Genomic DNA, 53,980 nt, shown 5'->3' with positions numbered 1-53,980 from the left:
TTATAATAGAATAAAACAAAATTCGAGAAACACAGATCGCTTTGTTTTCATCTTTCCATTTACGTATACAAACGTACGTGATGTGGCGTTCCGTCGCCGAAAAACGTTGCGACCCGCGCGCGATGAATTCTCCTCTCACTCTTGCTCTCACCCTCGCTCACATTCTCGCACTTGCTCTCCCACTCGTTCTCTCTCTCCCTTTCTCTCCCTCTCTCTCGTTCCCTTTCTTTCGTAACATTGAAAAAAAAAAAAAAAAAAAGAAAGAAAAAAAAAAAGAAATCTTCTTCCACGATGAAACTCGCAACAAGTGATAAATAAAGGAAGAGAAATAATAATAAATGCATCGATAGGCGTAAATAGTCAGTAACAAGTCAGCGAAAGGGCGGTCGGAGGACGTCGGCTGTCGCGAAATAGTTATTCGATCGACGCGGCTTTACTCGTCGTTCTTCAGTCGATATACCCCGTCGATAACCGGGCGAGAACTCGCTGGTCCTCGAACGGTTCGGTTGGTTTGTTTGTTTTTTTTTTTTCTTTTTTCTTTTTTCGGCGATGGTCGAGGGAAGTGGTTCTCGAAACCGCGCGGGACGAGACGATCCGTGAACACGATTGTTCGTCGTGCGCTGTACACTGTACACATTACAATAGAAAAAGGTCGCTTATAAATAAACGTATGATAACATCGTATACGTTGACGCGGTATTACAACGATAACAACCCGCGAATCATCCGGATCGTCCCGCGACACGCGCGTTTACGTGATTTTTCCTTCGATACACTTCCGCGTTTACGATTCGTTTCGGTTTTCTCGCGTTTCGTCCACTTTATCGCCACCGAATCGATATCACAGCACCTTACTACGTATTCGCCACCGTTTTACCACGCTGCAAACGCTCGCGAGAGTGTTCCGTCGATCGAAATGGCACCACACAAGGCTCTGACGTCGTCCAACCACCCGAAACCAGTTTCGCAGCAGTTCGCAACGAGTTCTGCGACCGGAGTACGTATACACGGAACTTAAAAAGTAAAAAATATAACGCGTCCCTGTCGTCGGGCCAGATCAGCTGGCTATCGTTTAGTTTTTCTCTTTCTTTTGCAATGTACTTTTGCAAAAAGTATAAAATATTTATATATATATATATATGTATATATATAAAAAAAAAAAAAATGATTAAACAGTTTAAAACCAATCCGACATCGCTCGTGTCTCCTTCTTCGTTACCGCGGCATATATTATAAATATATCTATGTATGCAGGGTGTTTCTGGAAATGCAGGCACAACTTTGGCGAGAAATTTAGCGTACGAAAAAGAAAAGAAAAAAAAAATAAAGAAACGATAAAAAATAGTTCTCGCGGTTCGTTCGTCGCGTCTCGCGCGTCTTTGCAACAACGAAACATGTTACGCTTATCGCGAAACTCGATACAGAGTATTACAAAAGTGTTTACAAATAGCTTGCACGAATCGTGCACGAGATACGATGAATCGGTTCGTAAAACACCGAGTGGAATCGATTATTACGCTATCTCGTTCCGAAGTGAGAATTATTACAAAACATTGGGAATTACTGTAACTCGGGAACAAGGACGGACGCGACGAACGATCGCGGCAACTTTTTCTCCTTGTTTTTTTGCGCGTCGTATTCGTCCTTCGAATTGTGCACACATTTTGTGAAACAGTCTGTATACGGTATGCATGTACGTACATATCACACGGTCGATTTTTTTGACTGCGAGATTAGAGTATCATAAGCATAAGCATTAGTAGTCGATTACTTCGCGTTAAGAAGTAGTCCGTTACGGAGGGGGGACAAAAAAACAACGAGAGAAACGTCTAACAATGTCGGACATTAAAAGTGTAAAAGAGTACGGTTTCGTGCAGTCGGCGAGTTGCAAAAAAAAAAAGAAATATATATACGATATTAGAGTGGAAACGTGAAAAACTTTATAAAAAAAAAAAAGAACGAAACTAACCACTGCACCGTATGTAAAATCTCTCTCTCTCTCTCTCTCTCTCTCTCTCTCTCTCTCTCTCTCCCTTTCTCTCACGAAGAAACTTAGTAATAATTAATAATTAATAGCGATAATAATAATTAATAATAAGATATGAGACGATACATCGTTACATCGTGTACGACGAGCTAGAACAATAAACAAGATTCCGTTCGTATCTACATTTTGTTTACAACAATTTTTGTCGTCTTTCTCTTTACCCCTTCTCATCCCTTGCAATGACGCGTCCGCGAACGAACATTCGACTCTATCCGAAAAGAGAAAGTTCGATCGATATTTACCCGTTCGCGCGTATACACTTTCGATGATTTCATCGTTAATTTGTCTAATTCTGTCCCGGCTAGTGAATCCGCTCGGATCTACGAGCCGGAGGTTCTCTTTTGAATTTCATTCTCCCGACATTATCGCGCAAAACTCCTGGAAATGTTTTTTCCAATGGTTCCCGAATACTCGTTCCCCTGTATCGGTGTTCGAGCTGTGCGCGAGTTTGGCTCGAGTCCTATTATTTTCCGTCTACTTTCTCGTTTCACGAGCGGCGGGTAACAAACCGGATAATAAATTATTAAACGTAACGTGGACGCGACTTCGGCGTTGCGAAACGGTGGAAAACGGGATCAACGGAATCGAAAGATCGACACGTGGATCACGCGAAGAGGGGACGAGCCGAACGTTCTCGAGCGAGAACATTTCGGTAAATTCGTATCGAATCGTGCGCGGTGCTCGGAACGACGACTAATTAAGACACCCGCGCGGCCGTGGATCGTTAATGCGCGTTTACAACGAATGATTGTCTCTCAATAGAACGCGACAATATTCGACCGTCGACCGGCGCATAATAAGCCAATTATCGTTTCATTGGCGAACAAGGTTCCGCGTGTTCCGTCGTTCTGACGCGGCACGGCTGGATTGGATTATTGTTTTCGCACGTGGCGCGTTGCGTTTTTCGACGGACGGGACGCGTTCGTTCGTTTCGCGTTTAAACGGCCGCGATCGATCAATCGCGGCCGTAAGACACGGGAACGAAACAACGTCGCGACAAAGGCGTTGGCGGTCGTATCGTCGAACGACGATGCTCACCGTCTCGATGTAACCGCGAGAACTCGCTAACCCGGATCGCGAGACGCGGTAACACGAAGAGAGTGCCGCGAAATTGCCTACGTTGAAAACGCGCGTGGAGAGAGGGACCGGATCGGCGTTGGTTCCAGTAGATCGAGATACATAGCGAACGATCGCGCAAAGGCATCGTTCGATGATAAACGTTCGTAAACAATGGTAAACAATTGAAACAGGTTCACGTCGGTGAGGAGATTTCGTTTATTTTTTTTTTTTTCGAAGGTTTCCCGGTTCGCGACCCACTTCCGTTTCGAATCCTCGCGCACCGTTCGCAACGAACGAGAAAGAACGAAGAAAAAGCGTAACAAAGGAAATAATAAAAAATAACGTCGGTGACGAGCAATATCGGCAAACGATCACATCGTTGTCGTTTCTTCTCCCGCGGTTCCCGGAGCGCTCCTGCGCGTCTTATCGTTTCCCCCTTATCCTTTCTCTCTCTCTCTCTCTCTCTCTTCTTCTTCTTCTTTCTTTTTTTTTTTTCTTCCTCCGTTTCTCTTATGATTTTTTGCTTTTTTTTAAACGCGGTATAAGTAGATCATCTCTAATAATTAAATAATGAGTCGATTAACGTGACGGTTTACGACACGATCCTTCATTCGTCAAACTTCGCTTTCGCTTCGTCGTCCTCTTCCACCTGAATCTCCTTCGTGTTCTTGTTGTTCGTTTTTTTTTTTTTCTCCTTTTAGTACTGTATCAGAGTATCGATAATTGCAGTTCTCAATATAATTATTAATATACCATCCTAAAATACGGTCAAATCACTGCCGCGAGCAGCAATTCCGAGGCACTACGAACAGGCCACAGAGAATATGGCCGCACAATTATTCATCTTCAGATCATCTCTGTGTCTAATTATGATAAAAGACTAACTGTAGAACGCCTAATATACGTATAATCGTAATTATACATATATATATACTTATGCATCTCCGTCGTCTATAGGTATAGATCGTTATAATATATATATATATAATGTACAATAATTAGAGAGATCACACGTCTTAATATAGAAATTTAAAAGACTATTCTCTAGTACGTTGAAATTTTCCTCGTATCCTTCCCTCCTTTATCTCGTCTCGTTTAAGTATTGCCACGAAATAATCTTTCATTCTCTTTTCACCGAGGCGGTGTAACGATAGCGTTCAATTATTATTTATTATTATTAAGTTCCGAATGAGCGGACTCCGCGAGGGTCCATCGAAAGTCTTTCTCCCCCGGCCCGTTTCCCCCACCCTCCCGGTTACCCCGCCCCGCCCCACCCCCCCCGCCCCTCCAACCCCCCGCGCTACTCATCTTCCCGATTTTACTCGTTTAATTTTTTCCCTTTTGAGCTACTCTATCGACTACCCTACTTACGCTACTCTACGGTGTCTCAGCCTTCTTCCACGTTCCCTCCTCTTTCGTTTCGCTTACCTAGTGTTATATCAGCACCAATCTGATTTTAAAACCGATTCAAAATATCATCATTATAGTTAATAGAATAATATAACCTGTCGTATAAATATACATTCAAATATTACTATAGTATACAAGAGTCATACCTCCCCTCGCGCAACTATCGTCATCGTCAACTTGTCGTATCGAAAGCTATGGCTCAGCACACTTGGGGGGATACCGCGTCGTCCTCGTAAATCCTACCTAATCTCTCTTCTCCTTCTCAACCGCTCCTCCTCTCCTCTCCTTTTCTCCTTTCCTCCTCCTCCTCCGTCTCCTCCGTCTCCTCCATCTCCTCCATCTCCTCCTCCTCCTCCCCCCGTACACCCCTCCCTTGCCCCTTCCCCAACCCTCGTACCCCCTGCTATCCCTACCCTCGTAACCCCCTCGCACTCACCCGTCCTAACGTCTCTTCTTGTTGTCCTCTTCGTTCTCCTCTTCTCTGCTTCTTCTGCAACATTTTCTTTTTTTTTTCTCTCCCGTCTTGTATCCTTCAGCGATCCTTACCCGCTCGCGTATCCTCCGTTTCTCTCTTTTCCACCCTCGACTCCGCAAACGCGCATTCTCGCTTCTCTCTTTCACACGAACGCCATTCACGCACCACGCACGCATATTCCTCCTGCTCCTTTTTCGCGCCATTTCGGTTTTTTTGTTTGTTTGTTTTGTTCGTTCGTCGGAGCGAACGGCTTTACATATTTACAGGCATTCTTCTCGTGGTCGTGTGTTCACCTCCCATCTCGAGGCAACGTATCTTCCTCCCATCAACATCATCATCATCACATCTCTTCCCATTCTTATTTTTTTTTTTTTTTTTTGTGTCTCTTTAAACATAGGCAAGTTAAATATTCGTATCACAATCGTTTTTTTTTTTGTTTGTTTGTTTGTTTGTTTGTTTGTTTGTTCGTTCGTTTGTTTGTTTGTTTGCTTTAAGTCTGGTCGAAATCGAACATCTTCAATCCCCGTGTTCGCGGCGGAACACGTTCCGAATGAGCGTGAACGGTGCGACAAACGACAACACCTCGGACGGCCTGCCTGCCCGGAACCACCGAACTCTCTCGAGCTATTCGCATATCCACGAAAAAAACCCGCGAGTAGGTACGTCGTTAATTCATTAATATAAAAAATACGTATGGGAGAATAGACGAGAATTCTTCGTTGGTTGATACAGCTTTCTCGGTGCCAGCGGGGATCTCGACGAGGAACGACGACGAGGACGAGAACGGGTCTGGTCGCGGTCTGGCCCTTGTCCGTCCGTAACCCCTTGCGATCGCGCGTGCTCGTCGATTCGGCCGGCCGCTCGAGGTCGCCGAGCGTCGTTACCCCCACCAGGGCGGCGAGATTCGACGAGCGGTGGGGGTTAAACGCGGGCCCGTGCGGTCGAGCGGTCTCGATCCGACCGTGGTCCTCGAGCGGCTCGGGGGAACCGCGATCGTCGATCGGTCCGCGACGAGCACGGGACCTTGGAAACGGAACGCGGTTCGAGAGAGGGAGGGAGACGGAGAGAACGAGCCGGAAACGGGACCGGCGTCGTACGTCGATTGAGCGATCGTCGACGTGGCTCCCCTCCGCGATAATATTATTGCACACCGGCGTCGCGTCCGTTTCGAGGAATCGCGTCGGGACAAGTGGCGACCGGTGCGAGTCGACCGGTTGCTCGTCGCTGCGATCGTCGAGGCCCCGACTAGCTGGCGACGCGTTCCGAGGCTCTGCGAAGCAGCAATGGAACGAGGAAAGTCACGAGTAAATGTACGATAAATGTCACGGGTAGTGTTGCTGGATCGGCTGCTGGCTGCATCGGTGCGACGCGACGCTCGACGCCGTCGTTGTGGCGTCGGTCTGTAACGCGTGACCGAAGCATCGCTGAAACCTCAGCGGTATTCCTGCTTGCTAGTAGGCGGCAGGATGGACGGTTAGTCACTGCGGCGGCAGACCGGTCGGTGGTTTGAACTCGCCGGCAACGGAGACCCCGTTCGCTTGTCCCGGGAACTGCGCGGTCGAGACCGGGGGCTGATGATTGAACGCCGGCGCGTAACATTGCGGGAAATAGAGCTCGGGCTTGACCACCGTGGGCGTGAGTCCCCGCGGGACCGGGACCGGGCCCAGACCGGCCGGCGTACCGGACGGTTTGGTGTCGCTGCTCGAGTTCCTGCGCACCTTGGCCGCGTGCGGATTCATGTGGTTGTCGATGTGCTTCTTCACCTCGGGCTCGGTGGCGAAACGCCGCCTGCAGTTCGGCATCGGGCAGCAAAACGGCCGGTCGCCCTGGTGGGTGCGCGTGTGCTGGTCCAGTATCGCCTTCTGACGGAAATCTTTGCCGCACTGTTGACACTTGTACGGTTTCTCACCGGTATGGATGCGCAGATGTTGGTTCAGTATGGTGCGCTGACGGAAGTTACGGCCGCAGTACACGCAACCGTACGGCTTTTCGTTCGTGTGGATGCGTAGGTGCTGGGTCAGGTGGGACTGTTGCCTGAACCTCTTGCCGCACTCCGGGCACGGGTACGGCCGTGACTCGATGTGTATGCAACCGTGCTGCAGCAGAGTGGACTTTTGCTTGAACTCCTTCTGACAAATCGGACAACGCACGTAAAGCGGCATCCCCGCGGAGCGACCGTGTTGTATCACGTCCGGCAAACAGCCCTTGCTACCGCCCTGTTGCTTGATGTATTGGAGAGCACCGAAGCTGCCCGTGCCACCGGCGCCGAACACCGCGTGATTCCCGCCCTTCGGGTCTTTGAAGTAAGCGGGATATTGGATGGAATTCGCGTCCGGCGCCGGACTGAACGCGCCCGACTGTGTGTCCGTGTCCCCGAACGTCGACGCCACTTCCTCCTTACCCTCCTCCGGTGGAAACGGAACGTCCTGGGGCCAGAGTGTCGGCGTCATCCCGTTCTTGAAGATCAGATGCGGGCTCACGTCTGAAACAAACACGGAATACCAGTTCATCGACGGCCGACCCCGTGCGCGATCGTTGGAGGAATATTTTGTTAGTCGCCCGGACTACGGTACCACGGACCAGAAAAAGAGTAGGCCAACTAACTACGGTGGTGTCGACGAATTGGACGGGGACGGGGGCGGGGGGCGGGGGGCGGGGGGCGGGGGGCGGGTGATCGTGGACCAACTTTGCGGAAGAAGCTACCCTCTTCTCGTCTTTTCTTTTCCCATCCACGCGAGTCGACGAGATACCAACGACGAATCAACGCGAACGTTCGTCGTCTCCTTCGGTTTCGCGAGAACGGTCCGCGATACGATCGTCGCGTTCAATGGGAACGTTACCGTGTGGACGGTTCGGTTCGGTTCGGTTCGGTTCGGTTCGGTTCGGTTCGGTTCGGCGTTGGAGCGGTCCGCGAGAATCGCGTAAACGTCGCGGTGAATTCGAACGATGCAACGTACTTGCGGAGGACGGAACGACCATGGACCAGGAAAGCTCTACGATAGATCGGGGCCGTACGACGGCCAAGAGGCGACGGGACGCAGGAGGGAGGCTCCTCCATCTCGCGGCTCGGCGGCGCTCTCGCGTCCAGCTCGACCGTTCTCGATGTTTCGGTCGGCGTTGGCCGATACCTCGTTCGACGTCGAACGAATCTTTTCGTCCGCGAATCGCTCGGGACGAACGAGGGGACGGAACGTTCCGCCCGTCGGGAACCGACGAAGGAACAAGCCAAGGAACAAGACGGATCAAAGAACCGGATACGAGCGAGAAAGAGAGAAGAAAAAAATGAAACGAACGAGATGACTGTTAGTACAAAGTCTCTGTCGACGAACGAGGAAAAGTGGTAAAACGGAGAGAAAGAAAAAAGAAGAAAGAGAGAAAGAGAGCGAAAGAGAAGGGCACGACGACGGCAAGGATAAAGATGGCGACGGTATTAAACAAATATATGTATGTATATATAGAATGACGACGACGAAGAGACGATGACGATGGTGACGACGGTGGCGGTGGTGATAGTAACAGTAAGAACCGGTGAATGGGTCAGTGTGGTTGTGGTGGACGCCCTCTGGGAGTCTGGGAGGCAGAGAGAAATGCTCGCCTTGGTGTGTGCGGACGTGCTGATTCAGGATCGCCTTCTGACGGAAGTGTTTTCCGCACTCCGGACATTGGTATGGCTTCTCACCCGAGTGGATGCGCAGATGCTGGTTGAGGATCGCACGCTGCCGGAACGTACGCTCGCAGTACACGCAAGCATACGGCTTCTCGTTCGCGTGTATGCGCAGGTGCTGCGTTAGGTGCGATTGTTGCCTGAACCGCTTCCCGCACTCTGGGCACCCGTATGGCCGACTGTCCGTATGGATCCGCTCGTGTTGCAGCAGTGTCGACTTTTGCTTAAAATCTTTCCCGCAGGTCAGACACTTGAACAATCGTAGATCGCTGTTCGCGCCCTTGCCCGACTTGCCGCTCTGCTGTACGATGTCCGGCAAGCCGGTCGCCATGTTCGGTGCCCCGGGGCTCGCGTACTGGTGAGCGTCCAGACTCGGCCCGCCGTCCCCTTGACCGAGGGACGTCAGCATCACTCCCGGTTGCTTCAGATAGTGTAACGCGGAGAAACCGCCGGGCGTTAGCATGTGAGGTGGCACGGACGGCGACGGATGGGGCCTGGCCTCTTTGAAGTAATGCTGCGGGTACTGTTGCAGCTCACCGGCACCCGGGAAGCAATCGCTACGGTCTACCTCGTGCGGCGTCAATTGTTGCTGCGGCGAGTGATCCTGTTGCTGCGTTTGTTGCTGCTGCTGCTGCTGCTGCTGCTGCACTTGCTGCTGCTGTTGTTGCTGCTGCTGCTGCTGCTGCTGCTGCTGTTGCTGCTGCTGTTGTTGCACTTGCTGTTGCGTCTGTTGTTGCTGCTGCTGCTGCTGCTGTTGCTGCTGTTGTTGCTGCTGTTGCTGCTGTTGAGAGGTGGCTTGATTCGATTGTATATCGTCGTCGGGTGGGGTTAAGGCTTGAGGCTCAGGCGGTGCCGAGGGGTACGGTGAGGGCACGGGAGAGGCCAACGAAGGCGGGGGACCGCTTTCTCCCTCGACAGGGGGACCACAGGCCTGCTGTGGACTGCCGGACGAGGAGGAGCCCTGCTGTTGCTGTTGTTGCTGTTGCTGCGGGTACAGTCCCCCGTCCTGGAGAGATCCCGGCCCCGGGCCCCATTGCCCCTGGGGTCTCTCCATGTTGTCCTTGTATAATACGTAGGGCGCGCCAGTATCTGGAATCAGACAAGTCGAACGAACCTTTATCGATGCGTGCCCGTGAAAAGTAACAAGCGTCCGCCTGCTTTGTTTGGTAAACGGGAGATCGGTGGGGATTGGACTCTCGATCGTTATTGAACCCTGGGAGGACTTTCCGGTACGGAGCTTGGGCCGTTCCGCGCTTCTAGGTTACTCGTGCACGGTGTTACTCCGCTTCGGTGGCGCGTTACACGCGCCCGTACTCGCGAACGTTTCGCGTCGTTCGTAGGATTTCGATCGATTCGTACGAGATTTTCTATCCGGCGCAACATCGAGTTCTCCCCTAGGATCGAACGAGTTCTTCGTTTCTCGGGTTCCTTCTTCGGTAAAGCCAGTAGGTACAAGGAGGGAGCGGTGTCACGAGGTTCGAGTTCGTTTCGACGCTCGGTAGTTTGCGTCTCCGTGGATGCTCGGAGCGTACGCAAAACGTATCCGTGGAATTGATATCCCCGGGCGGTAATAAGCCGGTACATCGGATCGGTAACGGAAACGAGGCCGTATCGTCGACACGCGTCGAACGTTACGAGCAACGATCTCGCACGGTGTTCGATTCGACGCGGTCGTAAAATTTCGAGACGACGGGATCGATTTATAATACGGGTAAACGAAGGTGAAAACGATGGATCTCGCGCGTTCGACGTATCGTCGCGACGATCGTCGTCGCCGTGGTCGTCGTGGTCGTCGTGGTCGTCGCGGTCGTGGTCGTCGTTACGAGGAACGGGACGAACCCTCGAATCGCTTCGATCGGCAACGGCTAATCGCGTTCCCTCTCCGAGCGGAGAGAGACTTTCGAGCAAGTAAAACATTGTATCGGATCGGTTCGCCGCGTGTACACTTTCTACCACGTTGAATCGACCACGTTCCTGGTCACGCATGGTCAGATACGTCCGGTTCGAGCTTCGCAAGTTCAACGGCTGTTATGCAGGTCGGATGCACGCGGGGATACACGTCCGCGCGAATGATTTATGAAGTGTTCCCGTGTATCTGCGATGTCGAATCTCTCTGCCCTTCTGTTCGCGCGAAAAGTTCGCTCGGCGTCTCCTCCGTTGCTTCTCTCCTTCGTGTTTCTCGCGATCGTGGGTGGCGAGCATTTTTTTTCGAACGTTAGAATCGACTCGGAGTCGCTCGGAGCGTTGTTCGTTGGTTCGTTCGTTCGTTCGTTCGTTCGTTCGTTCGTTCGTTCGTTCGTTCGTTCGTTCGCGGAGGATTGGAGTATCGACCGCGCGGTAGAAGGATCCTCCTTTGAACGAGGACGCGTCCTCGCGATCGTTTCGAATCTTCGGCAAAGGGATCGCGTAGCTTCGGTATCGGTGGTTTTCGGTTTCGATCGGCGCACCTGTCGCGTCGGCTCGCTCGAGTCCGTCCAACCTTCGAAACAATAGACGTAGGCAAAAGGGGAACCGAAGCGAGCGGAAGATCCGGTTTCGAACCGTTTGTCCGGTAATTCGCACCTGGGACCGCGCTCTTTCCTCTTGCCTCCGCGCGGTTACGTTTCTTCTCGAAAGAAACGGACGATCGAACCTCCTTCGAAATCGAAAGAAAAAAAGAAAGAAAGAAAGAAAGGTTCGCGCGGGGCCCGCGGATTCGTCGGTGCGTCGGTGACCGATCGCGGCTAATCGCGCACAGTGCTCGCGTTACGAGGCGAACAACGATCCGCGCGGTTAGCACCGGGCACGGGCACGGGCACGGGCACGGGCACGGGCGCGGGCGCGAGCGCATCTCGCGATTACGGAATTCCCATTATGCAACGCGTACACAAAGTATTCCGTTTTATCGGATTAATTACCTCGCTCTTTATTCCATTCTTTCGTTTATCCCTAGCGGGCGGTAAACGCTACTCGCGTACGCGTAACTCGCTCGGGCTCTTTCAGGCTGGTTTTGTTTTTGCGTCGGGTGTATGACGCATCGACGGATTATCTTCGTTCCTCCGTTTATTAATATCGAGCACGCTTTCTTGCGTACGCTCCGCGCCCGTTTACATCCACTTTTTCGCCTCCCCGCCCCCGTCGCTCCGAAGGGAAGATACGTATCTCCGTGGCGGGCGCACTCGCTTTTGTTGCTCGTTCGCGGACGATACGTTTCAGCAGCCGCGGTGACAAGTGTCGTTGAACCCCGGGGCGGAAAAAGATACGATGATGACGGCGGCGACGCTCGCCGAGTTTCGACCGCTCGCCGCGTACGCGAGACATCGAGAACCGCGTTCCTCGTACCCGACAACGTGGAAACGTTTACTCGGAACGCGACTCTCCTTCGGAAATTTTCCCGCTCGCGAGGACCGAACGCGTCCCGAGCGTTCCGGAGTCTCGTTCCAGTCGTCGAGACGATCGCGTCGGATGTCGTCGCGCCGATGCGGGACGAGCCACGGGAGCATTTCTCTCGTGACAATTTTTGCCATCGGCCGATATCTCTGGGATACGATCGATGCGACTCGACCGCGTACTGGACACGATCGTCACCGGCGATTGCACCTCGAACGTATTTCTCGCTCGTACGCGTTCCCTTTGTACGAGTCTCGTGGATCGCGGAGAGACGGGAGAGCCACGAGTGAGCTCGAACGAGCTTCGAACCGGGGAAATATTTACTCGAAAGGAAGCCGATTTACGCGCGACCGCGAGTGATCGCGAGACGATCGATCAAAGATCGACGTCGGTTAATATTCCCTCGAATTCGAGGCGAGATCTCCCGACGCGGAGGTTCGTCCCTCGTTTCAACGTTTCGTTGCTTCGACGGGGAAACGGAAGGTTTTTTTAACGATCGTTAACGCGCCACACGATTAATATAAGCTCATCTTCCTCCTCGCGAGGAATAGCTCGGTTTTCTCTAACGCGCGTACGAAAAGGAACGATTCCAACGTTTATCGCGCTCGGTTTTCGACGCGCTTGTTCGTCGCGCGTTCCACGATCACCGAGCGTACCGTTCGAGAAATCCGTTCGATTTACCCGCTTGGAAGATCTCCATTGTCGATCCACGGAACCAAAGCGTCGCGTTACGCTCCTCAGAATTTTTCCTCGGCGAATCGAACGAATCTTTACGAAAACGATCTCCGGGGAGGAGTCGCGAGCGTTGTCCTCGAAATCGTCCGACGATCCGATCGATCGTCGGTTCGCCGTAGTCGCGTACAGCGCAACTTTTCCGAGCGGACTCGAAGCGGTGGTTCGTCGAGTACTGTCCCTCGAGCGAGGCGAGGAAAAAAATAATTTTCGCGCGGATCGTCGGATCCGTGGCTCTATCGAGAACGCTTCCACGCTCGAGACGGGACGACTCGCGGTGGTGTACGCGAACGTCCGACACCGATTTATTTTTCTCTCTCCCTCCACTCGCCCCCTCGAGGCCCCCTCGAGGCCCCCTCGAGGCCCCCTACCCCGGTTCTTTTCACTTCCTTATCGCGCGACGTCAGGATTGATCGGTCGCATCTACATAATATTATCGCTTATTTATTCGGCCCGGCTGTTGCTGAAACGGCCTCTCTCTCGTATCATTAATTACGTTAATGAGTCCGCGCGATCGTAGACGTATGTTTGTACATGTGTTTCGTATAATCGATAAACAAGACGCGAGATTTGCATTAAAGAGACGCGAACCGGAAACTGGAATTCGCGGGCGGAACGATTCTCGAGTGCTCTTTTTTCCCCTTCTCCTTCTCCTTCTCCTTCTTCTTCCACTTCTACTACTCGTTCGTCTTCGTCTTTTCTTTCTTCCACTTCTTCTTCTTCTTCTTCTTCTTCTTCTTCTTCTTCTTCTTCTTCTTCTTCGTCTTCCTTTTCGTCGGTTTCTTCTATTTTTTCGCGCGCGTCGACGACGCTCGAACGACTCTTCGAGTTAAATCGATACACGCCCGACGCTTTCGGGGATCGAGAAACGCGACGTAACCGCTCGCAGTTGTTTCTTCGTCTCTCCGATGGGTAGAATCTCGGGGAAAAGGAACGAAGAGGACCGACCGGGGAAAAGTAACGTTCGGCTCTTTGTATCGACTCCGCGGTTATGTCGGAGCGTTCTCTCGTCCGAGTGCCGTGGAAACGCACTAAAAGGATAAACATGTACAACGATTTCGGGACGCGTGATCCCCGAGTCTCGAAACTCCTTTGCGATGCCCGCGAGACCTCCGAGTAATCGCCCACTTTTCGTTCGTCTGAAGGTTAATCGGTGATTTCGAAACGGTGGGTACACAAGGTGTCGTCGATCGTTCGCGCGGGAACGAAACGCGAATTTTTCGAATTTGCAGCGATCGTTTCGCGAATCTTCGAGACCGAGCGAACAAAAGCGACCGCGTTGGTACAGTTTCTCGTTGGTGAGTTTCGCTCGTTCTCGACGAACGGTTTACGAGGAAACGCGACTCCTCTTTCGTTACTGCGAGAACGAGAATCGAGAACGATTACGAATCGAGTTCGATCGACGACTACGAATCGAGTTCGATCGACGACGACGATCGAGTCGACGTACGCGTTACCCGAGCTAAATCGAAAATACTTTCGCCGTTTCGCTGGTTCCCGGGCCCGTGTTTCAGCGCAAACGCTCGGCCAAGGTTACGAGCCTCGTTACAAATTTCTTCTTCCGTTTTTTTCCGTTTCTTCCGCACCGATGAAGAACGATAACGGTACTCGGTGGGTCTGTTTCGTTCCGGAGTCGAACGAGACTTGAGAAATTCGAGCTTGTTTCCATCGACGCTGTATCTATCGTTCGCGCGAGTACTTTCCATCGCGCGACACCAATTTTTCGATTGTTGGAAGCTCTCGGAGTATTCGAAAAAATTCCAAGAGCCACCCGAACGAGTACGTAGCAAACGATTTCCTCGAGGAAGAAACGTAAGGGAAATTTCGTCGTCGTTTACCGAGACACGCGGGAAACTGCGCGTCGTGCAACGTTGATCGAGCATCGTTGGTGCGTGCACGGTCGCCTAACGGAAACGGGTTCTCGAATTTTTCCCGAATTTACCGATAACCGAGCTAGTTCGCCGGCCGCGAGAGCGGTTCTCGCGTCTCGACGGGTCTTAGCGTTTAAACGACATTGGCAGCGAGCTCGCCGACCGAGCGTGTGCAATTTTAAACGAAGGCTCGCTCGCGCCGCCTCTTGCCGCCTCCTGCCGCCTCCTGCCGCCTCTTGCCCGGCCGCGGCGAAGGTTGATATACAGATTTCGCGGTGAAGGTCGGTTTACAATATCCGGTATCCGAGGTTCGGTATTCCGAGAGTATCTATCCGTGCTTTCTCTCGAGGCGCACGCCTCCTCTGCGATACATCAGACTGCGCAAAAGTAATTGCCCACCGTCCGACGGAAAGTACAAATTTATCCGGGTTTTTGCTCCTTTTCTTCTTATCGCATCGTCGCCGGTGAAACGTACCGCGAGCTCAGCGAGTAAGAATCTTTTCCTCATCGATCGACGAACGTACGGATCGTTCGAGCATCGTTTCGCCATCGTTCGCGCGAACGAGAACGAAATAGTGAAAAAAAAAAAACAAAACAAAAAAAACGATCGATTCCGTAAACGTCGTTTTCGTAAAAATACCGAAAGACGCTTTCCGACCGGTCGCTCGATTAAAATGTTTACGAGCGTCGATAAACACGAACGTTCGTAACGTTGCACCTCGCCCGTGGAAAGGCTTTGTTGTTTTCCGTGCGAGCGATCTCTCGGTTGTTATTCGCGCGACGGTGGGCCAACGTCGGAAACACGTTTCCTTACGAATCGTGGAACGAGGAATTCGACGATTTCTCGACTTCCGTCCCGCTCGCGTCTCGTGGCTCGCGCGAGAACTCGTCCAACGATGAACGAAAAATTCGAGCGTCGTCCTGGTGGTCGTGGACATATAGTAGTCGTGGTCGTGGTCGTGGACGAGTTTTGTTCCGCGCGTGGAATCCGCGGTCCCGGCGATGTAAAAATAAGCGGCCCGTCTCGTAAATTTAATTGCGAAAAGGCGAGAGGGAAGCGCGATATTTTTCGCGTATGCGAAACGCCGCTAGCGGCCGGCCCGAGAAACAGGATTCCCGCCGCGACGACCAATAACGTTTCCTTTAACGTTGTTTTGATACATATTTTCCGGACTCGGTTTCGGAGGTCACTCGGTTACGACACATTCCTCTCGTCTGAATCGTTACGGACCCGTGGCTGCGTACCAGACAACCACGGCGACAACGACGACGGCCACGGAACAGTACCTGTTGTACGGAATCGCGTTTTTTGCTAAGGACGATCAAAAGGAGACGTATACGTCCGCCGGGGAATCCCCGCGCGCGCTCTGCCTCGTCCCCTTTGCTCGTACCCCCTCCCCTCTGCCTCTCTCACCGACTATCCTCATCCCCCCTCCCCCCGCCCCGCTCCGCGCGCCCCTCCTCCCTGCCGGTCTTCCTCCTTCTTCTCTGACTGACGTTTTGGCGTGCAACCGGTTTGCCAGCAAAGGAATTTCTACGAAATTAAACGTCCGCGATAAAAATATGACCCGGCTTCGGCCGTCTCGCCGATAAATTAGAAGGCTTTCGTTCTAGATCGTCGTATAAATAAATATCAACCGGTCGGCCGGTACGCCGTAAATACGGTGGCCCGTTACGGAAAACGAGACGCAAATTCGGTGAAAACGCGGCGAAATGGAAAGGGACTTTCAACCAGCGAGCGAGCGAGCGAGCGAGCGAGCGTCGCGCGGAAACGTTCCGCGAGGATACTTCTTCGCGGATCCTAGCAACGATCGAAATCGAGCATGTTCTCCCCTTTACGGGACGATAAAATTAACCTAATTGCTAGGTTGGGTTCGGGTCGAGCGCGACCGAATCGTAAATAAAAGGAAAGATTTCCGTTGAAACGTAATTCACCGTGTTATCGCGATCGCGAAAACGGGCCAATTAACCGCGGCCAACACCGCGAGCATTGAATTATTCATCGAACGTTTGGATACGAGGGAGTAAATTAATAATCGGTCCTTCGCCTAAACGGTCGTGGTCAATTTGACGCGAGAGGTCCAACGACGACGACGACGACGACGACGACGACACCGACGACGCACGGTCTCCTCTCGGATTACGCCGGATTACCGTTTCACCGAACCGCGATTACCGGAACTCGACGTAACGTTGAATCAACGAAAAGTTTGAGTGCGGATCAAGGACGAGCTGCGGCGAGTCTCGAACGAACGACCGTCGTACCGGTCGAGTAGCTCGCGACGCGAGTCGTTTCGAGTACGCCTTACCGACGGAGGATCGAACGAATCGGGCACCGATATCTCCGAAATCATGAGGGGCGGAGACACGATCGTCGCTAGCGCGAAACTCGCGTCTCGGTTTCCGTCGCGTTCGTTCGAGGCGGCGAACCAGCGAGCGAGCGAGGAACGCTCGAACGAAAACGGGCACCGTGGTACGGGCTCGTGGCGAATTGCGTAACGTTCCGTCCGTACAATTTCGAACGACGAAATTGACCTCCGTAATCGCCTCTACGCCTCCGTCCATTAAGAAACTATCGCCACCGTGCGCATCGTTCGCGAAGTCGTTAAACCGTTTCGATGTTCCACGATCGGCGAGCGGCAAAAATATCGAACCGGTTCGGCTCGCTCTCCAACCGGGACACCCTGTGTAACGAACAACGACGCGACGAGCTACGCGTCGGGAATCGTCGGCCGGATAAAGCCGGGGTATCGATACTTCATCCGGACCCAGAGACCCGAGAGCATTATCACGGCGAGTGAAAGTCCGCTACGTCGTTATTCACGGCGAAATGCGTTCCACTTTTTTTTTGGCCGTGGTTCGAAGCGGCGCGAAGGGAACGCCGGTTCTTGGAAGAGGGAACGCGAGGCGATCGACTCGGTCGTTCGAGTTCGACGCGTTGGTAAAAGAAAAAGGTAAGGAAAAAAGAAAGAAGTCGGTGCGCGCTCGTTCCTAGTCGGTACCGTGTACGTGCGCGCGTAGACGAAACAACGCGGCCAGCCGGCCGGCCCGATTTTATTGTCGCGAAAACCCCGGTAACGCCATTAGGCCGTGCTATTGGAAGACCGTGGCGATGCTTTCGTCGTAAAGAACGAACGGCGTTCGTTCGACGTTCGTTCGGCGTTCTTCCGCACCGATCGACCAACGACGCTCGCGTATTCCGATAAGTTCCAACGACTCGCTTTTATTAACCCTCGGTTTCTCGTTGATCTTTACTACTTGTGGCTCGACGAGCCGGCTACGCGGCACTATCGACTTGGAAGCGTACAACTCGGAGATAACAGCGGGAGGCGGGCGCGAGCGGTTCTTTCGTTGGTTTCCACGATTCGCGGAGAACGCACGAGAGGTTGTTTTGTCCTCGTACGCGGCGACACGTGGTCGCGAGTCTCGGGCCTTCCTGGATCCGGAAAACCCGAACGAGCTCGTCGGCCGTAACGTTCGCTCCTCGGATTTATCCGTCGGTGGAACGCTCTTGGAAAAGGGATCGTTCTCGCCGCATCGAGGCGCCACGGTACACGCTTTTTCCAAACGTTCGGAATCTTCCGCGAACAAAGTTCCTGGACAACCTCGACGTTAAAATTGTTTCGTCGAGGAGATCGAGCGTCGGACGAGCGGAGCGTTCCCCGCGCGACCAACCTTTTCACCGTTCTCCGATCGAAAGCGACCGAGACGGACGCACCGAGCGTTCGGTGCAACGCTCCGCGAGGGAAATCGTCGCGTTCGAATTTCGAACAACTTCGGATCCGAGGGAGCGTTCACCGCGGTACTCGGAGCGCTCGATTCGAGAAACTTTGGCGCTCGACGAAGTATCCGGTATTCCGTTCCAGAGGCTCCGTTGCGTTTCAAAAAAGTGTTACTCGCGCGGCGTTCTTCCCGTTTCCGACCATTTCGATCGTTCGGGAACCTCATCGAGTACACTTTTCGAAGATTCCACGTGGTTTTCCGTCACGGATAGTTTCGTTCTCGTACGTAAACGTTGAAAAGTGGTCGATCGGGCCGTTCGCGCGTCCGGGAGTAAACAGCTCGGGCGTACGAGTCCCGCTACGCTCGACGAGACGAAACAAAGCGATTTTATTCGTCCGCGTCGGGCCGTTATTTCGACGATTCGATCCGCGATTCGAGCGTCGCGCGAGCCGGCCCGATCCCGTTGACGATCGTTCTCCGGTACCGTGGGCAAACCGGATGATTCTTTAACGAGATTCCGAGCGGGTAACGCGGCACGTTCGTCGCGGGACATTAATATTTTCTCGCGTTTCATTGATTTTGCAAATTTCGCTCTTGCCTCCGGAGGGTCGGCGGAGGAGGAGGAGGAGGAGGAGGTGGCGGTGTTGGAAATTCGAGCGCATTACGACCAGCGCTCGCTGCTTCCCGGGTCCTTTTTTTTTTTCTTTTTTTTTTCCAACTTGCGTTTTTATCGCTACCGGTTTTAATCGAGTCACGGTTAACACGGGGCACCGATTGGACGCGAAAATTTGGCAGAGTCCGTTGGCGGTCATTGGATTATCGCGGCTGCGTATTCGTTCCGATTGCGCCTTATAAATTCGAAATCACCGCTAATGAAGCGGTCCATCGGGGGAGGAAAGAGAGACAGAGAGATAGAAAGACAGAGAGAAAAATAAAGAGAGAGAGAGAGAGAGGAGGGGTAGAAAAATTGAACGAAACGGATCGAGGGATTTCGCGAGTCGTTCCGTCGCGTATTGTTTTTCGCGGGAACGCAAAGGTCGTGCCGCAGTTGGCCGCAATCTTTCGGCGAACAGACGTACGTGTATATACGTACGAGCCGCGGTTAACGAGATGAATTGGACGATCGAACGAGTCGAGTCTCGAGACAGCGCACGGCGAATCGCATCGAACTCGCGGCTAAACTCGCGCCACGGTTTCGAATTTTCGTTAAACGTTTCTCCGTTTTCGAATTCGCGAACGTTTATCGGAACCGTATTCGATTCCTTCGATTCGAATAAATTTGCGCGTTACCTCGACAACGAGGAAATAAATCCAAGATCGGAAAATAATTGGAATCGGACCCTCCCCGATCAAGAGTGCTCGATTTTCGTCAAAGTTACATCGCATCGTCGCAAAATCGAACATATAGAGCGCGCGCGATTAACAACACCAGGGGTAACTCGATCCCGTCGAATAGTTTGGCAAACTTTTCGCGAAAGCTCCCGAGACCGATCGAATTCGAAGAGCGTACGCGTTAGAGCCGTCGGAGCGGCTTCGAGCCGAGTTCACCGTCGAGAGGAGAAGAATTTTTGTCGGTGGTTCGGCGAAACCGGGGTTCCTCCATCCGTACTTGCGTCCGACCGTTTCAATTACCGGGAAATCCTCGGAAGAATTACACTGGTGGCAGTTTCCCGCGAGTTTCCAGAACTCGTGGAACCTCCTATGGAAAACATCGGCTCGAACGATAAGACGCGAGATATCGCGGTGCTTCGGAGAAGTTTACGTTCCCGCATGATACCCCTTGGTTGATTTATCGCTCGGTCCACCGAGTCACCGAGCGACAATAAACTTTTTCCTTCCGTCCGTCTCGGTTTCACCGCGGTCGGTGATCGCGAGTCCACGAGGGCCTGTTTTCTCCGCTCGCGTCGTCACTCGCTCGCTTCGAATGCGTACCATGGAAAAATGTTCCTCGTTCTCCAGTTTTCGTTCACCCGAAACGGAACCAGAGAGCACCGAGCGAACGGACGCTCGTCGTTGGAAATCACGCGCGACGACCGGTCCGTGTAAGCTCCGTTCGTCTCCTCGATCTTCGTTAAACTTTTGCACGAGTCTACGTCGAACAGGGATGTTCACCTGGCGGTGAATCTGTCGGGAAATGTCGCTGGCCGGTCGATGGATTCCGTTGTTTCGAGGGAAACGTTCGCGGATCCTTTCGATCGCTTTTACGTTCGACACCGGATGAAACCGTATCGAACACCGTTCGAGCCCTGGAACGCGTCGGTGGGCTCGTGTCGTCGACGGATTTGCCCGGAAATCTTGAAACCCGGCTCGCGAACCGCGTCGAACGCGCTCCGAATTCACCGAGACGAGCGCGAGTCGTTGCTCGAACTCGGCTCCAAACGTCGAAAGTAGATCCACGGGGCTGGTTCGTTTGTCCGGTTATCAACCGAAACGAGACTCGCTTATCGCTTTCATCGGGCTTTCCTACGGCTAAAACAATCGGCTTATGAATTATTCCAAGGATATAATTACGGTCGATTCTCGAACGGGGCGCACCTGCGCCCGATCGAACGTGCCCGATGCCCTTTTCGTTGCGAACGATTACGCTACGCCCTGTCAAGTTCATTGAATGCTAAACGCCCCGCGATAATTGCCATCGGGAGACAAAGCGGAGGACTTCGGTAGAGGTATTTCGCGCGTCGATTAGAAAGCGTTCGCGACCCGCTCGGACGAAAAATCTTCGCTTGCCGCGGAACCGGGGAAAACTGGCACGCTCGTACCGAACAGGAAAAATAAAAACGAAAACGAACGTTAGAACTAGAGTCCGGAGCGCGAAAGAGCGCAGGTGAAACTTTGCCGAGTTGCGCGGGTTCGATTCGGTGTTCGAGAACCCGAGAGACCGGACGATGTTGTCGTCTCGTCGACGACGATGGAATTTCATCGTTGGAGGAACGACGAAGAGAGGGGTAAACGACGAACCGGAGGAACGGACGATTCTCGAGGAAACTCGAATGCGGTGAATTTTCGAATTCGATTTCCCGCCAGGACACGCGAACACGGAACCCCACCTCGGGCTCTCCTCGGCAACGCAAGAAGCGTCCCGTTTGACACAGAGCCCGCCTCGACGATATCGTTGAACTCGAACGAGCGGGGAGCGGAGAAAAAGTGAAAGAAGAAGAAGAGGAAGAAAAAAAGGAAGAAATGGAAGAAAAAAAAAAAAGAAAACCGGGTGGAGAAAAAAAAGAAAAAAACGAGAGCGTCCCAAAGCTTTACAAAGAGCTTCGGTGCGAGAAGAGGCGAAGCCATCGGGGCAGGGGGTGCGGGGGGTCAGGGGGGAGGCGAGGAGGCGAAGAAAGAAGGAAGAAACGGAATAAGAAGCGAGCACGAGCGTCTTCGAATTCGATTTTATGCTCTGCGGAGAAGTTTCGCGGCACTCGAGTGTATATATTGGCGCACTCGCTAGCGAAGTGGCGTGCTCTCTCGACGATATCATTGATTTTTCGGAAATGACTGCGCGATTACGTAGCAGAAGGCGTCTTTACGATTTGTTTTGGCGGCGAGGAACGCGTAAAGAGAAACGAGGAGGAAGAAAGCGGCAACCGAACAGCGAATGGAAAGGGAACCGACCGCCGAGGGGAAGAGCCCGCGGAACACGGAGGGGAACGCGCCAGAGAACGAAAGAGAACGAGAGAGAACGAGAGAGAACGAGAGAGAGACCGCGAGAGAGGGAACCAGAGTGCGAGAGACAGAGAGAGAAAGAGAAAGAGGAACGAGTGCGGGAGAGAGAAAGAAGGAAATGGCTCGTGGTTACGCATGCGCGCTTTTTTCGTCGGACAGCATTTTTAAAGATTTTTCCTCCCGTAGCAGCTTGCAGATTTAAGTCGCCGGGTCGATCCCGTCGATTCTCGAATGCCCCGAACCGCCTGCACTTCGTTACAACGCGCGCGCCGCCCACTGCCGGCGACCAACGCGAGAATATTTTTTTTTTTGTACCACCGTTCCGTACCTTTAATTCGCTCCTTGAAATTCGTCACCGACGAGCGTGCGTGGCACTTTGGAAAGGCAACGGTGGACGGACAGAGAGAGAGAGAGAGAGAGAGAGAGAGAGAGAGAGAGAGGTGGTGGGGGAGAGGGGGCCTTCGGATAACGTATTTGCAAAAAGTGCCAGGATTCCGACGCTCCGCTATCGATTCGAAAGGCCTCTTTCACCGACGAACGAAAGCTGTTTGCACACTTCAACGGGGAATACAGGGTGTTCCTAACGCGAGGGGACAAACTTTACGTACCAACGTGCATACGTTTCCTCCACTCCCTCGTAACGATAAACAAACATCCCGCGAAAACCGGTCAACTCTTTCCTTTTCGCGATATTTCCACCGAGACGGAAACACCACCGCGTGATTTTTCGTCGAGATTCCGTCTAGGGTTTACCGTTTGCTCGCATTTCAAGCGTTTCTTGTTTTCCAACGGATACTCCGGGCCCGTTTCTCGACAGTGTTCTCGGTCGGTTTTCGACAATTGAATCAATTTCCTCGCGAGAACGCGACGCGTTCATTTTCGAGCACGCCTCGACTCGTTTCGGTGAACGTCCTTTGCACAGGAACGCGGCGCACGAGTCGTGGATATCTTCGAAAGGTTTCGTTATTTCTTCGGGGCGGCGGTTGATCGCGATTCGTCCGGCACCGAGCGACCGAAGGTCGCCTTTAATAATTCGGCCGGGTACGGGCGTTGCTGAACGCGTAATTCGTAATATCGAATCGGGTCGAGTAACTTTCGTTTGAACAACTGTTCGAGATAATCGAAGCAAACTCGGGGAAAGAAGAACGTGGAATAATATCGGTAAACGGTTCGCGTCGTTCTCGCGACGATTCGTGAATCCGTGCCACTGCGAGAATTTTCGAAAGAGAGTCTCGAAATGTTTCTGGACGATGGTCGCGTGTTCGCGAAAAGTACGAAGGACGGGCTCGCGACAAAATTTGAAACGGATTGTATCCACCGACGAAGAAAAACGTTCGTTTTCGGTCGAACGCGCTCGAACGGAGCCGCGTTTTCGAGCCGAGTCTCTCGATGGACGACTTTGAAAAATTGATCGGACGAAATTCGTACGATATAAATTTCCAAACGGTGCGTACCGAGTCCAAGTACATCCACCGTGGAGAGACGAATCTCTCCAAGCCCGATGATATTCTGTGTTTTCATCTGCAGCCTGCTCGAGTTTCTGGATTCGTCCGGCGCGTAAATATTCGCTAAAAGTTTCGCTCGCCGCGATACGTGCGCCGAGCGGAGCGTTTCACTTATCGTGATTAATTCTAAATGCGTGCAAAAAAAAAAAAAAAGAGAAGAAGACGAAGAAGAAGAAGAAGAAGAGGAGGAGATAAGGGGACCGTCTCGGTGCGAATTGAAACGCAACGACGATCGAATAATCGGCTCGTAACCGCTCCGATTCGACACCGCGTATAACGCGGTTACGAAGTCTCCGTGTCGTCGCTGAATCTTTCCCCGAGCGTATCGCGCGGCACGTAAGCTCGATCCGGTTCCGAGCGAAGAAAGGAGCTTTGCACCAGGGAAGAACAATTCGGAGGAGAGCCGGTACGAAGACGCGCGAACGACGCCGCGGCCTCGAATCTGGCTACTTTTTCGATAATTGGCGCGCGCGTCTCGACGAAGATCCAATTAACCGGGACCGAGACGCATCGCGAGCGGCCGGTGGCTCGATGGACGACGATAGAATCCACCAGGGACGAACTCGGTTTCGTTCAACGGGAGAGCTCTCGCAAAATCGCGAATCGCTAGAATGTCTTTGCTCGAAAGTCCGCGGGCGCTTAATTGACCGAGTGAAAGCGACTTTGTGGCCACTCAAAGTGAAGGCGCTGTCTCGATATGCGTGCAATAAAAGAAAACATCGGATGCTGCTCCAGCGACCGAGAGAAAACCCGATCTCGCCGATATTAGACGAGACGCCCAGTTTCCTCGCTGCCGGACAAATTATTCGTCGCAGCTTCGTCGAGAGAGAGATCGAACGAGAGAAAGAGAGAGAGAGAGAGAGAGAGAGAGAGAGATTGTACGATGGTTTCGCGAGTCGTTCGTACGCGGTGGCGTCGGTAGAAAGACTGTTTTCGTAACTTCGAGCAACACGTACCGGAGCCACGGTTGCCGTTGGTTTAACGCTCATGAAAACTTTATGAGAAGATTAAGGTCAGTTTATCGCGACGATCCCGCGATCCCCGAGTTCGGCGACGAAATTTTCTGCTCCCGTAGCGGTACGAGTCCGCGGTGCTCGACTCGCTCGCGTGTTCGGTTATCGCGAGGTCCCGGCTCGTTGGAACGCGTCGCGTTTCGTTCGACAACGGGACAGGGAACGATGGAACTGGACGATGACGCACGTTACCCGCGGGGGGAAATAAAAAAAAAAAACGCGTCGTTCCCTGCGACGAATCTCGTCGCTCCGACGAGAGAGCTCCTTTCCCTCCGCGAGAGCGGCAATCGGTCCCGCGGAACAATGAAAAAGATAAACAAAAGGGGGGAGAACTGTTCAGCGAGTAGAACTAGGAAAAAGTTCATTGACGCGTCGTCGGCGAGTGAAAGCATCAGGTTTGTCCATTCAATTAGCCTCTCCCCCGGTAATGCTCGCGCTCTCCGCGGCGCTCGCAATAGGAATGAGTTATTGCATCGGGGAATGCGCTTCTGAATCGGCAGCCGTCCGACGCGCGTATCTGCTACCACTTGCGAGGGGACCGCGCGAAACCGAGCGTTCCCGGCTCGCTACGAGGAAACGAAAAAACGCTAGACCGACGCTCGGTTCTTTTGCAACGGAACCTGCATCTTCGAACCGTTCGATCTCGAGTACGCGAATCGCCGACTCGCGTTCAAATCTACCAACGCTTCGACTCTCGACGATCGTAAATACGCGAACGGATCTACACTTTGCGCGCGTTCACCGAACGGTGGCGCACCGTCTTTTCGAACGATCGAACGACCGATCCGACAGCTACGTTTCTCGTCGATCGATGAAACTTATCGAGCAACCTGTTACGAGAGAAATATTTTTTCTTTCCCGCGATACGAGAGAGAGAGAGACCAACGACGTTCACTCTGGACTCGCGTAGCATCAACGGGACAGATTACGTCCGATATCTCGGTAACCGTAACTCCCATCGAAAATTCGTACGGGGCGAAAAAGTTTGGAAATTCGATTCCCGAGGAGTTTCGTCGTACGCGTTTCTCGCGTAAGAGTAACGGTAAACGAGGTATGGAAGATTTTACGGTCGGCGCCTCCCGGCGACATTCCCTTCCGGCAAAAAACGTTGCGACGTCGGGTATCTCGTAAACTATCGAGCGGTTTCGCGCACGGGCGAGCGCGAGTCTAATATTATTCGGTTCTCTACCTACTTACGGAGTTTCATTGAGATCGGTGCGGAATAGTGCATGTGGTCCCCTCGTTGGTACACCGGACGCGATGCGGCTCATTCCCATTCCGAATCGACGGAGGATCGGTTATTTCGTCGCGTCCTTGCACGGCCACGGCGAGTCCGCTCCGCAGCCGCGGACTTAAGATTCTCCGGGAACGCGGCTGATTTAATCGTACGCGGATAACAATACCCGCGGCTGCACGCGACTGGGCATATTGAACTTTCGCGTCGTGAGAAGAAATAGAAATGGCCGTTTAGCCGATAACGCCTCTTCTTCGCCGGCTGGGAAGGCGCGAGATATTTTTTTTCTCTTCCTCTTTTGTTGGAGAGAGGATTCGAGAGGCGGCTTAATCGCTCCGTAACACCTGCGAGCCGGAGACACGTACCGTCGAGGAAATATCAGATTCGCGAGAAATTATCCGCTTCTTTTTTTCTCCTTTTCGCTGCCAACCGACCTACGTATATGTTTATTAATGTTTCGTTCGAGACTCGTCCCGTCCCGAGGAATCGAACGACGGTATTTATCGGAGACGAAATATTTCGCGAACGAGAGGCTACGTACGTACGAGTTCCCTGCGTCCAAAGCGTTGGCTTCTCGCGTGCTTTCGAGGCTCCCGTCGGGGTGCTCTCGAATTTTCCAAAGTGTCGAACGTCTCGGGATAGTCTAATTAACGAGGGTGTGTCGTAACGAGAGAGAAAAAAGAGAGCGTCGTCGCGTTCCCTCGTCGAGAATTTTGCCCAAGTCGTACGCTTCTCGGGTCGTTGAACCGAGTGTATCGAACTTTCGCCTTGTCGAAAGAAATAGAAAAGGTGCTTTATCCGCGACTCCGGTTCCAACAACGATATATTCATATTTGTATCTTATTTTTTTTTTCCTCGTCGGAGGATTCGCGAGTTCTCGACGAGTTCTTTTTCCTCGATTCGAATGCTCCGGTTCGTTCGAGTAACGCGCGCGAAGATCGAGTTCCGCGCGATGAAAATTTCGAGCTCGTCCGTTGCGAGCCAAGAAACGCGCACACGCGTAAAAGCTACCGCGACAGCGTGCAAATCGCAACACCCGGGGCGAAACGATGATTTACAAGGAATCGTTCATAAGTCCCTTTTAATGTCGGAACGATCGCACGTCGGGGCTAAGTTTAGCGATAAAGCGGCGCCAGAATGCGTCCATTGTTCGGAGCTTTCGCGAAAGCTCGAGAAAAGACCGCGTGGCGTTAACCGAGCGTGCACGTTCGGCGAGCGGATCGGCGATGTTCGCGAGTCGCGGAATAAAACGCGATTTCGTCGACGGATCGTAATTCTGGGCGCGAATCCTTTCGTTTTCGAACGAGTCGAATTTTCGAAAAGGAGAGCGATTCTTTTGCGAAAACGACTCGCGAGAAACTCGCGGCGACGTTTCCTTCGAGATGATCGTTCGAGGTATCCGATCGACCGTCGAGGTGATCCGGAAGTAATCGCGCGAGGTGTACGACCGTCCGAGAATCTCGGTTCGCGAGGTTTCGCGGATAACGGAGAGCCAGCCGCGTTCGAGACGCTCGGTCCTCGAGTTCTCGCGACGTTGGATTTCGCGGATCGTTTCGAGGAGGTCGGTTGCGTTCTTCGTCGACTCGGTCCCCGAAGAGTTCGAGGGGTTGGAAAGAGGGCGCGCGAGAGGGGTAGAAGGGAGAGAGAGAGAGAGAGAGAAAAAAAGAAGCGTATTGGCAGGACGACGCGGCACTCAGGAGTTAAAATCACTCGCGGGCTCGCGGAATACATTCATTTGCAAGAGCAAACATTCCCCGCTATTTATCGAGTGTCAGAGGGAATACCTGCGGCCCATTTTCGTATCGAGCGCCGAAGGGACCAGGCGTAGCGGCGGCGCGGAAGGCAAAGAGACGAAAAAACACGAATCGAGCGCAACAAAAACATAACTTTCCGCGATGGCGGCGCGAAGGGTGCTCGAGAAACGAGTGGTCCTTCTCTAGTATTCCATCGGTGTTATATAGCTCGTCAGATCGAATGTTTGTTTTCAGAAAAATAGACAGAAACGAGACGGGCGCCGCTGTTAACGCTGCTAGCCCCCGTGTAGTACGCATTGACGAAGCCCGAAACCCGTCGCGCGACCGCCACCGCGAGACCGATCCTTTTATTTTATTCTTTTTTCGGCTTTGTCTCATCTTTTATTATTCCCAACCCCCGGTGGACGCTTTGTTTTTTAATACTCGTCGTCGTCGCCCGACGAACGGACCCTGGTTCGCGATCGATCGTCCTTTCGCCCCCGTCGCGTCTTCGGAGCCGATAAGAAGTCCTTGGCGACCTTCCGCACGCGATACTTACGGAGCGGAAATAAATTTGAATAGTCTTCGGAAGCGCGGCTCCGATCGACGACAGCTTGCGCGAGGATTCTACCACGACTACTACGAAGACGTCGACGAGGAGGAGGACGACGATCAGCCCCGTTTTATCCTAGGAACGCGACGTCTACCAGGAGCGGCGACTTTATTCCTCCGCGCGTTTCTTAACGCGCGAGGAAATCGTCAACGTCGGCTTATCCGAATCGTTACGCGAAACGAAAATACAAGAGCCAGTCGACGGCAGAGGCGGTAGAGGCGGCAGAGGCGGCAGCGGCGGCGGCGGCGGCGGCGGCGCGCTTCGACTTTCAATCCGGGCGAGGTTAAGCGAGATCGTGGAAGCGGATAGAGTCTTGGCACCGTACGAGCGAAGATAAATCAACGATTTATTCCGTTCGACTTGCGTAGCCTAGCGAGCCGTGCTCACCGTGATCCGCAACGAGCGAACAACAGAATCCCGATCCGCGGACGGAGGACGTTCGCGCCCCGCGAAAAACGCGGATGAGCTCTCTCCGCGTCGAACGATCGCTGATTTTCCGCACGCAAACACGAGCCCTGGCTCCGCCGCGTCGATTCTTACGTTCTCGTTGATACGGAGCAACGCTCGCGCGCTCTTATCGTCAGAAGTCACACGATAAACCCGTCGACGTTTATTCTCCAAATATACGCGCTTCTCTCTCTCCTCGTCGTCGCGGAGTTATTCAATAAAAAAAAAAAAGAAGAAAGAAGAAAAAAAAAACACAACGTACGAATGTTAAACCGCGACTAGCCGGAACGCGAGAATCTCGATCGTAATTTCGCGTTGTTTTTCGGTGCGGATCGATCGAGCGGAATTCGCGACAATTGTTCGTTCGGCGCGAGAGTTTATCGCGCCGATACGCGGCGTTCGACGCGGTCGATGGGTGTTTGGAATTATTTAACGGGAAAAGGAAAAAGGCCGCGCGACGCGACGCGACGCGACGCGTCGGACGGTTTCGTTGTAGGGTATCTATCGAAAAATTTAGCGTGACAAGTACCTCTGAAATAAGCAAAGTTCCACAGACCGATCATGTGTAGCTCCGGTGGTCCAAGTTGGAAAGCCGGTTCAGCGGGGCTAAACGAAAACCAATCGTTTTATTCGGCGCGATTGACTTTATACTGTCCAATAACGATCCCGGGATCACCAGCCGATATCCTCGTCGTGTCAACCAGCGAAAATGATCCTGTTTCGATGACGACGCCGAAGAGGAATATCGCGATAAACCTACAGCCAGAGATAACGTTCGCTCTTGCCGGTCGATAGCCCTCCCTTTTTTTTTTTTTTTTTTCTTTTTCCTCCGTTTCAAACTAGATTACAATTCGACGCTTCATAGAACGGAAACAAGGGAATCTCACTGGGCAGCCGCGGCGATTTTCTATTCCGTTTCTCCGCGCGAGATTTCCGTCGCAGGTCCGCGTCGTTCCTCGATGCTTCCCGGACGTTGTTGTCCCATCGTCTATGGGAAAGTTATTGCTCGTCGTTGGCGAAATTATCGCGGGCGAAAATAACGTTTCGACGCGGCGTCGGCGTCGACGTCGGCGTCGGCGTCGGTGGCGGCAAGATCGCGTGGCAGTGTCGCGATTGTGGCGAACAAAGCGAGCGTTAACGCGGCGGCGGTTCCCGGACCGTAGCGATAGAACGCGTTGGGGCGTACGTAATTACATCGGAGCGAGTTCGCTCCGAAATTTCGCGCACGGTGAAAGAAAACCGTGGTTGTTTCGACGCGAACGCGAACGCGAGCCGCTGCGTTCGAACGATGATCGTCGTCGAGTCGAGGCTCGAGCTGACTAACGTTCGCCGGGCCGATCGCAACGAGGAACGTGCGAGCGCGATTCACATGTCGAGAGTCTCGGTTGCCCGCTATCTACTCGGCGAAAACTATCGAATCGCGACGAAAGCGTCCCGTTCGCAACTGGTCACTGATCCGCTCGTCCACGTCTACGGTAGCCAATACGGTGCGGATTCTCTCACGATCGAGCATCGTCGGATCGGGAACGAAGGCGGCCGGGATCGCGAGGCGCGAGCTCGCACGGTCCACGGGATCCTCGATCGGCGATCATCGTCGGTGCTACTGCTCGGTGCTCGCCGCGATCTCACGCGAGGGCCGTTCTCTCGGTCACGAGCGGCACGATCGTCGCTAGTTCTCCTCCGTCAGCGAATGTTCACCTTGACCAGGCCCGGTGTGTAGCCGCGATCGACCACGTCGGACACGAGCGTGCACGCACGCGGGCTGCCTGCGACGAACGACCAACGACCAACGACGAACGACGCGCGACGCAACTACGCCGGGACACGCGTTAACGCGATCAGAACGATCAGCATCCGAAGGACTCGCGGGCTGCGAGTCCACGGACAAAGAGAGAAATCGTCGCGCGACACCGAACAGTATCCACGAAAAACTTATTCCCGGCCAGAGAGAGCAGCGTTTCGTCAATCTGCACTGGCGAGACGATAATTTCAGTGGCGATTAGATGACCCAACACCGACGATAGGAACGAGACCGTATTTTGCGGATCAGCGTGCGCTCTCTCTCTCTCTCTCTCTCTCTCTCTCTTTCTTTCTCTCTCTAACTATCTCTCTCGCTCGCTCGCTCGCTCGTTCGTATTCGCTCGCTCTCGCTCGTTCGCATTCGCTCGCTCTTTGCTTCTTTCTTTCCTTCCGTCTCTATCTATCTCCCACTCCCGTGCTTCTCTCGCTCGCTGTCTATCTCCCCCTCTCCTCTCACTTTTTCCTCTCGCGCGTTTTGCAAATCGCTCGAGTAAACGATCGCAACGAACGACGAATACACCGAGATTCTTCCACGGGTCCCCCTTGTCGTTTCTTTCTTTATCTCGGTCGATTCGCGCGGACCCCCGGATGCCCCCACCCCTGCTCCCCTAACGCCGTACTGTTGTTGTTTGTTCGCGTTAACCGGTGCTCCGTTCCGTCAGCGGAGCTACGAGCACGGAGCGTGGTTTTTCAGCCGGGATTCGAATCGTCGAGATTCGCTCAACGGTACACTCGGACGAGTCGCCTATCTAAGCGCTTGACCTTGTCCAGCGCAACTTTAGCGGCGATCGGACGAGAAACCGCGGGGCTTAAGCACTGTTTTCACGACGGCTGACGCTCGGCGTGGTTCCGCGGTAGCGTGCGTGGTGCGCACACGAGTTTAGAAGCGGCACGTGTCTAGCCAGCGGCGTGTTTTAATCGGTGTCGGAAGAGCACTTCTGCTAGTGGGTGCCGGCTCGACTGTCTGCCCGTTGTACGTACGTACCCCGTACGTTGTACGTGTGCACGCGTGTGTGTACATTGTGGAGGAGGCGGTGAATCAGGAGGGAGAGGGACAGAGAGAAACCAAGAGAGAGAGAGAAAGAGACAAAGACGGAGACAGAGTGCGAGGTCGTGTGTGCGTGTAAGAGAGAGCCAAAGCGGGAAGGAGGGAGGGCGGGAAAATTCGAAACCGCGCGTACACACAGCGCGCGCTTGCGATGACGTCGTCGTTTTGGCAAAACGTGGACGACGCACAGGTGGCCAAGCGGGTGCGTGACGTGATTTCGATTCGAACGACGACGAATGGGAAGGAAGAACGCTCGGATCGACGGTAGGACCTCAACGACTCGTATACATCCCGTAGAAAAAGACGATTGGTACTCACCGGCGTTGTAATATTCCTTAAAGTAGCGTGTCGCCGCACGCTGGACGATCGAGTAATACAAGTTCACGTACGACGTCGACTGGTTCTGTGCGGAGAGCGCCATTTACACTGTTTTTTGGTCGCGCGTGGATCACCGTGTATGTATTATTTTATATATAGATATACGTATATATATATTTATATTTATATATATATACGCGTGTACATGTACGCGGGTAGGTATGTATACAAGGTATGTAGATTTCGATACGGCGCACGTTCGCGTGATCACGGGCGGCGGGCAAAGATGACGCGGATGAACGACAAACGCGCGAAACGTGTCCCGTCGTCGGCTCGTTTTCCTTTCTTTTGCGCGCGCATGTGTCTGTCTCTCGGTGTATATGTGTGTGCGTGTGCGTGTCCCTGCGTGCGCGCGCGTGTGTGTATCGTGTGGGTGTTCTTTTTTAAATTCTTCTCGTTTTACGTCGCGATCCCTCCTGAGATCGTTCCGTTCACGCGGCCGTGAAAAACTTTGGAAAACTTCTCCTCTCCACGTTACCACCGGTCCTCCCTTTTCGATATTTACGTTCAGTCCGTTTACGGCCTTCGAGCAGCGAGACGGTCTCGCGTGCCGGCAAGAGGCCCGCGACTTTAATCCTCGGCACACTCGCTTTCGGGTTACCCGCGCCGGTAGACACAAACTCGGTAGACTCGGCCTGAGCCCCCCCGAGTAACTCGCCAAGACCGAGACACTGGCGAGCTGCAGCGTTGCCACACTTCCGTCGCCGCGGTGCGCGGCCGCGGAGTGGGGATTTCTGGACTGGTTCGGGTCGGGTTTGGGATGGTAGACACCGTCGTCGGGAGAGGACGAGCGGAGAAGGTGCCGGCGTCGAGCGAGTGGTGATGGCGGCAGGGGCGGATTCACGCGACTCCGGGGGCTCCTCCGTCGCGCTCTTTCAGATTCGTTCTCTCGTAGGACGATCGAGGCGGGAGAGAACCCTACTGGCAGACCCTTCGTTCTCCTCTCGTCTCTCTCTCTCTTTCTCTCTGTGTGATCCCCCTTTCCCTCCTCGTACGCCGGTACGAGCCAAATTGGGGTAGCGTGACGGGCAAAATTTTGAACGGACGCTCGCATGCAGACGATTGCCGGTCAACGAGCTCTCGATCTTGTCGTTAATTGGATGGCAACGGATTTTTATACTTTGTTCGCGAGTCAATTACGGGACTCGTCGGTCCCTGGATCCCGGGGGGTACGGAGCGCGTTTCGAGTAATTTTCGAAAATTGCTACTCGTTCCGGAGTCGTTCGCTTCGCGAGAAAAAAAAAACGGTAATCGTCGCTCGATTCGTGTCGTTCGAACGAGCGATCCCTCCGAAGGAGATTTTTCGTTGAAAAAATCGGCGAGCGAGCTACTCGGTCGGTGGAAGGTTCTTTTCGTTGTCTCTGAACGTCGAGTCGACGTTTCGTGCGGTACCGAGCGAGCGCACGCGATCGGTCGAGAAATCGACGAGAGGATCCACGGCCGGCGAAATTTCCGCCCCTGGCGGACAGGACCAAGGGTGGTGGCGACGGCGGCGGCGGTGGTGGTGGTAGCGACGGCGGTGACCGCGTCGGAGGAGAACGAGACACGGTGGAGAGGATACACCGCGTGCGGGAGACAGAGTGGGAGAACGAGCGTGGAGGTTGAAGAAGGGAGAGGACCGAGAGGAGTCGGAGCGAGGAAGTTATGTCCGTTGGACGGCCGTGGAAGGGATTTGATACCGTGTCGAAGAGGGGACAGCACGGCTCGCGGTGGGGGGAGTTTCGGCGGAGAGGCACGAACGGAGTGGGGGATCCTCCAGTCGCCTTTCCTCCCCCCTGACTCCACCCGCCCCTACTCCGTCTCTCACTCCCCGGCCGATGTACCCCTCGATGCGCGCTGCGCCGTGATGCATCGCGCTGCCGGCCGCCTCTGCGAGTCACAAGGTATGCTCGTGCCACGAATACGAACTGCCTCTCCCAAATCAATATCAGTCGTCGAAAAAAAAAGCGACTCGGCACCTATAATTGCCGAACTTCCGCGATAACCGTCTCTTCTCTCTCGCCGGCTGTCCCCGCCGCCGCCGCCTCCGCCTCTGCCTCTGCCTCTACCTCTGCCTCTACCTCTGCCTCCGCCTCCGCTTCGGCCGCTTCGGCCGCCACCGCCGCAGCCGCCACCACCGCCGCCGCCGCCACCGTCGTCGCCGCCGCCGCCGCCGCCGCCGCCGCCGCCTCCGCCGCGGGACGACGACACGCCGCCTTCCCCGACGCTGCGTTAGGTTAGGTTCACGCGCTAGGTTGATTAGGGCCTCCCTCCGTGCACCCGTGTCACGCACGTTTCCCGCCACCCAATGTCCGCGCACGATGATTTTCACTGACTATGCCTGTGGCCACGTGCACCAGCGCGACACGCTCGCTCACTCGCTCGCGGCCGGCCGGCCGCCCGCCGACTCGAAGGTTACGCCTGCTGCGAAAACAAAGCGGCTGCTGCGCTTCGCTCGATTCGACTGCGTGCTCGAGCACAAAGAACAACGTTATCCTGCCGCGCGTTCGAATCGAATCGCCGCGTTGAACGGTGTCAACCGGACTCGCTGCCGGTGATCGAACACCGCGCGCACCGGGATTCGCTTTCTTTCGGGGAAAATTTCTCCGCGAGCCGCGGCTCTCGTCGACCCGATGTTTTCCCGTTCGCGCAGCTGCGAGACGAATATCGAGAGAAATCTCGCCAGTGCGTCGTGACGTTCCCTGGTACTCGACAATGCACCGTTGTGTACCGACTCGATCGCGAGTTATCGCCTAACGCGACCGGCGGCACGATAACAACGCGATTCGAAGCGAACTTTCGAGCTTACGGGCTTTCGATCGAACGGAGAAATTTTCATACCGCTCGCGAGACGCTCTTCGTTCTCGTTGGTTGGTTCCCCGATCGAAAGAAAACCGATTCGAACGTGTTCGCGATCGTCTCGCTCGGTACGTGGTAAACTCGTCGAGCGATTCCCATTACGTACAGATATTTCGGTGTAAAAGAACGAAAGAACGCCGAAGCTAGAGCACGAAGAAAACGAGTAAGAAGAAGAATGGAAAGCACCGGGGCAACGTGCCGGCCGAAGTTCTCGGCCACGAAACGAATTTAACGATCGCTCTCGCACATGGAGAGATGGAGAGAGAGAGAACGAGAGAGAGAGAGAGAAAGCGAGAGAGAGCGAGAGAGAGCCCGTAGGAGGAATGCCGTCGGTGGCTAGATGGCTGCGCGCCGTCCCAAAGACGAGCAGCGGAGAAAAGTGCGCGTTAGCAGCGCGGGCTGTGCAGCCGTGGCCGCCTATATTTATCCGAGGATGCAATATTTGGCTGCGTCTTCTAGAGACTCGACCGGCCACATTCGTCCCAACTTCCAGCGCGCGGATGGGCGCATGAACGAACGCAGCCTCGGAGCAGCCTACACCTCTCTTTTCGCTCCCTCTCTGTCAACCGCTCCCCCTCCCCTCGGCCGACTCTTCGTCTTCTTTCCCTCTTCCCTCGTCCTCCTTCCACGCTCCCTCCGGTTTCTCTCTTTCTCTCTGCTCCTTCTTCTGCTTTATCACAATGAGCGACCGCGTGTGCGTGTCCGTGTCGTTAGGCAGTAGCTGTCGGTGCAGGCGTGGTTGGTTCCTTGCCCTCTGTCGCGTATTTATATCTAGCGAGTAGAGCGAATGCATTGCGGCTCGCTTCTTGTTTGCCGGGACCGCTTCTCTTTCTCCGTTCCTCGGTCGTTCGTTCGCTCGCTCGCTCGCTCGCTCTCTCTCTCGCTCGCTCGCTCGCCCATCCGCGGCTATACTCGCTCACCCTCTCTCGTTCGCTCGTTGGTTCGTTCGCTGGCTGGCTCGCTCGCTCGCACGCCCGCCCGTTCGCCCGTTCGCCCGTTCGCCCGTTCGCCCGTTCGCTCGCTCGTTCGCCGCGGCCCCGCCAAACCTGCTCCGAGCAACGTTAACGCCTAGCGCCGGCTAATCACCGGGATACGCTGATTTTTCTCTCCGATCGACTTACCTGCGCTCACGATTTTTGGTTCGCTTCTTTCGCCCCGGTACGCGTTCCCGACTGGGTGCCGCGTCGAAAATTCGTAAACGGACAACGACGATCGCTCGCACGCTTCGTTTCGAAACGTCCGTAATGAACTTGTACGGCGAAGCGAGACAGAGGGAAAGAAAGAGAGGAAGCGAGAGCGGAGGGGAGAGAGGGAGAGAGAGGGAGGGAGCGTGGGGGAGGTAGAGGGGGGAGGGAGGGAACTCGAAACGGATCGAGAACTCATACGACGTTGCAAAAAGTGGACCACGAGGCGGGCGTGTTGGTCGCCGGGTTCCATAACATCCTTCGTCGCGTATTACCATTCACTTTTTGTTCTACGCGGGTCCTACATGCCCCGTTAAATCCGCTCTAGAAAACAGCCACGTTAGCGTCTTAGCCGCGGCTAGCGGTTCGCGTGACGATGTATAATTTCCAACAGTGTAGCCGGCAGGAGTTTGGAATCTCTCGATTTTAACGCCACCGGCCTCCGTAATTTTACGACATCCGCCACTCGCGCGCGAGACGGACGCGCAACGTTCCTTCTCCGGCGTCGTTGACGCGTCGACGAGCATCGCCACGGGTTTTCTAGAGAGAGGGGGGGCCGGGGGGTGGGTAGCGGGGGCAAACAAGGGGGAGGGGGGAGGCATTAAAATAACGCGTAATCGCGAGATTACGTGGTTACGCTCGATTATTTCTCCCGATCGAGCGTGTGTTCTCTTTTCGGTTCTCGATATCGCGGAAACGACGAATTTTTTCTCCCTTTCGATTAATAACGCTTTTCCTGCGGACGCAGCTGCGTTCTTATATCGAGCGGATTCGTTGGCCGCGGGTACCCAGGCCGCGCGGGGTCATCGGGTTTAATACGAATTCCACGTATTGCGCGGGGAAATTACGTTCGCGACAATGAGCCAGCGATACCGAACGACCGCGAAAGGAAAGAACAAAAAGGGGAGAGAGAAAAAGCTCGGTGGAAAAGAGCGTCACCGAAACAGGGTTACCGATCGACGCACGTCCGATCCGTTTCCCCGATTTTCGTCGATCGCGAGTCGAATCCATCGGGCGAGGCGTGTATCGTCCGTTCGCGCGGATCCGTCTCGATCTCGAGGAGCCGCGATGGCGTAAAAGCGTGCGTGTGGCGTTCGAGGCGATTTACGAGCGGATGAGCGCGGTGGTGGCCTTGAGCGACGATCGCGTTTCGATCCGAGTGTAGCACGTCGCGGTCGATTTCTGACTCGCGTTTCGCGAAAACGTCGAGCAACCCTGTTTCTCCGTTTCGTACACTGGATACGTAGCCGTGCGCGATCGAAGAATCCTGCCGCAGAAATGAAACGTAAATCGGCCCGAACGCGAACCGGTACCGCTTCCACGCTCGAGAGAGCCGCGGAATCATCGGTGTTCCGTCATCGTTCTCGTCCCCGAACGTCCGCGACCCGAACTTGTCGCGTTTCTCGGAAGCACAGTATTTCCCATTAACGAGCCCAGCCGACTTTTACCTCTCGAGCGTTATTTACGACCAAAACTCCGGTTTTCTCGGCGCTGGCCGGTGCCTCGGTGCCTCGATGCCTCGGTGGCTCGGTGCCGCGGTGTTGGAACGGATTTCTCTCTGGCAATCGACGTATTCGATTAGCGGTAATTAAGCAGTCGCGCTTATTACCGGATAAAAGAAGGGGGCAATGGCTCGTAGCCGGGCGATCGTAAACATTTCCGTCGCGTTTCCGATGGCGACCGTAAACGAGGAAAGTTCGCCCGTGCGCGATCCGCGCGCGCGTTCTACCGTTGAATTCGACGTTGCCGTATCGGGACCGGATATTCCTAGCTTCGGTCCCCGTGTAAATACGCGCCGGTTACGTACACGTTCGCGCGCGTTTCGCGTACCGATCGCGTTCGCGGAACCCCGTGTGCCCTCTGCGGCCTCCCCCCCCGTTTGTCGAGAGGCGAGTCTCGCGCCATTTTTCGCGTACCACGCCGTCGAGAAAGTAATATCGTTCGTTCGGTGGTGGTGTGTACGTCTCCGCTTCTCCCGATGGCTCGTGACTCCGGACGATCGCCTTAACCGACGACTGAGAGAGAGAGAGAGAGAGAGAGGGAGTGAGAACGGGAAGACGAGGAGAGGACGAGGAGGGTGAGAAAAATGACAAGCCGTCGGACGTTGGTAGGAAAGGACGACGGAAGGAATCGTGCCTCTTTAAAGTATCGGGAGCAATCTCCCCCTCCTTCCAGGTTGCCACTGTTACAATTTCAAACAGTCCTGGGTTTCATTTATTTTTTATCGGGGAGAAGTTTGTTGACCTTGCAGTGCGAAACGCCAGGAATACATTGGAGGAGGCACGAAAGTGGGGTAGAGTAGACGATGGTGGTGGCGGTGGCGGTGGCGGTGGCGGCCGTGCCGTTGGAGGGGTTAGGGGAGACGTCAGGGTTGTGCCAGCGGTGGTGAGGGTTGCTGCTGGAGTGGGACGGATCGGACGGCGAGCAAGTTATTTCGCGCGAAATGTGCATTGGCCGAATTTGCCTCGGTGCTTCTTTTTTTTTCCTTTTTTTCTTTCCCGTTCTCCCCCGGCGAATTCTTCAACATCAACGTGCCACGCGCTCTCGGGTGGCTATCTTATCGCGGCAACACCGATACCGCTCGCCGAAAACTTGTTTCGCGCTCGTCAAAGCGGTAACCTCGAACGTACGACCGTGCGGAAGGCTTTGTCGCGACGTTGTATTAATCATCGATGCACGCACAGTGAGAGAGAAAGAGAGAACGCGTTTCGCGAAATTAGACGGGCCCGTTGACGCGTACGTTCGACGTTGTTGTTCGTTGAGCTCGAGGGTTCCTTTGCGACGGCGTTGACGCTGGTCCAGCCCACGGGCCGCGAGGACCACCGCTTCGACGAGCTGCCGGGAAAACAGTCGCGAGGAACACGCCGAGTCTCTCCGTCGAAACCGTCGGAGAGTTTTACAAGCGGCGCGCGAGTGCGACTGCGTGTCGCTTCTGTTTGGCTATTAGCGATACTCCGCTACTGTTTACCGTGTTCCATCCTTCGAGCCGAGCGAGAGCAGTTTCGCGGCAACCGAACGATACAATTTTCGTCGCGCGATCGACGCTCGGTAACACCGCCGGATCGAGGATCGGGGGATGAGTCGCGACTCGAGTTTCGGTACCTCCTCGAACTCGCGAATAACGAAAAAAAAAAGAAAACTGGCACTCCTTCCGCCGCCGGTCTCGTAATACGAATTTCGAGCACCGTGGGCAACTTTGACGGACGCAATCTCGATCCTATCGCGCGTTCGTTCCACGGGGAAATGAAAAACGAAAGTCTTCCGTTTGAGAGAGAGAGAGAGAGAGAGAAAAAAAAACAAGAATCACCGACGATTACACGAGAGACCAGGGATAACGGATCGGTTACGTCGACGGTTGCGCGAATCTCGATTCCCGTGGAAATCCCCGGTCCCGGTTTTCCCGCGACGTTAAAGGTAAGAGGCAACGGTGGCGAAGACCGCTGCGTGGATTGTGAAAAAAAAAGAAGAAGAAGAAGAAAAAAAAACCGAGAAAAACGATAACCACGGGGCAACGGAATACTAATAATTCCTACGAAGTCATTACGAACGAATGGTATCGTCGTACAACCGTTATAATTACCAGAAGAAGCGACGATTCGTCGTAATATCCCGGACGCCTCGGCGAAGTCTCGGGCATTAATTACGATGATTAGCGAGGCAACAATGTTGCGCGATATTATCGCGGAGAGGATCGCGTCCCGCGCGCGAGACACGGCCACTAAATTAAATCCGTTCTTGGACGGGGATGTTTTTCGCGAACGCGAACGCGGGACAATCCCGGTGCGGCCGATTAATCAAACTAATTAAATCGTTCGCCCACGCGGTACAATTATTTCGTTTCGAGACGAGACACCGTGCTCGCGATCCGTTCGTTTTTTCCGTCCCCGGGCCAACCGGCGGGCCTCGAGAAAGCGCGAGCGTCGATCGAAAGACGCGTCTCGTGCCACGGGCACGCGATCGACGATATTTTACTTTCCACCAACGAGGAACGAACGTTCGAAATCTAACGCGCGTCTACTCGATGCGATGGAGAATCGCCCGCTCGAACGACGTCGCGGTTCTGTTGTTCTTTCACGGATGGAAAAACTTTTGCAAACGATACCACGCGGGATAGCGTCGAAACGCAAACTCGATGCGACGAATATCGTTAGCGCGGTTACACGGTACGCGTATCATCGTTCGTTCTTTGGACGAATGTACGCCAAGGAGCCGGTAACTCGGGCAAAGTACCGAGTCGTTCGATGAGTTTCGTGGTTTCTTTCATTGTTGAATACCGTGACTCTTCGACTTTGAATAATCGCGAATGTAGGAACGAGTCGAGGGATCTGCGCGAAACTTTATACGCGTTCGTCGAACGGTAGCACTGTTTCTGGAAGGATGAAACGACGAAGGTGGTAGCTCCGTTTCTTATCGAACGAGGACACTTATCGTTTCATTGGCTAGGTGAACGTCGTTGGGCATTGTTTTCGTCGAAAAATTGCAACGAGGCTGGAAATTTCGCGACGCGAGCGATCCGGGACTACCGGAGGAAATGTTGATTTTTTTAAAAATTCGCGCACGGGTTCGTCGATCGAGTGATAATTCTCGGTGAAGGAAGGGAAGAATTCGGGACTCTCTTTGGGTCAGTCGGCGAGCGGAGGCCTAAAATTGAAAGTAAGTATCGGGCGCGCGGTACGGGCTTAAAGGCGAGCCTAACCGCGGGTTAGGTTAGGCGGTTCGGCGTTCGCGCGTCTGTGTCCCGTCTGGCCACGTGTGGCTTAACCCGGCTCGGCTCGGCTCGGCTCGGCCCGGCCGGCCCCGCTCGACTCGTTCGCGAGTTTTTTGACTTCACGAGCGAACCACCCGGGGAACTGTTTTGCCTGCCGCTTCAAACCGAATTTAGAGCGTGTGGTAGTGAAAAGAAGCGGCCGTTGAAAAGAGAAGGAGAAAAAGGGAGAGGGAGAGAGAGAGAGAAAAAAAGGGCAGGCCGAGCACAGGCCAGGGCAGGCCGAGCTCTCGCAGCCGCGAAATCGTGGCCGAGCCCCGGCATAGGAGATTCGTTATGCGTTACGCCGGATGAAAGATACGCCCTACGACGAAACGAAGGAAAATTATGACCGCGCGCTGACGCGAAGTAATATTTAATGCGCCAGAAAATTCTGCCGCGGTCGGTGCAACGTTCACCGCGCTGCACCCGTGATTTTGCTCCCCGGTTTTTTCATTTTTTTTCCCCCTTCTTCTTTTTTTTTTCTCCGCCCACTCCTAGCGTTTTTTTCTTTTTTTCTTTTTTTCTTTCTTCCCTCCTCGTTCGTTTTTTCTTCGTCCCTATTTTCTCCCTCCTCTCTTTCTTCCACCTTTTCTCTTTTTCTCTTTACCACTTTTTCGCTCTTTCCCTCGCCCCCGCCGTCGGCGCACTCGAAGAGTTGCGTTCGTAATTAATGGCCGTTAATACGTTTAACAAACGCAATTAATAACCTCTGGTCCGGCGAATAAACGTCGAGGCCGGTGCGGGTACCGCGTCTCGCGACGCGCGGAACGCGTTGCCGCGGTCGTTGCTTGGAAATGGGCACGGTCTCGAAGTGTAAATTATTACGACGAACCAGACGATTGACGTGTTGTGATAATTAACACGTAATAATATACCGTTAATATTCCTTTACAATTGCATCCTGCAATATTCATGGATTTTTTTGCTCCGTTCCAGTACTGGTTGCATAATACCGCTCATTAACTTCGCAATCAGATTGAACCGCGTTGGGCAGCGCCGGTGGCTGCGCCCGGGTTTACGTATTCCGACATTGTGTCTATTTTTCCCGCGCGTTCGCACGCTCGCCGCTCGTACCGCCGATTAAGATGATGACCGCGCGCGAATTACCCGGCTCCTCTCTCTCTCCCGTTGTGGTTTCCTCGTTCTCGATCTGTACGCCGCATCGCGATCGCGCGCGATCATCGTCCGGTGATCGTCCGGCGGGAAACTCGCTCGAGTATCGAACTTCCGTCCGCGTCCGTGGCAGAGTGTTGGAACTCGGTCCACTGTTCTCGGATAGGTCCCGGAGCGTCGAGGGTCGGCGCGATCGCAGCGACGCGTCACCGATAACCGATAAACGCGGTATCGAAACGCGCGCCAAAAACGCGACCGAGACCGAGACGCATGCGCGCCTCGAGTCGGTCCCCTTCGCCGTGGTCCCCGCGTTCCCCTCGTTCCACCCCGATCTCTCTATTCGTTGGACCGCGACGCGAAAGAAACCCAAAGGCGCAATAATTAAATCGCATCGGGGTAAACGATCGGTGGTCGTCCGTGGAACGCCAACCGAGAGACGGACGGTTACGGGGAGGGGGAAGGGTTCGAGAACGCGAGAGAGGAGGGGTGGGGGGGGGTTGGACGGGAGAGTGGACGGAAGAAGAGCGAGAAAGAGGGACGCTGTGGTGGCTTCGCGTGCATAATTGCCGTGATTATGGGTGTGTCGGTTCGGCCCGTCTAGGTGCATACACGCATTCGGGTCTAGATGCGGGGCCGATCCGGGCGCGTGTAACGGCGCCGTGCCGCGCCGTGCCGCGCCGCGCCGCGGCACCGACGCAGCGGAAGAGCGCTGGCAACCGCGCAACGGCGCAGACCGATGCGCAGCATCATTATCTGGAGCGCTGCTTACGATTAGCGAGGAGCGTCATCCATGTTCCTCGTTAACTCGCGCGCATCTCATATGAATAAACTCTTCTTTAATTATCGGCTGCCGAGCCAACACGGGGGGAAAGGGGTAACCACGCGCGACATTTCGGGCGAATTCTTCTCGAACGCTGCGCGTCTCCATTGGCACACTTCGCAGGGACTCGTTCGGCGATCGTCGTCCGGACCTTTTCTTCGTCTCGACCGCGCGCGCGCGCGAGCGCGTGTCTTGCGCCGTGCTAGCAGCGCGGTAAACGTTGAAATTCGAACACGGTATTTCGTACCGCGCGAAACGTGCAACTTTCGAGGATCTCGATCGGCAGGTTTCGATACGAGTCGGTCGCGAAACGTTTGGTCGCCGGAGAGAGCGGATTGGCTTCCGTTCTTCGAAACTCGTTTCGTTCGTAGGCAAATTTCGCAGGTAGGAGGATCTCTGTCCCGTTGGAAATAACCGGTAGGAGGAAAGTTGGTCTTTGAGTTGGCCAAAGTGTTCTCGGTTCGAGGAAAAGTTCGCGAGCGATCAAAGAGGGTGGGAAGAACGTGGGTCTACGCGACACCGCGGGACGTATCCGTGACCGATCGTATCCGTCGTTTCGACGATAATCGTCGAGCGGTGCGTCGCGAGGACCGCGAGGAAACCACCGGCGTCTCGAACGCGTTGTTGCTCCAATTTTCCGAGCGGGGCGTAATGCCGCAGCTTGGTGCAGTGCTCCGGGCCGCGGCGTGGAAAAAAAAAAGAATCCCGGGGATGCGAGAGCGTAACCGCGTTTATGCATTTTCCCGGCGGTAACACGCCGAAATCGATAGCAGTAATTACGTAGAAAGCTCGGCGTGTCGTCGATACGACTCTTACCGCGGTGGCGGCGGCGGCGGCGGTAGCCGTGCCGGTGTACTTTGCCGGTGATCGGGAGCTAGACCCGATCGACGGAAATTATTTCGCGTGGAAACGGAGCGACGCGCCGATACGAGGGGGCAGACTCGATTACCCGACATTTTCTCTAATGATCGGGGACCGTGCGCGTTGCGTCGCGTCGCGTCGCGTCCCGTCTCGTCTCGTCTCGCGCACCTCGCTACTTCGCGGAACTTGCGCAACTTCGGTAATTACGAATCTCCTATTATTATTATCATTATCGTCTACGTCGTCTGCGTCGTCGTCGTCGTCGTCATCATCATCATCGTTGCCGTTCCTCGAACCGTGTACTTGCCACCGCGTATGCCACTTATCTCGTACCGAGATATTCGCACTTTCACATTTTTTTCACCGATCTCGACCGACCGTCGAAAAATTCGTACGAGACGAACGCGGACGCGTAGCGCGCGCGATCGCGAACGGTTCTCGGTCGTTCGAACGATCGTTGGCTCGTTAAGCGAGCTGTTTTTTTCCTTCCTCTTCTTCCCCTTCTTCTTCTTCTTCTTCTTCTTCTTCGTCTCCTCTCTCTCCCGTCGGAGAAAACGCGCACGTCCCGAGCGATACGGCGAGGTGGCAACGGAATCGGAGCAATAGTCCTCGACTGATCGCCCGGAAGGAAATTTTGAAATTATCCCCGCGATAAGTATACGTTGGTCGATTCCAGAACGGATAATCGATCTCTCCTCGGCTCGAAACCGCGCTCGATCGGGCCCCGGTTCGCGCCGATTGACACGCGGCGTCGATCGTCGCGGATCGCTCGTTACCGCCGTTATTGCCGATCGGTGCGATCGGATCGGTGCGATCCACGCGGATGATTTACGCGCGGCGCTCACCGTGGAAAAACGAAGAAGCAACGCGCTGCTACGAGCGACGCGAAATCATCGACGTTCGACGACGACGGTTCGGTTTTTCTCGTCCCGTGGAGGATGCGAGCTCCGTGGTTAATTTAGATCGGCGGTGGCGGTGGCGGTGGCGCGTACGCGATCTCTTTCCTAATTAAATCGAGTTCCAGCAATTACCCGCGACAGGATGTTTCGGCTCGGCGAGATAACGCGATCCGACTTTCTAATCGCGATCGTGGACAGGGTTAGCCCGCGGCCGCGGAAACCGGCGACTCCGTCGACCGGTCGGAGAGATCTAGCGATCGCGTGCGCGGATCTTATCCACGGACCGGTGTGCGCCGATATCGTTTCGCGGTAGCGAAAAATACGCCGGATAAGAGTCGAGCCGCGATCGCAAAAGAGTAACAGAGAGGGAGAGATTTATCCTAACGGGCGTGCACCGTTTCGCGGTCGAGCGACGTCGAAGGGCGGGAAGGAAGAAGGCCTGTTTCGAAAAGGCTGTCACTCAGTTTACGCGATCCGGAGTTCGAAACCGGTTCGCAGCGGCGGCGCTCTGGGTTTCGTTCTGGGCGCGGAGAATCGAACGCACCGGCAGCAACACCGGCAGCACCACCAGCACCACCAGCACCACCAGCACTACCAGCAGCATCAGCAGTGCCAGCAGCAGCAGCAGCAGCAGCAGCAGCAGCAGCATCTCTCCGGCGTAACGGAAGCCGCAATAGCCGCACGGATTCTTGTTTTCGCGTTGCTCCTCCATTTTTTCACCGTCTCTCCCTACCCGGCGCCCGTTCCCGCTCTCTCCGTCTACCTCTCTCGCTTTCGTATCCTCTTTTCCCCTCTTTTTATTATTATTTTTCCTCGCGTTGCTTCTCTTTGCACTCGCGCAAGCTCGTGCATATACGCATCGGCGGGCGTAGCTCCGCTGCCCGCTCCCTGATAAAATCCCACAAAAATCGAGAAGCCGTTAGCTCTCCGGCTAGCTATGGTAACCGAGAGGTGGAACCGGTGCTCGATATAGATTCAGGGAGCAGCCTCGACGCGGAGTGCACTCGACGGGAGTCGTTGTTAATGCTAAATGAATTTTAATCCTCGATTTTCGGACGTTCGACGCCGGAACGCGCTCTCTCGACCTCGCCCACTCTCGATCGAACGCGACCGCGCACCGGTAATTAAAACATCGACCGATCCGTTCCGTTCCGTTCCGTTCCGCGTCGCTCTCCTTCGCGAGATCGCCACGGTTCCACTCGCGGAAATTCGTATTCGCGAGCCGGCTCGCGGCGCGCGTAACTCGCGACGTCGAGAAACCCGCTCGACGATTAATTTTCTCGCGTCGTCAAGGTCGTCGAATATCCACGGGTCGACGAACCCCGCTCTCTCTCTCGGGTCCGCGCGATCGAAAATCGAACGTCGCGTTCGCTCTTTTCCAAAGTATCGTAAAATTCGACCGCGTCGAAAACGCGAAAGAAACACCGAGGAAAAACGAAAGAAAAAAAGAGAGAGAGAAGGCAAAGAGAGAAAGAAGAATAAAAAAAAAAGAGGAGAAGGCGGAGAGCGACGCGCGGTATCGTTTCCCGGGCGAGCGTCGAGGGTGTTTTTTGCGAGCGTCAATTTCGTTGGCGCGAAGTTTGCCGGCGCTGGTAGCCAGCCGCGCGGAGACTCGGAAACCGGCGTACGTATTTCGACACGGCAACGCGATGCATAAACACGCTCGCGTTCGAGTCTCGCGCTCGCGGCAACTCGGTACGCAACCAAGACGAAGAAGAAGCGGTAGCTGCCAATAGTTCCGTGCGCCGGTATTCCCGCTCTACAAAGTTAATTACGTGGCTGACGCTCGTTAGCGAAAAAATTCAAAGGCGATAAATCATAGTGATAACCGAAACACAATTTCTGCTCTGCTAAGCGTAAGTGGCTGGTATCTCTGAAAAAAACCGCGAGGCGTTCGAAGACGTTAACGGGGCCCCCGTCTTGATGCCGATATTACACGAAATCGTTATTACGGCGCGCGCGTTGCTTTTCGTGGCGCCGCGGCGCGAGAGGAAAACGCCTAGCGCGGCGGCCAATTACTTTCAACCGGTGCCACGATACGATCGTCCAGCGTGCACCGATACGGGAGACTCGTTAATATTCGAAACGCAGCCACGAGCGCGTACGCGCGTTCGCGCTCCCGTATCGCGCGGATTTCTCTCGAAACGTTCGAGCAACGCCGGTTACCGATTCACCCGATCCGACACCGGAAACTACCCCGAGCGGTAACGGTTCGCGTCGCCGAATTCGTTTCTTTTCCGCGTGGAACGACGGAGAGGGGATACGCGCGAAATTTTCGATTCTTCGGGGGTCTGCGACGAGACGTTCGCGACTCGATTCCGCGACAACGAGCAACGAACGTCTGCGATCCGTTTGCCCGCGCTAATTCGCGACGCTAGCTCTCGGGAGTTAAAAGCGTGTCTATTTCGAAGCAACGATCTCGTCCCGAAACGTCCCGCGACGGAGTCGTTCGTTCGTTGGTTGGTTCGTTGATTCAAAGGCGCGTCGCGCGACGTCCGCTCGACGTCCGTTCTAGGGTCCTCGATCGTTCTTCGTGGGCTTTGATCGGCCCGTTTCCCCGCGAGGGCGATTTTCTCGCGGTGCGAGGGAAATTCGTCGTACGACGACGTCGTAACGAGTCGGTCGCCGCGGTGTCGTCGTTGGTGGAGATCTCGAGGATTGCGCGCGTGTGCGCGTACACTCGCTCTCTCTCTCTCTCGCGTGTTTGCGTTCTCCCGGTCTCACCTCTCGTCCCTCTCCGCGTTCGAAAACCACGAAGAGGGACGCACCGAGCGATCGCGGGGCCTCTCGCGCTGCCTCGTGGATGACGGATGGGGACAGTTGTTGCATCGCAGTCGCTGCCAAGAATATCTCTTCGCCACCCTTCTCCCTCCGGCTTTATCTCTCGAAACGTCACTCTCTTCCCCCCGCGTTCCCCCCTCGCGGCACTCGGTTCTCCCGTCTTCCCTCCACCGCGGCCCAGCTTTCCTCCTTTAACCCTCCGCGCGCGGAGACTTTTCGTATCGCGTCGTACCGCGAGTTATCCTCGCGGCGGACATCGTCAACCGCGCGTAATTACGATCGTTGAATTTTCATACGCGAGTGCGACTCTCGTTCGAAAACGTTACCTTTGGACCCGCGATCTCGCGATCGTTGCTCGATCGATCTACCGAGGACGAAAAAAGCGTAAGGTGGATCGCGCGCGGGTTTCGAAACGGGTCCGGAACCCGAGCCCGTGTCGCGAGAAAAATTGGCGGATCTGAACCTACGGCAATCGTGGCGGTCTCTAAATTCAGCCCGGTGCCGCGCGGTCTTATTTTAAGCGGCGGTGAGCGCGTCAGAATCCACCCCTAGAAACCAGTCCGAATGGAATTCTATTCCAGTTCGACGAACTCTCGGCCATCGTCGTTGTCGACGACGCAACCCGTGCACGCGTCAAACTCACTCGCATCGGCGCGCTCTCGGCCCCGCCTAGCGTTCGTTCGTCCCTGACTGTTACTCGTATCCACGAGCGTTCGATCATCCACGGTCGATGCGCGTGGACCGCGGACCCCGGGTTTCTCTCTAGTAATGGTTCGAGCTACTTGGCGGGTGTGTCGGTGCGGCCAGGGTGGTAAGCCGGTTAAGAGAACGCTGGAAAAGAAAGAAGAAGCCGACGATCGGTCATCCCGATGCATACGCGCGTTCGCGAGCCGAAGGTGCGCTCGCGCTCGCGCTCGCTCGTATACACGCGCTCGTAGTTTTTGCGCGGAATCGCCGCTGCCGTACGCTCGACTGGCCCTCGGAATTGAGATAGCGTTATCCGATGACGAGCGGCTGTATCGACGAGCATCGCAACTGGAAATTATTAACCGTCGCGATCGAGCACGGTGATCGAGCTTCCGCGAGATGGAACTTTTCTCCGTCCCGTTCGAACGGATTCGCGCGTCCTCTCGTTCCTCTTTCGTTTCTTCTTTCCTGTTCCCTCTCTATCGGAGGCGCGTCGCTCTCCTCGTCGGGGAGGAGGTTGATACGCGACGGCGGTGCGCACGTTCGCCGAGGAAACGGAGAAAATTAGGGTCGAGCTCGCGTGGCCGCGGCACGATGGAAAGAAAGGGGGTTTCAGCGATCGGTGGTAGACGCTTCCACCGGATCGTAAAGCGAGCGTTTCGCGTCGGTCGATCCGTTATTAAGCAATTATCCTTGAATTATGACCGCGGCAAGTAGCTTCGAAGTAAATTGGACATCGTCCGGCGGCTGCGGGACCGATCTTGGAAAAATGATTTTTAATCGACCCGGTGGATATTAACCGTCCCTCGCCGGACGTCGCGATAAATCCATGGGCGGAGATCACCGTGGCCGCGGAAACGGCGCCGAGCTCCTCCGATTCGCGCGCTGCTCCTCCTTTATTTTTCTTTCGGTAACTCGGTCGCGCGAGCGAGCGAGAGAGCGACACCGATCCCGCTCGCTCCCGAGGAGTCGCGGATCGTTCGTAAATCGGGCGATCGGCGATCGGGCGGGATCGATCGCGTCCAGCTGAATCTAGCGCATTGTCGTACTTAACCGTAAAGCCTTTCGAGCCCGACACGCCTACCGAGTTTAATGAACTTCTGCGATCGGGCGCCGCGATGCTGTTCGCGGCTCCGGCTCGCCGCGAGAGTAAGCCGTTATCCGCAGGCCTGACCTACGCGAAGATTTCGAGCAACGTAACTCGTCGTTATCTAGATAATACGCGGGCTCGTGCGCGCCGGTCCTCGATGAATCACTTCCACGCCCAATGGCCCGACGCGGACCTCGCACGCGCGTCTCTCTCGGACGCGTCGCTTTCCACCGTATCGATGGATTCCGCGGTAACGATAAAACGGATCCTCCTCGCGGCGTACGACCGCGAACCGATCCCGAGACCGCTCCGGGAACGCGTACACCGTCCCGGAGGACGCGAACGTTCGCGGACCCCGCGCGATCGAACCGTCCCTCCTAGGAACGAGAATATTCCGTTAGACGCGGAGAGAGCGGCTCGTTGGAAAGCCGGAAAAGAAGAAAACCGGGGAGGAAAAAGAACGAATCGGCATCCCGTCCGACGTTCCCTCGCGCTCCGCTCCTGGTTTCGAGCGGCGCGTCTTTCCGGAAACCGTGCTCCCCCTACCCACGGGATCCCCGCGTCCCTCCCCTTTCTCTCGGCGCATTTTCCAAATCGAAGACGCGTCCGCGACGCCTGTTGATCCTTCGACAGGACGAACGTTTAGCTCTCCCCTCTCCTCGCCCAGCCCCCGTTCCACGACTCGGCGAGTTTCTCGGCTCGTTTTCATCCCCTCCCACCCGTCCCTCCCCTATCCGGGCTGTCGATCTTCCGTGCCCTCCTATTTGATCCTGCGAAGCGGGCAAATGCGCGCCATGCGCGGTGGTGGGGGCAGCACACGTGTATCGGCTCACGGTGAAAATAGCGCAATAAGCGCGTAGTTATGCAGCGGCTACAACGCCGTGTGGTTTGCCCGCCACCGCCACCGCCACCGTCACCGCCACCGCCACCGCCACCGCCACCACCGTCGCCGTCGCCGTCGCCGTCGCCATCGCCGCCACCCTTCCGCTCGCCCGCGTTTCCTCTCTTTCCATCGGCGTCGTTCGTTCTTCTTGCCCGCCATCCCCTTCGCCACCGACGGAGCCACCCCCTTTCGGACTCGAACGCCGGAGCAACGACGAGAGCCACCGGCGCACTCGTCGGGTATATGTACACACGGCCACGGACGTTTAAACGGGGATAGCTACTAATTACAACGGTTACACCGACGTTCCGAGCGATGAAGAAAAAAGACCGTCGAAGCCGCGCGCCCGGGGAACGCCGGGAGGACGATAGAGAGAGAGAGAGAGAGAGAGAGAGAGAGAGAGAGAGAGAGAGAGAGAGAGAGGGGTGCTGGTACAGAGGTACGAGGGGGAGGGGGTACGCGTGGAAAGGGAGCAGGAAAAATTCAGCCGGAGAATGGGCGGGTACGACACGACCGAGTAATCGGTCGGTGGATTATAGCGCCGATCGGTGTGCGCGCGGTACGAGCGTGTGCGTTTATCCCTCCCCGTGCTCCGACGCCCAAGGTACACCGTATCCTTTCCTATCTTCCACTTCTTCTGGCTCTTTACCTCGGTGTACTTGGTCGTTTTCTTATTCCGCCCCGGTTTCTTGTTTTTCTCGTTCCCCCGGTGCCGCGCCGCGCCGCGCCGCGTCGTTTCCTCCTCTCTCGCCCGTTCCCCTTTCGCGCGCTTCGTCTTATTCTTCTTCTACGCCAGTTCTGTCTCTCCGGGTGACTTTTTGCTCGTCGACGACCGGGGGGGACAGATCGGTTTCTTGCGGTGCGCCCGAGCCGATCGCGTGCGTAAGTATCGCCCGCTCGATGGTTAATGAACTTACCGTAATTTCAGCTTCGCGTTTCACGCCCCGGGTCGCCGAGCGTCCTTGCGACGCTCGATCGTCCCCTCGCCGATCACGATCCGTTGTCCAACTCGAGTACGAAATCACCCTCTCGACGAGACCCGGTCCCTCGTTCCTCGTCGAGGCGCGCGCGTCGCGGCGTAAGATCGTTCGCGGACGCGTTCGAGTTTCTAAACGGCGAACGCGGCCGCGAGTAGAATCCGTTTCTTGCCCGAGCCTCTCCGCGAGGGGAAAACGAGCACCGCGAGCGAGAGAGCGAGCGAGCGAACGAGCGAGCCCACTTTCACGGCGACGTAACGATACTCATCGCGCTCGCCGATAATTTGTGAGCCTTCCCGGCCCGAGAGCAAACTTACAAATCACCCGCGATGGACGCGCATCGGTTCTTATCGCGGAATCGACGAGGTTGGGACCGACGCCGAGAAACCCGAGACATCCTCGACTAGTTACGCATCGCGCGAGAAAAGAGCCGCGCCTCTCGAGTCGAAGAAGCGCGACGAACCAAAGAATAACCATAGGTGAATCGGTGTTTGTACGCGCGATCACGCTCACCGGGTCGAAACGGACGAAAACTCGTCTCGTCTCGGTCGCTCGCTCGCTCGCGGTGTAGTTCGCGGTGACGTTCGCGCGAGCCGCTCGTCCGCGAAACGGACGTCGGAGTACACCGGGAACAAATAGAGGAGGACGGTCGTTCTCGCGGCGATGCAACCGAGAAAATCTGAATACCGAGGCCGTATCCTAGAACCGGGCAGCGGTGTGCAGGAGCCGAGCGCGGCGAGCGCTTCCGTGTGCCGTATAGCCGGGGGCGATGCGGTCCGCGCGACTTCGGACGACGACACGGTGTCCCTCGGTTCTCGGACCTGGTACGCGCGAGGTTCTTCTCTCTGCGATCGCGTACTCGCGACGAACGACCAGCGACGATTTTTTTACCCCCACGGTGGTGTTCCTCGAGGGGAAACGTCTACGTGTTTCGGCTCGCGAACCGAAAGGAACCAATGATAACGGCGACGCCAGAACCGGTACGGTTTATCGGTACAGACGTCGTTCCGCTTCCCTAGACCCGGTACGGCTTTCGACTCGAGCGATCGGAACGTTTGCGCGAAAACGGTATCCAAGGAGGCTGGCCAACCCCGAGAGAACCGGAATCCAAGTTTCCTCGACGAGAAAGCGGCAGAAACGATAAAGCGTATCTCGACTTCCGCACCCGGACCTCCTCGCGTCGGCTCTCGAAGAGGATCGCGAGATCGACGGGAGAACGCGATCGTCTCCGCGCAAAAACCTTCGAAAAGCGAGGTTCTTGGGCGCGCGAACGCGGAAATCGTTCGCGCGAGTACGTCGCGGGACGAAACGATCTTTAAGGACCGAACGGTATCGAGTACTCTCCTGGAGCGCGGTGCGCGACCTTCTCGGTGTTCCGTGAACCGAATTACCCGTACGTTCGGCGTTGCGTTTCGCAACAGGAGCGATTTCGATTGGCGAGAATCGGGCGCGATCTAATATCCCCGGGCACCGTTGATAAAACGGTAATACGGGGAGCGGCTGTGCGCGATATTGCGTTAATATTCTAAGTACGAACCAATATGAAAACTAATACCGCGGCGAGATTACGGCCGGAGCCACGGCTACGCAGGGAAATATAATGGTACTCAGGTGTGGACGCGATGAACGTCGCAGGAGAGGGGAGCCACGGAAAGAGAGAGAGAGAGAGAGAGAGAGAGAGAGAGAGAGAGAGAGAGAGAGAGAGAGAGAGAAAGAGAGTAAGAGAGAGAGAAAGAGGAGCGGGAGAAGCGGAGAAAGAGAGAAGAGGGAACGGGAGAGATTATAAGTGTAGGTTGCGCAAAAAGCAAGCAAGCAAGCAGGAGGAAGGGCGTCGGCCGGCCTCGCGAAGCGCCACTCGGTCAAGCTCACTGCCATCGTCTAGATTCTAGATAGCCAACGGGCGCGCACAACCGGCCCCGACGCTCGTATACGCGTTAACCGTGTACCGGCTCTAGGACTGCCGGTCAGCCTTGCCTCGGCTTTCTTTCGTCCGAGCATCTTCCCTCCGCGCGCACGCCGGCTACGCGTCGCCACGGTATGCAGAAACTCGAGGTCCGTGCAGACGTTCAGCACCACTCCGCTCCGCTCCGCACCGCTCCGAACCGATGCCCCGTGGAAACGCTCGCCGGTACCGGCTATCCCCCGGTTTACCACCGCCTAGCGGGGAACTGTTTTCTCGTTCCTCGGTATTAATCATAGCCGCGCGACCAGAAACCTTCCCTCCCCGGTTATCGACGATGGAATCCTGCCGGTTCTGCGTTTTTGCCACCAGCTCCTCCGGCCGGTTTATTTTTAACCGTCGGAACGCTCCGTTTGCCCGTATAATTCGCATTTGCCTCGGAATACAGGTGTACGGGCCCGAATCGCGTACTCGTGCCTCGCGTTGCGACTCGTAAGTTTCTCGAGACTCGCCGCGAAACCCCCGTAATCCGTCGATCACCGAACGTTGAAACGCGAGGCGATTCGCGACTCGGACCGAGACCGGATTACGACCTACCGGTTCGTCGACGAGGAATCGTTCGAATAGCTATCGGCCGGATCGCTTCCACCGGCGAGGATCGCTCGAGGGCCGTGCAACAGTTGCGACCGGTTGCGGCCAATTTCTTTCATCGACGTCGCGTCGTCGCGTAATTCGTTCTACCGACGAGAGTGACGTCACCGTTGCGAACGCGTACCATCGAGCGGGTTCTCGACTTTCCTCGCGGCGGCTCGATCGAAAGTCGCGGTGCGACGCGTCCTCGGGGACGACGGTCCGGTAAGCGGCTGCGAAGACGAAGACGAGAAAGCGCCGACCGGGCCGAACTTCCGTCCAGATACGATGGAAACGTGCCACTGGACCACGCCTGTGCGCGCCAGCCACGACGAGCGCTCGTCGACCGCGGACCGACCGGCCGCGTACCTCTCGCATCCTTAATCTTCGCCGCTCACGGTCGACTCCCTCTCGAACGCCCGTAATTCCGACGCTGGATCCTATCGGCCCCGATAATTACCTCGTTCCGTAACGCCCGTTCGTTGCTTCGTTCGTACGATCGGGGAGGAGGTCGCGTCGCGGAAAAAATCCGAGCGATTCGTTGCGCGCACGGAGAACCAGTGCGTCGAGTCCTCCGCGACGCAGGGAAATTTTCGTTCGAGGTGATAGCCTCGATGCTCGCGGATACGCGGCTTCGTGGATCGTCGTTGCGATCAATCGGGTTTCGTCGGACCGCGAAACCGATGATTCGTATCGTCGAACGAGCGCGCCGAGCCCAACGAAACGCGCGCATCCTTAGCGTCGATTTTCGCGCGGCTGGTCGCCGCTCGATCCACGATGGATCGCGAACCG

General features: G+C 55.0%; 1 protein-coding gene across 3 annotated transcripts; it reads right to left on the bottom strand.

Annotated features, from left to right (window-relative positions):
• Window positions 1-6,282: 6,282 nt before the first annotated feature.
• Window positions 6,283-32,392, bottom strand: LOC143149032 (uncharacterized). Of its 3 annotated transcripts, none has more exons than XM_076316017.1 (3): window positions 31,719-32,392; window positions 8,587-9,744; window positions 6,283-7,473 (listed from the first exon to the last, which is right to left on the bottom strand). In XM_076316017.1, exons 1-3 carry the CDS (start codon window positions 31,819-31,821, stop codon window positions 6,470-6,472), a joined length of 2,265 nt encoding a protein of 754 aa, XP_076172132.1. In that variant the 5' UTR covers window positions 31,822-32,392; the 3' UTR covers window positions 6,283-6,469. The 3 variants fall into 3 exon arrangements, with proteins under 3 accessions (XP_076172132.1, XP_076172150.1, XP_076172141.1); XM_076316035.1 differs by having other exon boundaries at window positions 8,671-9,744; XM_076316026.1 differs by lacking the exon at window positions 31,719-32,392 and adding an exon at window positions 29,082-29,858.
• Window positions 32,393-53,980: the final 21,588 nt, after the last annotated feature.

The sequence above is a fragment of the Ptiloglossa arizonensis genome, chromosome 1 (genome assembly GCF_051014685.1).
Source record: "Ptiloglossa arizonensis isolate GNS036 chromosome 1, iyPtiAriz1_principal, whole genome shotgun sequence".
NCBI classification, from domain to species: domain Eukaryota; kingdom Metazoa; phylum Arthropoda; class Insecta; order Hymenoptera; family Colletidae; genus Ptiloglossa; species Ptiloglossa arizonensis.
The sequence above is the reverse complement of the archived record's forward strand: the minus strand, read 5'-3'. Positions and strand labels throughout refer to the sequence as shown.

Excerpts from the sequence above, each read along its gene's own strand:
- LOC143149032 (XM_076316017.1), bottom strand. The coding sequence starts at position 31,821 with ATGGCGCTCTCCGCACAGAACCAGTCGACGTCGTACGTGAACTTGTAT. Across the intron at positions 9,745-31,718 it reads TAAGGAATATTACAACGCCG|ATACTGGCGCGCCCTACGTA; the intron begins GTGAGTACCAAT and ends GTCTGATTCCAG. Across the intron at positions 7,474-8,586 it reads GCACGTCCGCACACACCAAG|ACGTGAGCCCGCATCTGATC; the intron begins GCGAGCATTTCT and ends TGTTTGTTTCAG.